General features: G+C 50.3%; 1 protein-coding gene across 1 annotated transcript; it reads left to right on the top strand.

Annotated features, from left to right (window-relative positions):
- Nucleotides 1–14,968: 14,968 nt before the first annotated feature.
- On the top strand, nt 14,969–50,301 carry SLC6A3 (solute carrier family 6 member 3). Its single transcript, XM_045186350.3, has 14 exons — nt 14,969–15,309; nt 16,705–16,836; nt 23,103–23,334; nt 32,133–32,271; nt 33,242–33,376; nt 35,074–35,177; nt 36,718–36,842; nt 39,044–39,156; nt 40,323–40,451; nt 41,157–41,256; nt 43,825–43,925; nt 45,280–45,447; nt 46,066–46,137; nt 49,966–50,301. Exons 1-14 carry the CDS (start codon nt 15,024–15,026, stop codon nt 49,987–49,989), a joined length of 1,860 nt encoding a protein of 619 aa, XP_045042285.1. The 5' UTR covers nt 14,969–15,023; the 3' UTR covers nt 49,990–50,301.
- The last annotated feature ends 14,971 nt before the right edge of the window (nt 50,302–65,272 follow it).

Genomic DNA, 65,272 nt, shown 5'->3' with positions numbered 1-65,272 from the left:
GCGTGGAGAGTAGCGGGAGCAGGTGACAGCCTCGTGCAGATGTCCCTCCTGTCACTGGGACAAGGGTGGCATCGGCTCTAACGGAGAAGACCTCAGGCCCCTTCCTGAGTCAGGTGGGGAGAGGTGCCTCCTGGCACAGGAAAGGGGCACGGCAGCGTTGCCTTTGCTCATCCTGAAGTCACCTGGGTTCATTTCCTTAGGACACAACTGGGGCCTGTCCTTAAAGCACAATCGTAACCACAGACTCCAATGTGTGCCCCGAAGCAAAGCCTCTGGGTTCCTTTGGGGAAGATCATTTTTTGTTTTAATTTCTAAAATGAATGTTATATTAGGGGCTTCAAAGTGACCACCAGGGCCAGAAGCACAGGGAAAATGTTTACTAACTTTCTGAGGCATGACATGCATTTCTACCGCTAGACGTCAGGACACCCCTTCATTCCGGTCAGCGGTCGCCTCCACCTTGCTCCAGCTGCTCACTGCCAGCCAGGATGCACACAGGGACGGGGTGAGCTGAGGCCCGTGCCAGGCGCTCGGCTTGTCAGACACAACAGAAACTCAGATGCAGCCTTGGTAGCTGACGGTGATTGATTTTATAATCATAAAATGCATAAAGATTCATTTTTAAAAGAGAAAAACCTACCCGTGACCAATGAAGGAGGTGAATAAACTAAGATATTCTGAGGGAAGGGGCCTGAGCTTGTGGCCTCCGTCCTTCATGTCTGTGGATGAAGGGTTTTTGGAATGAAATGCCATTGTGCATTTTCAGGAAAAAAATCTCTGAGAAGCAGACTTTGAATGGATGTTTGCTCCTCCTGATCCACTTTCTCTGTCGTAGTGACTGAGTGGCATTCAGAACTGTGAATGTACATAGTGTCGGAACTTAATCCCTTCAGTGTGAGACAAGGACAGAGCGGCAAGTGCAGCCCTGGCCCTGCTGCCTGCGGGGGGGCCCTGCTGGGTCGCAGGGGCCCTGCTGGAAAGGGTGCCATGTAAAGAACTTTGGATTTTCAGTGGAATGAATAAAACAAAGTCCTATGTACTTGAAGATGCTCTTTGTTACATGTGTGTGGTTTTTTTACTAGACAACACAAACATTCTTAGGCTGTGATGGGAGGACCAGTCAAGATGAGATTTTTAGCATGTCTGGGAAACAATTGAAATTCTGCAGAAGCAGCAAAGGGAAGATCTGGACTGTTTCAGTATCATATGGACAGGGGCTGACATTTCACGGAACCCAGGCTTGCGTGACTGCCTCCCTGGTGAATTGATTTTAGTAATTTCTCTGTATTAAGCACACACACCTTAAGTACACCTTCCAGTCCTCCTATTAAATCAGTAAAGGATGTAGACATAGATGTAAAACAAACAGAACTGTTGTATTACAATCCCGAACACTATGTGAAAGCATCGAGGTTGTGGAGCCCCTGGCTTCAGGGCTCAGGTCACCCTTAGGGACGTGGTTTGTTCACAGAATTGAGTCAGGAGCCACTGGCAGGCGTGACGGAGGAGGACACGCACCGCGGTGCCGTCATTCATGCAGCAGTCCTTTTGGTTTACTATGTACTTGTGGGCCCTTTTTAACATAATAAATATGTGTTGCCTGTTGGGTTAAATTTAATTTCTTGAAAGAAAGGGATAAAGCAGACAGGATCTGGACATTTCACATCCAAAGATGGACTCAGGTTTCTGGTCCAAGAAGTCACGGCAGCCATGGAGCAGGGAGAGGGCGGTGTGGCTGCAGGTGGTGATGGGAGTGTGTGCCTGCCATGGACCTGCCGCCTCCTGTGTGTGTTCAGCTCTCCTGCATTCTGACAGGAACAGGCTGCTGCTGGAGACTCCACCAGAATTGAGAAAAGAAGAAAGTCTCTCCCCTCTCCTCTGCCACCCTGCCAGTCTTGGCTGCCACCGTCCCTGTCCCTACCCCACGTCTGCTGACCCAACCAGGGCTGCAGACGAATGACCAGTACTGTCCATCCCACAGCTATGCAGCCTCCATTCTCACCCTTCTTCCCATGTGTGAGGTACACCCACTATGTGCAGTACACCCACTATGTGTTCCCCCATGACATGATACAATGATCATTCCTCCAAACAGATCCTTTGGCCTTCTCCCAAAAATATGACTCTTCAAGTCCTTCTCTGGGAGACGTTAATTCCAGCATTGTCACATGCCTTCCTGGGTATGCTCTAACAAGAAAACTTAAGAAAATTCATCATTCAACCCTAAAAAAAAAGGTTCGTTCAGCACCATTCATCTTCCCTCTATAAAATAGCAGACACTGAGAAGTGGGGAAGTGAGGAAGTAGCTAAACTAGTGTGCATGCTGTCTCACACGGGCTCCCATGTGCATACACGCCAGGCTGGGAAGACTGTGTGTGGTCACCCATTCTGTAGCAGTTAAGTTGCAGTGTGCAGCAGTCGTACTTAAATCTTCTACCCCACCCCACCCCCTAGTCCATGGTCCTGTTTGCTTGGGTCCAACCAGTACCTTTGAAGGTTAGGATTCTTTACCTGGTGAAGGGATTCAAATTTTTATCCCAAAGTATCTGTCTTGCATTTATCCGTCACACTAGGAGTCGTGAAAGTATGAACAGGAGCCCAGTGGTGCTCCTAACCACACCCCACTCCGTATCTGTCGTTCGTGTCGGGGCCACTCTGCCATCCTATTGGTTCAGTCACTGGAGTAGCCACACGTAGCTGCTGAGCATCTGAATTGCAAGTGTGATGGGTTCATTGTGTCCCCAAGTAGGAGCATCCACCCTTGGAAATAAATCTCTTTTAGGCAGAAGAGCCCAAACATGCAGAGAAGAGAAAGGTGAACAGGCTGGCCAGTCTGTGGCTTGTCCGCTGTGATAACAGGGGCTCGGGATTCAGGGTCAGCGGGTACATCACTCCTCTCTCCTTCTCTCAGGTCACTTGCAGCTCTGCACAGCATCTTCACTGTGTCCCAGTCTGGCAGCACCGCCCCTCTCCTGGGACTGTGCCAGGGGAACTGTAGTGACAAATCACACGGTAGGTGCTGCATCTTCCATCCCAAGGGAACCATGTGGCTGCACTATAACTCCATGAGTAGGATTGTGCTCCTGTAGAGGTGTGCACTGCAAGGCAGGGAAGGAGAATGTGAACGCAAAATGTAACACAAGTCACCTTCCATTCTGCCAGGCCAGCTGTTCGGGGTAAGGGGAACTTAGGAGGAGCTGGGAGTTCAAGTGCGTGCCTGCAGCCATGTTTCCTTTGCAATAAAATGAATTCCTTAGCAATTTAATACAATGTGGGCAATGGTGAGCCAGTCACTCACTTAGCCCACAGGTGGTGCGGAAGCAATTCCAAGGGCAAAAAAAGACAAATCCTTATCAGGATAAGAGCATTAAAACGAGGACACGCATGTTCTCTCGACAATGGGAGTGTTCGGTGAAATCAACAGGACCCCGAGGAAATAGTACCACCCAGGGGTGAGCCCTGGACCAGGTCCCCACAGGTGGGAATCCAGTGATGGCCACATCGGCTGAGGCTGTTCTTGCTGATCTGCGTTGTTGATCACACACCATCTCAGTCCCTCCAGTGCCCCTTATGGCGGGGTCTAGTGAATACACACTGGGAAAGTAGCCAGCTGTCTGTCACGTGTTCCTGGGCCAGGCCATGGAGAAAAAAAGTATCAGTGAGCCATGTCGGTCCCAATGAAGCACAGACCAAAAAAAACTGACTGAAAAAAGTAAAATAAGGTGTTTTATCACATGTGATTAGAGTCCCAGAAAAGGGTGATTAGGACAAAAATTACTTGACAAACAATGGCCGGAATTATAAACTCAAAACACCCGAGAAGCTCAATAAGCCACAAGCGGAATAAGTATAACAAAAATACAGGAAGGCACACTATAAAATCCTGAAAGTCTCTGATAAAAAAAAAAAAATCTTAAAAACAGCCAGAGAAGAAGAAACAACGTTGCAGAACCAAGGTAAGAGTGGCATGCACGTGGCGACTGGGCCTGCCAGGGGGTCAGTGTTGTTTGAAGGTGGACAGAGATAATTTAAAGCATATGTCTAAGTTCCCCAAAGAAAACACAGAGGTGCAGCTAATAAGCCAATAGTGCGCATAAAACGGGATATTTTCAAGTAATTATTTTTTCCAAACTAAGCAGGACAGTTAAGAAAAAAAGAACAAGGTACAGATAACACAAATAGAAAACAAATAGCAAATGGTAAATTTAAATTCAACCACACTAACAATGTCATTAAATGTAGACTAAAACCTCCAACATGACCGTTGCTAGACCAAATAAACAGACAAACACCTGTTTAAACACCTACTGAAAGTAGAAGACTTGGGAAATACATGTAACATGCAAACATAACGTAAGAGAGTGGATGTGGCAAGGAGAACATCCCACTAAGTGGCCTTCCGGGCCAGGAGAATCGCCTGAGTCGAAGAGAAATGCGGTGTGACAGTGAAGGGTCAGGTCAACTGGAAGACCTGGTGACCCTAAAGGTGTATGGACATAATGACAGAGCTTAGCAGAGATAAACAAATCAAACCTAGTTGGAGATTTTAACACAGTCCTCTCAGTAATCGATGGAACCACCAGGGAAACATAATTATGGAGAACATTTGAACAATGCCATTTGCCGAATGGACTCAATTGCCATTTCAAGTGCACACGAAGCAGTTGACAAAATAGACTACGTGTTTGGTCAAAGAGAAAATCTCAATGCTTTTCAAAATATTTAAATCATACAGAGTATGCTCCCTCATGAAGACGAAGCTGAATAATGGATTCTGCCCATGTTCCGGGGGCAGAACTGAGCTGCACAGCCCTCCTGCCAGACACCTGCTGAGGAGGACGGCAGACGCGTCGGTGCCGCCAGCAGGTCTGATCTCTGCCATACAACACTGTCAGGAGTGGCTAGGTTCTGACTAATTCTTTTAAAGGGAATGGAAAAAAAAAAAAAGTCCAAAATTTTGCTTCCAGTCAAAATGGAGGAAGAGAGACTGGGTCCACACTCCCTCCTGGTGAAAAGCGCAGCTGGGGTTTTTTCTCAGTAATAAGAAAATAGACAAAACACTGCTCTGGTCCAGTCGAACAAAGCTTAAAAGCGAGAGCTGAAAGAATGGCCAGACTGTTTACAAGTATGTTACCTGCAGCCCCAAACAAAGTTCCAGAATATTCCCAGGAATGCAGAATTATCCAGCACCCACAAAGTAGAAGTTACAATATCTGACATCTAATCAGAAATTGCCTCAATGCAAAAAAAGCAAGAAAAGATGATCTATAATTGACTTTAAAAAAACAGACCCAGAGCCCTGGCTGGTGTGGGTCAGTGGATTGAGTGCCACACTGCGAACCAAAGGGTCACTGGTTCAATTCCCAGTCAGGGCACATGCCTGGGTTGTGGGCTGAGTCCCTGGTGGGGGGCATGTGAGAGGCAACCACACATTGATATTTCTCTCCCTCTCTTTCTCCATTCCTCTCCACTCTAAAATTAAATAAATAAAATATTTTTTAAAAACAGACCCAAAAATGACTCAGGTAATGGAATTTAGTAGGTGAGGTTCATTTGTTTTACAATATAACTGTATTACTTTGTTCAGAAAGCCAGTGGCAGACAAGATTGAACATGTTCAGTAAAAACATGAGAGACCTTTTATGAGTTAAATATGAATTCTAGCGTGAAAACTACGGTGGTGGAAATGCAAAGTACATAGGCTAAGAGTAGGGGTAGTACAAACTATTCAGAACAACATAAAGAAGAAGACAAAAATTTGAACTGAGCATCAGTGAATCACGGAACTTTCCCCAAGGAAAGGGGCAAACAGAAAAAATATTTAGAGAAGTGCTTTTCCAAACTTGATATGAACTATGAGCCCCCAGATCCAAGGACCTTAGCAAACTCCAAACACAGGATTCATGTTGGAAACCACATCAGGCACATTGGAATCAAAGCTTAAGCAATGATAAAGTGAGCCAGGGGAGAAAAGACACACTTCATATGAGGAACAAAAATATGCAGGAAAGCAGGTTTCTCATTAGAAATAAGACCATTTGGAAGACAGTGAAGCAACGTCTGCAAAACAGGAAAAGGAAAAGACAATCGCCAAGCTAGAATTCTTTACTCAGCAAACATACCTTTCCAAACAGAGAAATAAAGCCATTTTGGACAAGTAAAAGCAGAGAGAATTAATTTGTCACCAGCAGACCCCGACTACAAGGAATGTTGAAATAAGTCCTTCAAGCAGAGGGAAAATGATAGCGCGTTGAAACCTAGATCTACACAGCAATGAGGAGGACCAGAAGTGGTAAGCACATGGGCAAATATAAGCACTGTTTCTGATTATTTATTTATTTATTTATTTATTTATTTATTTATTACATTTTTATTGTTATTCAATTACAGTTGTATGCCTTTTCTCCCCATCCCTCCACCCCATGTTTCTGATTATTTAAATCTCTTTAATAGAAGATTGGATATCTGAGTCAAGTTGCTAGTGGATTCTTGGGTTCATGGCACGTAGAACTAAAATGTTTAACAACAGTGTAAAAGCCAGGAGAGGCAAGCGGGAGTCCTGCGGTGAAGTCCCCGCAGTCTGTGTGCAGCAGTGTGACGTCACCTGAATGTGGACTGTGACAGAGGGCAGGTGCACACTACAGCACAAAGCAACCACTGAAATAACACAACGAAGAGATTGGCTAATACTCCCACCAAAGAGGAGGGAAATAGAATTTTTAAAACTCAACCCAAAAGGCAGCAGAAAAGGACACAAAGGGAACAAGGGACACTTTGGAAAAATAGAAAACAGAGGATGGCAGACTTAAATGCACCCACATCAATATCACAGTAAATGTAAATGGTCTAAATAGCCACCCACAAACCACAGAAACTGTCAACTTGGATGCAAAAGCAAGACCCAACTTTATGATGTATATGAGAAACACGATTTGCATATGAAGACATGTATCAGCCAACAGGAAAAAGAAAAGGATTCAAGTCCCCAGGAGGACATACAATCCTAAGTGTGTGTGCCCCTGGCAACAGAGCTTCAACAGGACAAAGCAGAGAGGGTAGAACCACAGGGAGAACCAGGCCACACACGTATACCGGGAGATACCAACACCTCTCTCCCAGTAACTAAGAACACGTATGAAAACTGTACTGACACAGGAGACAAAATTTGACTCATGCAATTGTTCACCCAACAATAGAAGAACACACATTCTTTTCAAATGCATGTGAAAAAGTCCTTTCTCAGGAGTGGGATCACCAGATGCAGCAACTCGCCTTCCGTGTGGACGTGTATCTCAACCAGGCACCGACCGATGGACCCCTCGACATCTCACCACATCGGCACGCCTTGGAGTTTTTATCTTTTCTTTTTTCAATCTGGAGCAAGCATGCGTCTTACCAGCGATATCTTTTATTTCTCGCTCGCCAGCTGGGTTCAGCGTGATGTCGAGGGAGTGGACCAACGTGATCTGCTGTGGAATGGCAGCATGTGAAGGGCTCTGTGACCGGAGATGGCAGCGGGTTAGTTGATGGCCAAGGTGTGCTGCTGTCCCTGTCACGTGAAAGGAAACTGTATCTTCTGGTCTTTCCAAACAACTGTGTGTGGGGGGAGGGGGACATAGACCAGGGTTTGTGCTGATTTACTTCAGGAGCTGAGGGCTGCCCAGCAAGCGCCTCAGGCAAAGCAGGTGGGTCTGGAGAGCTCACCAGAGGGCTGCTAGAAACTTCAGTCACAGGCACACCTGACAGGCAGCCTCAGGAGAGTAAGGGCTTCCCCTGCTCTTTCACCTTCCTAATTGCAAGTGACTGTCTGTCCTGGACAAACCCTAACAGAGAACCACACAGGGAAGGGGCTCTGGGAGACAGAACCCCTGGCCTCTCCCTCATGGTGCAGAGATCTGAGAAGCGAGCGGTGGTGCCGCCAAGACGCCAGAATATAACGCAGCCCATGGGAACCACAGAAACCACTGTGACAGAGGAAAGTGTTTGAGTGACTCCCAGAGGAGCAGTGATGGGAGACACAAGGACACCACCTGGGCAGCAAGATGGGGGGTGTAGGGGTGGGGGAGGCGGGGTGAGCGCTCAAAGTGCAGAGAGGAGGCAGAGGCTCAAATAACAAGAAAAGCTAGCAGAGTGCCACCTGGATTGCAGTGCATCTGGGGGAAGTGTGTACCTCTGTTGGAGAGTTTGATTCATGGAAAATTAACCAGTGGAAAAATAGGCAACATTAACTCAAAGGAAAACAAAAAATTTCCAAGCAAGGGAATGAAATCCTAGGACTCTGTAGCTCAGTTTGAATAATAGAGACATCACTGCTATGAACATTGGGTTGCATAAGTTCTTTGGAACTGGTGTTTCAGGGTTCTTAGGGTATAGACCCAGCAGTGGAATCGCTGGGTCAAAAGGCAGTTCCATTTTTAGTTTTTTGAGGAAATTCCATACTGTTTTCTAGAGTGGCTATACCGTGTTCATAGCAGCACTATATACAAGAGCCAAGTGCTGGAAACAGCCTAAGTGCCCATCGGTAAACGAGTGGATCATGAAACTGTGGTACATTTATACAATGGAATACTATGCAGCAGAAAGAAAGAACTCCTACCCTTTGAGACAGCATGGGTGGAACTGGAGAATATTATGCTAAGTGAATAAGCCAGTCAGAAAGACAAATACCATATGATCTCATCTATAAGAGGAATCTAACGCACAAAATAAACTGATGAACAAAATAGAACCAGAGGCATGGAAACATAGACTGACAGTGACCAGAGGGGAGGGGAAGGGGGGAATGGTGGAAAGATGGGGAGGGACTAGTCAAGGAACATGTACGAATGACCCATAGACATGGACAACAAGGTGGGGATTGACTGTGGGAGCGGTGGGAGGAATGGGTGGAGGAGGGCAAAGGGGGAAAAACTGGGACAACTGTAATAGCATAACAATAAAAAATGATTTAAAAAAGAAGAAGAAACATTACACTCTGGGACTGCTCTGTGCTGAGTGTTGGTGCTCCCCCAATTTCCCATGCTGAAGTCCTAACTCTGCAGCCGGTGGGGGGGCAGGGCATGTACTAGGAGGTGGGGTTTGGGGAGGTGACTCTGTTTAGATGAGGTCATGAGACTGGGGGACCACGATGCGATGGGATCAGTGCCCTTATGAGGAGAGATCAGAGGGTGGGCTGGTTTCCCTCCTCCCCCACTCCCCCCGTTTTTCTCCTCCCCCCACATGAGGACATAGCCTGAAGGTCCTCACCAGAACCCCACCATGCCAGCACCCTGATCTTGGACTTCCAACCTCCAGACTGAGAGAAATAAAGGTCTGTTGTTTGAGCTGCTCAGCCAGGGGCATTCTGTTACAGCAGCCCAAGCTGACCAAGGAACACGAGCCACTGTACAAATGATGAACAGGGGTCTCACTCAGAGAATCCAGTTAAACATTGCTGGATGGTTTGGAGGGGCAAAAGTGGGAGGGGTGGCAGTATCCAGAGTTGAGGAGCTGCAGGGAGTCTGCCCCTGCTACCTGGGCCTCCTCCCGCTCAGACTTGGCAGTTGTGGCCAGGCCTGGCAGACCCTGACCTGAGCCCCGGCAGCCAGGGCACTTGGGAAATGCAGTTCCTGGCCTCCAGCCACCATGCTGTAGGGAGTGCTGCATTGTAGAGCCCAGCATAAGGTGCACAGGGACGTGGCACTCGGCTCCAAAGAGCCTGTGGCTTGAAGAGCAATTGACCTCTCACTCACAGAGGCCACCGGCAGGTGTGCCTGGTTTGCTGGTGGCTGTCCTTCACAGAGGTCCTCCTGCTCAGGGTCCCGCTCTGCTCCACCTCCCGCCTCCCTCCTAATGAGGGGCTGCCAAGCAGCAGAGAATGGTCCTGGGCACTGCCATGCTCTGAGTTGCTCCCTCCGGAACAAGCCTGTTAACATCCCACTTTGGAATGGTGGAATTGTGCCCCACAAATTCATATGTTGAAATCCTAAGTCCAGGACCTCCAACGTGGCCTCATCTAGAGATCTTTACTGAGGTGATTTACAGAGGTTAAAATGAGGGCATGAGGGTAGGCCCTGACCCAATGGGACTAGGGGCACTTAGAGACACACACATACAGAGCACCGTGGAGCATGAAGGCAGAGATGGGTGATTCTTCCACAGGCCAAGGACTGACTGCCAAGGGCCTCCAGCGCATGCCGCAAGCTGGGAGAGGCCTGGAGCAGATTCTCCCTCATGGCCTCAGAAGTAACCAGCCCTACCCACACCTTGATCTCAGACTTCTGGCTACAAAACTGAGAGGGAACAGCCCTGTGTTTAGGTAGTCCATTCCTGGCACTTGGTCATGTGGGACAAGCAAACCAGCCATCTTAAAATCCCAAGGCCCCTCTCACAGTCCCTCCCCTGTGCTCTGCAGTGACAGCTGGCCCACTGAGGACAGCAAGAGACTGCCCTGAGGGCAGACAGGACAATGCTTGGGCTCCACCTGCATCCATCTATTGCTATGTGTGAACAGCAGCAGCCACGTGGATAATAAACTTAGAGCAAAGTTCCAAGCATTTGAAGGTCGCTGTTTAATCAGCTCTTAACCACCCCAGTTCTACCCTCTAACCGTGCAGGTCCGGAGGGCGATGACACACAGGATCTGCAGCTCCAACATTCTCTCCGTCACCCACGGGCCAGGCTGCAGCCCCGGTCCCAGGTTGTTCTGCTCTAACAGCACCTCCTCCCCAGGTGGTTTATCATTTATCTTAATTCCTGTGGCAGGGGCAGAGGGCTCCTGGTGCAGGGCTATGCTCTTTCTTGGTCTGGGTGCAGGTTAGATGAGTGAGGTCACTCATGGGCACTTCTTGGAGCTGCACGCTGGCGATGGTGCGCTCAATCTGTATCACATACCACCACACTCCTGGCATCCTAGTCACTGCTCCTTCTTTTCTTGTGCTCTGTTAGTTCGGCTCACAGGTGCACCCATGCCAGGCTTGCATTCCTGCCTGATGTTTTCTGCTTGGTGTGTGTGTGTTTTAATACATACCTGAACTCCTGGGTTTGGCCCTGTGTTCCCCCACTTAAAGGGCAGTCATTTCCTTGATGGCCATCTATTTCCTCAACACTGCTGATTAAAGCCCCTTCACCAATTTCTCCTGTTTCTGGAAACCTGTGCTGTTGAGCGTGTGTGAGGAGAGACGGCCTGGGTGATTCATGGTCACTGGTGTGTACAGTCCAGGTGGCACATCGCCATCTCCTGAAATGCCATGGACTATACTGTATCCCCTAAGTCCATATGTTGAACCCTAACACCCAGTGCAATGGTGCTAGGAGGTGGGCCTTTGGGAAGTGATTGGGTTATGAAGGCAGAACCCGCCATGATGAAACTGGTGTCCTTGTTAAAAGAGTCTCCAGAGAGTCTCCTAAAAGAGTCCCCCACCCCCAGCCTCCTCCATGGGAGGCCGGGAGAAGATGTCTGGGAGCCAGGAAGTGGGTCCTCACCAGAGAGAGAGCATGCCCCTGCCTTAATTTGGACTTCCAATCCCCAGAACGGTGACAAAGAAATGTCTGTTGATTCTGACACCCTGTCAGTGGCACTTTTGTTTTAGCAGCTGGAGCAGACTGACACACCAAGTCCTGGGTTCTTACTGCTTGATTCTAATCAGCCTGGCAGGGCAGTTTCTTGGCACTGCAGCTGGGTACCAGCCCTGTTGGTCAGGAAGCTGTGGGTAAGGTAGTGATGCTGGTCTCCAGGTGGAAGCAGGAGCGAGTAGGGGAAATGCTACCGAGAATGTGACAGGGTGTGACAAAAAGACACTGCTTCCATGACACTTCTGAGCAGCAACTTGCATGCAGTCCAGACAGGGTGGAGAGCCTGGAACTCGTGTGGACGTCCCCTACAGCAAGTGCACAGTTGGAAAATCAAAGGCCATACGCCAGGACAGTTAATGCCTGGGATTTGGGTCACCCAGCCAGTGCCATGCCAGAAGCCACAGCTCACCTCACAGCCATTCCACCCCTGGGGGACATGGACCTTGCTTGGTGGCCTGAGGTCTCCATTCCTCAGCATCCTGATGTGAAATCTTGCCAAGATTCTGATTCTGTTCCGTCCCCAGAGTCAGAGCGGATACTGACAGCCTGGCCATCTGGGGAAATCGGTTTGCTATGGGAGCTTAATTCGAGCTCCTTGGTGCCAGTGGAGGCGTTGCATTCAGGCCAACAGCCAAGACATCTGGCTGCTCGCTGGACGTCCAGGACAGTGCAGGCCACAGAAGCACCCGCATCTGCGCAGCCGGACCAAGGCTTCTATCCGGTACCTCCGGCTAGGAGGCCCGGGCTCCCGGCGCCCCCTCCCCTGTCAGGGCAAGACAGAGGTCGCCAACGGCCGGGCTGGGGACACAGACTGGACACCACGTGCACGGAATTCAGTGGAAGAGGTCCCCAGGGTGCCGGACCTCTAGAGGGATGGCCGCACGGGAGGAGTTCTTGGAGCTGGGCGGTTGGAGAGAAGGGTTGGTGTAGCATCAGGGCGAGGGACTTGCAGCGGCTGCGGGGATGGGGGCGGCGGAAGAGGGAGGACACAGTCTTGGCCCGGCTCAGCCTGGCGGGTTCCTTGCTCCCTCCCGCCTGCGGGCGCCACTCCTCCGTGGCGATGGGTGGGCCGCAGTCGGTGGGAGGCGGGGAGCCCGGCAAGCAGATGTCGGTGAGCAGGGCAGATCCAGGGGGATGTGAGCGAGGGTGGGAGGGAGACCTAGACTGGTCCCGCAGGAAACAGCTCATCCGGACTCTGCCACATCTCGGACCCACAGGTGTTCCCGCTCCCAAGCATCGGAGGCTCCTGGACGCTCAAGACCTGGAGCAGAGTGTTCTACCGTCCCTGGCCACGGGCTTCTGCCCTCCGTCTGGGTCTCGAGGGGCGGGTGCAGGGCGCGGCCGGCATCGTCCCCCGCCCACCCTGAGCGGCGCGGAAGCGGAGCCGGACGGGCTGGCGCCCCCGACGGCTCCGGGGCGGGGCGGGGCGGGCCAGGCTACGAGATAAGAGCCTGGAGGCCGAGACCGCCCACCGCAGCGGGACAGAGCCAGAGCTTTCACGGACGCTAGGTGTAGGACCCCAGAGCGGAGCTGAGGCCGGGGAAGGCAGGTAAGGCCGGGGCATTCCGTGGGCGACTTCCTGCACAGGCGTCCCCGCGCATCTTCGGGGCTTGCCGTTCGCTCCGTGGACCCCGAAGGCTGCAGCCGAGGGGCACAGAGCTGGGACGGGCACCGAGCTGGAACGGGCGCCGTCAGGAGGTATCACGTCCCTCAGACGACCAGGTCTCCAGAAGTCGTTCACAGCCCGGGGTGCACGGCGCGCCCCGACAGACAGTGTCATTGGAGACCTTAAGGTGATCGATGGCGGAGAGATGTGTGCACGATGCGGGGTTGATGCACGCCCCGCGTGGCCCCTGGCCTCGGTCCCGCAGGTGCAGCGCCTGTCCTACCGCGGTGCCCGGCTCCAGGGGTCGCGCGAAGGGGGCGCCAGCACTGGGGCGCACAGCTGTTTGTGACTGATTCCTGCGTGTTGAACCAGACGCGATGCAGGGTGAAGGGGACCTGGGCAGAGCCTCCCCCAGCCCCATCCGATCCGGGTGATTTCCTCAGCCAGTGCTCCATCGTGCAGGGTTTTATCTTTGGTTCTGAAGGTGAGAGTGGGCGCACGGGGCTGCGGGCTCTGCTTCCAGGACAAAAGGGACAGAGGAGCAAACCTCAGCTTATGAGCCAGCTGTGTTTTTCTAAGAGACCACATTTTGCTTTCTTTACCCAAACCTGGCCTTTGAGGCCTCTGCTGCAAGAGTGTGTCCGCTCACCCCAAATGCTGGGTGTAGGCTTCCTGGCAGGTGGCCAGCCGGGGCTGCAAGGACCCTTGTCAGAACAAAAAAGCTGGAATTTGCTGCCTCTACATCTCCACCCCGTCCAACTGCACCCCATGGCAGGCCTGTTCGCCTGCTCCCCAGAGTGCACAGCCCCTTGGCTGGTTTTTCATACATCTCAGGAGTGTGCCTTTGGGTCAGCAGAGGCTAAGGGGCCACCGAGAGCTGGTGCGTAAAAGTCGTGAGTTTTCATTCAAACTTGGACACAGTGGAAAATTTGCCCACTAAGCTGCCATCCTGTTATGCTTCTGCTTCAGCCTCTGTGAGTGTGTGTGTGTGAGCGTGTATGCACCAGTATATGTGCACGCACCCGTGTGTGAGCTGTTGAAACAATATTGGGCGGTCAAATGCCAGAAGTCAAAATTGAAACTGCTCTTGGACCCGAGGGCCTGGCTTGCTCATGGCTGTCACTGTGGAATTTCTTCTGTCCCCACCGATGACACTGCCCAGGGTTTATAGCCATGATCTGGAAATGAGCTCCCTGGCACAGGTGTGAAGAATAGGAGCGTGTGACCCCTCGGGTGAATCCTGACATGGTGCTCTCACCTGTGTCCCCTCTGCCAGGTGACTCTGGTGAGCTGCCGGGCCACAGGTGCATGCCGATCATGTACACATTCCTTGAAGAAACTGTTATCACTGTTATGTAAACTTTTCATTGCTGTGGCTGACTTTGATCGTAATGGAATGAATAGGTACACACTCTTGTAAAGACTTACTGGTGGGTGCTATTTGAAGATAGTAGATTGCTCCCTGCTGTGCGGGGTATGGCAGCGGTAACCGTTTGCATTATTTATTGGGAAAAGCAAGATCAGAGATTACACCAGCACTGCACTTTCATTGGACTAGAGAGGAGTGCCCAGGGAAGGGGCAAAGCAGAGGTCTGTCCTGAGGTTTCCACAGTCTCCCACAGCCTTAAGGAGAAATAACTCATATGCGGTCCTCAGTCCTGCCCATGTTATCTGAGCTGCTTGGAACGTATTTGTTCTGCCCCAAAGAAAGGAATATAAATGCCTTGGATCTCTGCTCTTGCCACCGGGTGCATCTGTAGTTCTGACTACTAACTCATGGCATTCCTGTGTATGTTTATTTTTCATGCTGGCCGAAGACCAAGAGGGAAGAAGTGCAGAATCCTAGATTCTATCCAGTCTGCCCATGAGTAGAAGCAAATGCCCAGTGGGACTGATGCCTTCCGTGGTGGCCCCAGCTAAGGAGTCCAATGCCATGTGCCCAAAGGCGGTGGAACTTGTTTTGGTCAAGGAGCAGAATGGGGTGCAGCTCACAAACTCCACCCTCGTCAACTCCCCACAGACCCCCGTGGAGACCCAGGAACGGGAGACGTGGAGCAAGAAGATAGACTTCCTCCTCTCGGTGATTGGCTTCGCCGTGGACCTGGCCAATGTCTGGCGATTTCCTTACCTGTGCTACAAAAACGGCGGGGGTGAGTCCCCGAATGCCCTCCCTGTGCACTTCTGCTGGGCTAGAGACAGGGCAATGGAGGCAGGCTTTTGAGAAACGGGCACTCTCTGGCCACGTGGCACGGCTTTGTAACTTAGCATTGGCCGGGCACAGAGTCCCCACGTGTGTGTCACAGAACTGCAGAGGTAGAGTCCAAACTGATCTCACCCTGCGCCGGGACTTCACAGCTGAGACAGTGAGGCCAGGAGAGCAGGAAGCAGAAGTTAGTGGTTGGAGGCACCATGGCTCTGTCTTCTGTTTCCAAAGGTGTTTTTCACTTTGGACAGAAAAGACCCACACAGAAGGGTGTCTTTGTCTGATCAGATACTGTAAATACTGTTTTTAGTCAGTATTTAGTCAAGGGGAGCCCTTGAGCGAAGATGCCCTGCAAATGTGCCCTTCCCCTACCCCCTGCTCCTACTACTCCCTACACTCAGCCAGTCCTAGAACAATGACTGTCCCAGGACTCAAGGCAGAGAACTAAGTGAGCTAAAGGGGAGAATCACCCCAGAAATTAGAGAACCCAGGTAAGTTGGAGCTCATGCCCACCCTCCTGGTGCCTCCATTTCCCTGACAGCATCCCTGAATCACTGGCCACACCACAACATACAGAAGGGGGGGCGAGGGAAGACAGTCCTGAGGAGGGCCTCCCAGCATGCCTGTGGGTAGGTTGGCATTACTCTGCCCAGATGGAGGAGAGAAGACTGAGGCCTCAGAAGTGCAGTAAGGACAGACAATCGTGGGGTCTCCCCGCTTCCCTCCCCATTCCAGGAAGAGAGCCATGGTGAAGCTCCCTCTCATTCGAGGCAAAGCTTTAGGAAGCAGAGTCCTGGGGCCCTGAACTTTGTGCTTGGGACAGGATGCAGCTCCAAGAGGAACGAGGCACCTCCCTGGAGGGACCACAGCCCCTGATGGAGGCAGGTTTCAAATGCTGGGATCTGGAATTGATGACAGAATCCACACAGGGTCAGAGGTGGTCCACAGATCCCACAAGAGTCACAACTCAAGAGGAGCAGACATTCCATAGAGGAGCAAGAGGAGGCAAAGGCAGGGAAGGAGCCACAGTGCAGACTGGGTTGCATCTGCTGTCTTCTCGGGGGTTGACCCCAAACCTGGGGCTGGGACACTGGCGGTTCAGTAGGGATGGGCTTGCTTTGAAAGCTTTAGAGGGGTTCGGAGCACTGATGACAGTGGGTCTAGGCTAATGGAGGGAGGAGACTTACCCTGCCCAGCTTGGGGCTTCCGTTTGGAAGGGGGCCAGGCAGGGAGCTTCAGGAGAAACAAGGACAGGGATTGGGGTCAGAGCCAAAATGTGTGTGGTTGAGGGAGATAGCTGAGCCTTTGAGGCCCTCGGTGACCATGTTGTCATGCCCCACAGGTGCCTTCCTGGTCCCCTACCTGCTCTTCATGGTCATTGCGGGAATGCCGCTTTTCTACATGGAGCTGGCCCTTGGGCAGTTCAACAGGGAGGGCGCTGCTGGCGTCTGGAAGATTTGTCCTATACTCAAAGGTAACAGTAGGGACACCTCCTCACACCTCGCATGGCACAGACCAAGGCTGTGGCTCTAGAGCTTTTGAAGCAAGCCCACCGAAGTTGTGTGCATTCCGTCCTGCTTTGCTAGGTATCTATGCACATGAACACACCGTTTGAATTTGGGTCCTACTCTAAAGATCTGTAATGACCAAGAATTTGAGAGTATATTTCCCTCCTTTCAGATGAAGCCACCTGTAATTAAATTCCTTAGTGGTGTTCTTTTGTCCAGTGTTAAAATGATAAGTAAGATAAAACCTCTCTCCGTTGGTCAGCTACCTATCATCTACTTGTCTAACATCTGCGTATCTGTCCATCCATCTAGCTAGCTATCATCTCCCTATCTATACATCATTTATGTACCATCCATCTATCAACTATCGTCTATCGACCACCCACCGTCTATCTACCTACCTACTTACTTATCATTTATGTATATCTACCATCTATTAAATGTCAACTGAACAGAAATAAAGTCAGGAGGCTTTGGCAGGAAATAAATGATAAAGATTTTTTCAAGGGTCTTAAGGTTTACATATTAGAAACACAACTAGGCAATACCCAGAGTGTTCCAAAGAAGGAGGAGAAGCTGAGGGTTGTTATAGAAAATTATACTCTTGAGGAGAATCAGTCCTGCATTCTTAGCTTCTAGATTGGTCCGAGATGGTAACCCTCTAGATGACCAGTGGTCTGGATACTGGATGTCGGGTGCTCTGGATGCCTTCCCCTAGTCCTTCAGGGTGCACTCAGGGTTACTAGGAGGCTTGATGTATATCTAGGCATTGATTCAAGATGGGAAAGTTCAAAGGTTTAAGTTCCCAGACTACTTAAAACAAGAACAGAATTGTTTCCTCATGCCTCAACCTACTTGACTTTACTAATTTAGCAGCTCAACAACCTACCTACCTATCTCTCTCTATCTCTCTATCTATCTATCTATCTATCTATCTATCTATCTATCTATCTATCTATCTGTCTATGTATCTATCTATCAGAACTACCTATTATCTATAACCTACCTAAGTGTCTAGTTACTCACAGCCTTCCAGGCTACTACTGAGATGCCATGAAGCAAACACACCTCGTGCTGAGCACAGGTGACCAATCTCCCCATGGTCGCCTCCCTCCATCCTCCTGAGAGCCCCGAGGGGGGCACACACTGTCTTGTCTCATCTTGGAGAAGGAGGCACTGAAATTAGAGAGCTTGAGTCACTGGCCCTTGTCAGCTTGTCAGGGGCAGGATGGGATTCAATCCCAGATCTGTCTGACCCCCCATTAGGCCAGCAGGAGGCGATGGCTCCGGAGGATTCGTGGTTATTTTCTCTACAAGACCGGAGAAGGTGCGTGGTTCAGACAGCTGGTTTCATTAAGAAAATGGCTCTTTAAAGCCCAGACTTTGGATTTTCTGAGAAATTCTTGACAAGTTGGTGTTTGAGAAGAGCAGAAACCTCAGGGTATCTCCAAGGCTGCCTTGTGGGGGGTCAGGGAGTGTGTGCTCAGACAGAAACTGATCTAGCCTCGGGAGTGAGGTCATTGCACAGCTGCTGGGGTCGGTCTCCATGGAAGTCACTCTCACAGCGGAAATGCTGAGACTGGCCGGCCATGACACCTCCTGCTTATTCCTGCTTAATGGTCTGCCGGGTGAATCTGGAGATGTTAGCAATTTTTTCTGAGGCAAGATAATTCATAGAGCCAGCCTAAAGTAGAAAACTACAGAGCAAGATTCAGACACCTCTGGGTTCAGGCACCAGGTACTGGGTGTTCCTTTCTGCAATTTGCACACAGAAGTCAAAGCTCAGAGGAGTTGCCTGAGACTCGCCTCTGGCACCATCATTAATTCCCCGACGGAGAAATATGCAGGCACCTGAAGACACCAGGCACCTACTAGTGACAGATGCAGGTATTGACCTGGACATTTCAGCATCTGTATACTGGCACAATGTTGGTGCCATTGAGGGCAGTAAACCCAAGCTAACAGACAAGACACAAATGAGTTAATCATGTTCTCCCAGGCTCTGCTAGGCAGTGCTAACATGTCACGTGGTCATGCATTGCAACAGGCTTTCGGTGTGGTCAGTATTTATAGAGCATTAAAGCACCGAGTCGGAAATTAAGCGTATCTATCCTCAAGGAACCATCTGGGGAAGTGTTGAGGAAGGATGCCTCCAGCTGTGATGCAGCCTGTGGTGATACAAGTTTGCATCTTTGGATTTCCAAGAGGCACATCTTTCCAGTCCAAAGTATGTCTGCCAGAAGTTTTTTACGTGACGCGACTCTGTGCCCCCACCTTCCACCAGGGAGTCTAACTCTGAATCAAAGTAAATCTGCCTCTTTCCTGAGCACCCCGTGGCTGGATGAGGGACTGCAGAAAAAGAAATGGATGGTGGCCCCATGGGGCTGGAGGCCAGCAGGTGATTTCCGGCTGTTTCCTGCCACACAGAGTTTTCTCCAGCAAAGCTGCCAAAATGAGTTGTTATGTTGCAGCTTATAAAATGTCAAATGCTTTCCAAGGATTTCAATGCTACTTAATCCTAATGAACTGGAGGCAGTACAGGAAATATGACTGTCAGTACCCCATTCCAGAGAAGTTCAGACCACAGATATTGCCATGTCTCAGCAATATCAGAACCTGCAGGAGAAGTGGCAGATGTCAAGCACCTCTGCAACTGACTCTGAGTCCCAGCCTCATAGTCACGTTCTGGCAGCTCACATCAGCTTTCGTCCAGTTTTGAAAACTCATCCGTGTGGAAGGCTGAGCTGGGGCTGACTGAGGCCACAGCAAGAAGCGCTGTGTGGCCCCACTCCTCAGTCAGAGCCTGGTCATTCACCTCATAACCCGGAATTTAGGGAATCGCAAACCATAGAAGGTCAGCGATTGAGCTGGGAATCTCCAGTTAACACAGGGCTGTGCTCGTCAAGGATATAAATGAATCAGTACAAGAACACTAGACTTTCCCATTTACAGAAGAGACGCCTGAATTGTTTAATGCCAACCTAGCCGCAACCCGCAACAGATGCTTTTCTTCTTGTTCAGGCTCTATCTCATCCATACGATTTCCATTTGATAGGAGATCGTCATTTCTCCTTAAATTAGGTGAGGCAAACGATGCTTTTCTGGATACCCTGACATGCATGCCTTCTTTTTCTTTCATCTTAAAAAGAAATCAATTAATAAAATCGCCTGTATTTTCATGTGTCATTACATACAGGTAGCACATGGTAAATAACATCAGTTAAAATGCCCCAAATAATCATCATAGAGCTAAAAGGTTATCCAGTCTTTCAGAGGACGATTGGCATGTCTGGGCCCTGTGAAAGCTTTCACCTGTGTTTGGAGCCGAGCTCTGGGACAGCCCACTTCCCCCTGCCTTCCCTCCCTTACCTGGGACCTGCTCCCTGCACCTGATTGGCACTGAGCTGCACCCAAGAAGGTCAGATGGTAAGTCCACAGTGAGGATGAGCTGCTTCAGCGGCTGTGCCTCATCCTCAGTTCCCTGTACCATCTGTCCAGAGTCCCACAGGGTGGGCGTGCCACTGGAGAGGCCACAGGTGACCTTCGGCACCCAAATGTGTCATCCAAGCATCCTGGAGGGAGGAGTCTCAGAACTATCCTACTCTCCCCACTTCCTCTCTGTCCCCCTCTCTGCCATATGAGCACACGTGCACACACACATACACACGCACACTTGCACACTCACCAAGTAGATAATGAAGACACCCAAATCGACAGAGGAGGAATTCTCTCCAGTTTACTTCAAAGAAACCTGCTGATGAGTCTCAGGGAGTGGAAAACTGCTCCACCAGGGAGCCTTTTCTCCAGCTGGTATTCTTGGAGTTAGTATTTGCTTATGACACTCTCATCTAAGCTAGCTTTTGTGGACACTTTGGAGCGAGCTGGCTTGGGGGGATGGTAGAGAAGGGTAACTGTCATGCTCTCTCGAGACCTGAGGAGGCTCCTTTGCAGGTTGTTTAGCTAATTGCTAAAGACACCCTCATTTTACATGTGCTCTAGAAACACTGCCAACCTATTGAATATAAAACAATTTATATTTTGTGGCCAGTAAGATTTTAGTGTGATGTATCAAACTCTTCTTCTTTCTGGAAAAAAATTTAAGGTGGCTTAAATAAAATGCACATAAGGTTAATATAAAAATACTAAGAAAAATAAGAATTTAAGAACATTGACATTAAGAACTGTGATTGAAATTCATGTTCAGCCCTGAGCTTCCTGGGAATCAGACAGCAGAGGAACACATTTTCATTGGAAGTACGAGAGGGGACTGAGCCTACCACCTCCTCAGCAGAGACAGCTTCTCGTGGCCAGAAATGATGAAAAAAGTATATCTAGTGTGGCTTCATTCAGATGATGTGATGATGTAATGAACAATGATAAACAAAATGTGGATTTCATGTGGCTGGGTCTTCAGTGACACTGAGGAGGAACTTGGTGAAAGCCGGGTTGGTGAGAGGCTACACTTCAGTGCCCTAGCCCTGTGGCTCTCTAAGGCTCTGCTATCCCGAAGGACAGAACTTGTGGTGACCAAGCAAACAGCTGACACCTGCAACCACCTTCCTAGGGAATCGTTTCCATCACTCAGGCATTTTTGGCACCTGGACAGCAGCCCAAGAGACATGGTGCTCTCAGGGAAGGCAGAGCTCCAGTGCTGGGGTGCTGTGTCACCAACGGGGCAAGCCCACGAGCTCCCGTGGTGACCTTTGCACTCTGTTGTGAAGGTCGAGAAACCCAGCCTGCCCAGATGAAGAGCTACCCACACAGCTCTGGGCGCAGGACCAAAGGCAAAGTCAGCTCTTCCTTCAAATACTGGAGCCGGATCTGCTGTACTGTTTGAACAAAGTTCCTTTGAGTTCCCAAAGTTTCAATCTGAGGATTTGGTACGCAAAATTTTAACCTTAAATTAATTTCAAGTCATATGTCCACAGCAGTCCACTGCCAGGGAAAACCTCCTGTGCTGTGCTTCATGACAACGTGGCTTCCTGAGCACATGGCTTCCTGAGCAACAGGAGGAGGCCTTCTAGCCAGCAGGCCCATCAGCCCACCAGTCAGGATGACACACTCCAAAAGCTGCTCGCCACTCTCTTGTGCCTCGTTACTGATCCCAAGTTCCAGGTTTTGTGATCCTGGAAAGGATGCTCTGAAAGGCCCTGGGTGGCCCTAGGAGACTCTGGATAGTCATGTACGTCCCTGGCAGACCCTAGATGGTCATACATGGTTCTGGGTGAGCTTGGGTAGCCCTAGGTAGCTACGAATGAACCTTGATGACTCTGTTTGCCCTGGGTAGTCTTGAGTAGCTATGGGTAACCATGAATGACTCTGGGTGTCTCTGGGTGGCCCTGAATTATCCATGGTGGGCCTGGATTGTCTTGGATGCCCTTGGTGGTCCTAGATGAGCCTGGGTAGCTGTGGATGGCTATGGAAGACCCTAGTTGTTCCTTAGTGACTGTTGGTCACTGTGGGTGGCTCTAGGTGTCCCTGAATGGCTCTGGGAATCACTGAGTATTTCTGGGTGACCCTGGATGGCCTTTGATGACCTTATTGTCATGGATGGCCCTGAATGTTTCTGGGTGACCTTGAATAGTTTGGAGTGGCATTTGTTGATGTTTGCTGATGTTTTGTATCTCTGAGTGTCTCTAGATGACCCAGGGTGGCCTTGGGTGGCCATGGATGACAGAGGGTGATTCTGATGGTTTTTCATGGCCTGGTGGTGCTGAATAACCCTTGGCATGATTGCCCAGGGTGACCCAGAGTGGATCTAGATGACCTTGGGTGAACCTGGATGATCCTGTTTGATCCTGAGTGGCTGTGGGTAGTCATGGATGGCCCTTGGTTGCCCTGTATATCTATAAGTGACCTGATTCTACCATGGTGGCCCTAGATAATCCTACATATCTCTGGATGACTCTATATATCCTTATCCAGGGTGATCCAGGATACCCCAATGACCCTAGATGGTCTTTTAGGTCTTGAATGCCCTTCAGAGATATTCTGAATGTCTCTGAGCGGACAGAGATGACCGTAGATGGTTTTGGAAGGGGGAAGCCCCTCTCTGTGATCACAGCATAAAATCTAGCAACTGCCCTTTCACTTCTCTTCCCCTGTGTATTTAAAGATGTTGCCTGGTATTGGGATGATGGCAAAGAGCTGGCAGAAGGTGGCAATGTCTCCTGTAAGGGAAGGTGGGAGGGGGCGTTCTGTTGACGGTGGTTCTGTGCTCTCACTGCCCTAGGTGTGGGTTTCACAGTCATCCTGATCTCGCTCTACGTTGGCTTCTTCTACAATGTCATCATCGCCTGGGCGCTGCATTACTTCTTTTCCTCCTTCACCATGGAACTGCCCTGGATCCACTGCAACAACACCTGGAACAGCCCCAACTGCACAGATGCCCACTCCAGCAATGCCAGTGATGCCTTGGGCCTCAACGACAGCTTCAGGACCACCCCCGCTGCTGAGTATTTTGAGTAAGTGTGGGGTGGTCCACTCCTCAGGGTTCAATGACTCTTCATTTGCTGTGTCTGCCTTAGGAAGGGAAGGACACAGAGCTGAGCACTCTATGCAGCCCAGGGGTCAACCACCCACCCTTGCTGCCTTAAAAGGGTATGAGAGGACCCTATTCTTGTCCTGTGCTCATGTTCCCTTCCCTTGGGTTCTTGTGGGACAACACCAGTGCAAGTCTTCAGCAGGGACGGAAGGCTGAGTAGGTCCAGGTCTACACTGCCCTGCTCCCTGTTTGAGGTGGGAGGGGGCCGGCCGGAAGCACCACACACACTATGGATGAACGGCGCTGGGGCCTGGGCCCTGGGGGCTACAGTGTTGCCTCCAGAGTCGCCTCCAGAGTGGGCTGGGCTCCAGGTTTTCATTTGCCTGCCCTTCCTCCACATGTAGGCCAGGTCCAGCTTTCCCCAGAAAAGACGCCTTCCTGGGCAAGCTAAACTGCAGCCTCACTAAACAGATCCGGTCTGCAGGTGCATCAACTATGTGCTTTTCACGATACACTCTTTTCCTCTTACAATGCTGGTGTTTTCATGGGTTCCTCCTCAGTCCCCATGTGCAGTGGCCCTCCATGTGTCCCACTCCTCGCCTCCTTTTGCCAAGCCTGGCCCGCTGCATTGCACACTAAGTGTCCCCCACCACCTGTAGGCCTGTTCTTCTTCCCAAATGTGTTCTCTGAATCCTTTCTGACACTGAGCCAGCTCTTGGCTTCCCCTCCTCCCTCATGGCACGAGGCAGGGTTTGGAAGGTCTGCATGGACTGCTAGAGTGGTCAGGTGTTTTCTTAGAGCATCATTAGGAAGATTGTGGCTTCAGCATGGGGGTTGTGTGATGGGCTGATTTTAGGAAGACCATCCTAAAAATTTTGGGTGGTTTGGGATTTGACAGTGAAAAGTGTCTGAGGAGGCACTTTTCCCACAGTGGGAAAGACAGGCGACTGCCAAGAAACCTCCCCCCACCCCCATCCAGGAGGAGGGCAACTCCAAGCCTGGGAGACTGAGGGCTTTCTTCTCATGGAGCTCACAAGAGGAGTGCACTGGTTTCAGAGAATCTGCCTGGAATCTGCCCCATTCGATTTGTCTGGAAGATGTGGGGGAAGGCATATCCTGGAGAAATGGAGACACAGGCAGGGTTGCCTGAGTATGTACATAGAACTCAGTGAGACAAGCAACCAAGAAATGATAGAATTGTCCAAATATAGGAAAGCCAAGCATTCAGTAAAGTGATTTTGTCTGTTCTTATTGGGGAGAAAAACAGTACTTGCCACTGTCCTGTTCATTATTCCGTTTCCCAAGTGTCATGGTATCTCATTAAGAGGCTGAGGCAGGGGTGCATGTGCTCTTGCCCATGCAGCCCCACTCTTGGGGCTGGTGTGTAATGCAGAGAAGGGGCAGGGGATCTCTGCACACAAAGTAGCCATGCAGCGGTGGCTGTGGTGAGAGCCTGGGAGTGTCCTAGTCAAGTCCTACCACACACAAGAGCGTTCAAAGGCAGCTCGTGCTGGAGATGGGTTTAATTTATCATTTTGCCAACAAGATGGGGGCTCAGTGGTCAAGCTAGCATGTCTTTTGCAGTTTCAAGATCGATTTCAGTGCAACTTGGAACATTTGGAAAGCTTGCTGCCGTGTCGAAAGGTGCCCAGTGACACCGTTTTAGAACTGCTTATCTTTTGTTGGGCAGGTGTGGAAAGAGTTCATTTATCTAAGTGATTTTCAGATAAGAAAACTAGAGGGGAAAAAACTGGTTACTCTAGTGATTTATGACTAAGAATGCTAGAGGGAAAGAATGTATGTGATACATGATTTTAAAAAATCAGACTAGTGAAATCTATTTGGAAATCTATAGCCTAAGGGGTAGGAGGACTGGGTAAAAAAGGTGAAAGAAAAAAAAAAGAACCTTATAGAGAACATTATGGTGATTATCAGAGAGAAAGGGGGATGGGGAGGTAGAAGAGAGTAAAGCGGGGACAAATAGTGATGGAGGGAGACTTGAGGTGGAGACTTGGGGTGGTGAACACACAATACTATGTACAGATGATGTATTATAGAATCATGCCCCTGAAACCTATTTAATTTTATTAACCAATGTCACCTCAGTGATTCCATTATAAACTAACAAACAAATAAATAAAGTGCAAGTGAAAATCTCCAGTCTGAGAGAGGGCTATTGAGACAGAAGGTGCCCAGGCCCCCACTTCATAAAAGTCAGGTTAGCATGAGCAGACGCTGCGCCATCACTGGAGGTGATGGTGGGACAAAAGTGAGGCATTTAAAGAAGGTTTACAACAAAGTCATGGATTAGTGATGATACGGAGGCCCCGGTGCTCTTCCCCAAGAGCTTTGCAGGCGATTTTACTAGGAGTGGTGACTGGATCTCCCTGAATTAGGTCCTTGTGACCATGTCAGGGCCTGCAGGTCAGGGTGTTTTCCAGCATTTAAGTCCACTTTGTAAAGCGGACCATTGTGAAAAGGATTGCATGTTCCTGCAGGCAAATGTAATTAGGAAGCTCTCCATGAAGTGCCATGAAGGCCAACACACTGCAATTGTAAATTAGTAAAGCTCTAAGTCTTACATTGTGGGCACATGTAGCTCTGTACTAGCCATCATGGGACTCCAGTCCCCTGTGCAGTACGCAAAGTTATGAACTATCGTGCAGTTGACAACTGGAATGTCAGCAGGGTAGATCTGAAAGGTCTTCACCATGCATTTTAACTCCAGGTCCTCAGAGAGTACAGTAACTGTCAGGCTTGGTGAGGTGGCCAATCAGTGGTCAATGGGAAGTGCTCATGCCTTCCATTGCTGAGCTGCACAGGCTCAGGGTGGCTTTTTCATGCTCCACAGACTGTGTGTGCAGAACTCTCCCCAGAAAGTGAGAGTCCTGCAGGACTTGATGTGTCCCCAGCTCCCAGGGGTTCCAGAAGCCCTTCTGCTGTAGCTTCCTCTACAGACAAATGAAAGGAAGCAGTCATAGTGGGGATGACTACACCCATGTGAAGGCTCAGCCTGGAGACTCAGCTGTGAATAATCGCTAGCCCATGAAGTTTGCTTTATTTTCATTCCTCTTACCTGAGAGAAAGAAACCCTTTATTAGTTACCCCCAATTTGCCCATTTTATGGGGTCCCCATTTCTCACCCAGAACCTCTTTCCTCATTAGTCCCTGTGCTTGCTAACCTCCCATCTGCAGTCCCTAGTGGGGTATGCATGAGAAAATGCTATAATGCTCTCCAGTTCCATCCATGCCATTGCAAAGGGTATAAGCTCCTTCTTTCTCTCTGCTGCGTAGAATTCCATTGTGTAAATGTACCATAATTTTTTGATCCACTCATTTGCTGATGGGCACTTAGGTTGCTTCCAGTACTTGGCTATTGTAAGTTGTGCTGCTATGAACATTGGGGTGCATAGGTTCTTTTGGATGGGTGTTTCAGGGTTCTTAGGGTATAATCCCAGCAGCAGAATTGCTGGGTCAAAGGGCAGTTCCATTTTTAGTTTTCTGAGGAAATTCCATACTGTTTTCTACAGTGGCCACACCAGTCTGCATTCCCACCAACAGTGCTCTAGGGTTCCCTTTTCTCCGCATCCTCTCCAACATTTGTTTGTTGATTTGTTTAATAAGCCAGGCAGTGAGGGACAAATACCATATGATCCCACCTTTAACTGGAACATAATCAACAAAAGAAAAAAGCAAACAAAACATAACCAGAGACATTGAAATTAAGAACATTGTAACAATAGCCACAGGGGAGTGGGGAGGGGATAGTGGGAAGAGGGGTCTATAGGAGCTACTATAAAGGACACAAGGACAAAATCAAGGGGGAGGGTAGAGGTGGGGGAGGGAGGTGGGACTGGCTGGGGTGGGGTGGATGGAAGGGGAAAAAATGCAGACAATTGTAACTGAATAAAAATAAATTAATTAATTTTAAAAAAAAAGAAAAGAAAATGCTATAGGCTCAGAGCAGAAACCAGAAGTTCGTGGCTGTGACTCCAGAATCATGACACAATGCAGTGAACACACTTGACAGAGATGAAATCTGGGCCAGGAAAGGGCTCTGGAAACCCCAAAATAGGCCCATGCAACTCCCACCAATTTAAAGTGTCCCTCAGTCCTGTAAACGCTCATCAATACCATCTTCACTTACTTTCTAATATAAATTAGAAAGCTACAAATCTAAAGCTATAAATTTGCCTCTAAGAGACTGCTTTAGCTGCCTCCTGTAAAGTCTCATATAGTGTATTTTCATTTTTATTCAGTTCAAAGTGTTCCTTGATCTGCCTTGTGATTTCTTCATTGACTCATGAGATATTTTTGGAGGTTTGTTGTTTAATTTTGAGACCTTTGGAGATTTTCTAGATATGTTTCTGTTATTGACTTCTAATTTAATTCTGATTTGGTGAGATAACATACTTATAAAACCTCATTATTTCAAAATATACAGTGAATTGCTTTATGGCCTAGTATATGGTTGATACTGGTAAGTGTTCCACAAGCACCTAAAAAGAATGTGTGTCCTGCCCTGATTGGTGTGGCTTAGTTGCTTGTGCATCATCCCACAAAGTGAAAGGTCGTCATTTGATTCCCAGTCAGGACACATGCCTGGGTTGCAGGTTCAGCCCCCTATCAGGGCATGTATGAGAGGAAACCTATCACTGTTTCTCTCTCATATTGATATTTCCCTCCTCTTTCTCCCTCCCTTCCCCTCTCTCTAAAAATAAATGAATAAAATCTTTTTAAAAAATGAAAAAGAATGTGGGTCCTGCTGTTGTTGGGTTGAGAGTTGTGTGTCAGCCAGGTCTTGTTAGCTGCTAGTGCTGTGCAGGTCTCCTTACTGATTCTCTGTCTGCTTGTTCTATTGTTAGTGAGAAAGAGTGTTGAATCTCAACTATAATTGTAGATATGCCTATTTCTCTTCACAGTTCTATTTGATTTCACTTCATTCGTGTATTTTGACTGTCATGAAATGCATGTATGTTTATGAATGTCAACTCTTTGGACTGACTGTGTCTTTATTATGAAATGTCCCTCTGGGTAATATGTCTGATTCCGAAGTTGGTTTTCTCTAATAGTATGTATGACCACCCAAGCTTTCCTGTGAGTGGTGTTTTCTACTTATGCATTCAACATTTTGGGTGCTCTCCTACCCTTATGTAGAGCCCAGGTTTCCATTTCACCTGAAGAATTTCATTGAGCATTTTTTATAGGGCAGACATGCAGGCAATGAATTCTCTCAGCTTTCTTTTCCACCTTTGTATTTTTAACCTATACGCATCAGATTTAAAGTGGTTTTCTTGTAGACAGCACAGAGATGGTTTTTGCTTTTTTATTCAGTATCACAATCTCTGTCTTTTCTTCAGTTTCCAATCAGTAATTATCAGTATGGTTGGGTTTAACGCTTTCATCTAGATATTTCTTCCTCTGCCATCGCTTCTTTGTTTCTTGTTTCCTGTGTTTATTCCTTCTTTTGAATTAATCAATTTCAGGCTTTCATTTTATCTACACTGTTGGCTAATAAGCTATAGCTCTTTGTTTTAATTTTAGTGGATAATACAGGGTTTACAATATACACATTTAGCATGACTACCTTCAAATAACATTTACCACTTCACATATAATGGGGGAGCCATTCACACTGTATCTCCATTTCCCCTCACATCCTTTAAGGAATTGTTGTCATAACTTTTGTTTCTACAATATGTTATAAACCCCATAATACATGTTACTATTTTTTATCTAAACAGTAAATTACATTTTTAAATAAACCTCAAACAGAAAAAGCTTTTCTATTTCCCTATTCATTCATCACTTTGGGTACTCTCCTACCTTAGTGTAGAGGCAGGTTTCCATCTCATCTGAAGAATTCCGTTGAGCACTTCTTACAGTGCAGACCTGCAACCAGTGAATTTTTTCAGCTTTTGTTTCTCTGAAAATAATTTTGCTTTTTGAGGGGGTAGGGATTTTTTCATATGGTGGTACATAACAGAAAATTTGCCATTTTTACCAATTGTAAGTTTACAATTCAGTGGCATTAAGTAATTTCACATTGTTGTACAGCCTTCACCACCATCATCTCCAGAACTTTCCATCCCCCCACACTGAACCTCTGTCCCCATTACCCACTAACTCCCCATTCCCTCCCCAACCCCTGGCCCCCACCATCTACTTTCTGTCTCTGCATTTGACACCTCTAGGGACCTCATATCAGAGTAATTGTACAGTATTGTCCTATGTGTCTGGTTTGTCTCACTTAGTATAATGTCTCCGAGGTTCATGCACATTGTAGTATGTCAGAGCTCCCTTCTTTTTTTAATGCTGAATATATTCCATTGTGGGGATGGACCATATTTTGTTTATCAGTGGACACTTGGGTTGCTTCTACCTTTTGGCTACTGGAAATAATGCTGCTATGAACAATGGTGTGAAGATATCCTTTTGAGTCCCTGCTTTCAATTTTTTGGGGTATATACCCAGAAGTAGAATTCCTGGATTATATCAAAATTCTGTTTAATATTTTAAGAAACTACCATACTGTTTTCTGCAATAGCTGCATCATTTTGCATTCTCACCGAAAATACACACAAGTTCCAATTTGTCTGCATTCTTGACAATGCTAGTTTTCTGTTTGAGTTTTTTCTTTCTTTCTTTCTTTCTTTTTTTGATAATAGCCATTCTAATGACTATGTAGTGGTATCTCATTGTGGTTTTGATTTGCATTCCTCTAATGATTAGTGATGTTGAGCATGAGTTAATGAGTTCATTTGTCATCTGTATACCTTCTTTGGAGAAATATCTACTCAAGTACTTTGCTCACTTTTGAATTGAGTTGTTTGGAGTTTTTATTTTTTATTTTTTTATTTTTTGGTTATTGTTCACTTTTAGGAGCTCTTTATATATTCTGGATATTAATTCCTTATCAGATATGTGATTTGTAAATATTTTCTCCCATTCCACGGATTGTCTTTTTATTTTGTTGATAGTGTGTCTTGATGCATAAAAGTTTTCCATTTTGATGAAGTCAGTTATCTATCTTTTTCTTTTATTATTTTTGCTTTGGGTGCCATATAAAAAAATCTATAGCCAAAAAGAAAAGAAACAGAACAAAATCAAACTAAGCTCATAGACATAGAGAACTGATTGGTGGTTGCCAGAGGTAAGGGGCTGGGGGATTAGAAAAACTGGGTGAACTGGTTTTTTGTTTGTTTAAATAAATTGAATATTTTAATTAAAAATCCATTGCTAAATCCAAGGTCTTGAAGATTTATGCCTATGTGTTCCTCCAATAGTTTCATAATTTCAGCTCTTACATTTTGTCTTTTACCCATTTGAGTGGATTTTTGTATTGGTGTGAGGGAGCTATGGATCGATTTTCTCCTGGCTGTAGGTCACATTTTCTCGCTTCTTGTTATGTCTATAAACTTTTATATCAGGTGCTGGACTTGGCGATTTTTACATTTGTGCTATTTAGATTTTGCGATCTTCTTTTAACGTGTGTTGGATTTTCTCTGATAGGAAGTTAATTTGCTTGTGGTACAGTTTTCTTCTTCTCCACCTTGTTGAAATGCTTCTGGGGCAGCCTTTGTTTCAGGAATGCTTATTCCCTCTACTGTAGTCGCTCTTCCAGAGTCCGCTGAGCTCTCCATGTGATCAGCAAGTCCCCTGCCCTGACTGGTGGGAGCTTAGTGGTCCTCAACCCTGCGTGAACTCTGAGACCTGCAGAGTCTCGCTCTGTGTCAGAGTCACTGGGCTCCGGTGGAGAGCCTTTCCAGCACCTGAGACTCCCTGAACTTTGTCACTGTTTCCTTCACACAGCAAGACCCCATGCTGTGCTCAGGACCCCCTGTCTGCCACTGGGAAGGTGCCTCCAGAGGGGAAGTGAGGCCTTGCAGGGCTCACCTCATCATTTCCCTTCTCCCAGGAGTCTCGGCCCTGTGACAGCCACATCTGCAAACACTCATTTGGTGTACTTTGCCCAGCTTTCTAATTGGTATGGTGTCAGTCTCTCATGGACAGAATGGAGGCTCTTCACCCCCTTTCCATGGCAGCCAGCTCCCCCCATCAGAGCACGGGTTCAGAGTCAGGCTGTCCAGGTTCTGGCTCTGCTGCTTGCTGACTTCAGGATGGAGAGCATTCTTACCCTCGGTTCCTGGGTTCCTTGCCTGTAAAAGGGCAGGACAGCTGCAGTGGGCAGCCAACGAGACAGTGCAGGTAAAGCCCAGTGCATGACCGGTACACCCCAGTGCTCCGTTATCCAGATCCAAGAACCATGACAACAAACACACCTGAAGAAGGAATGCCGCAGGAAGTGGAAGTGTTACAGCCCTGCTAAGGCTGCTAACATCCCAGGCCATCACTATTTGGTCCTCCAGGCCACTTACATTCCAGAAATTTCTGCGTTTCAGCCCCAAACCACCTTACCCAGACATCCTCTCATCATCCCACCATGTACCTGCTCTTAGGAAGAACCTACCCTTCCCTGTGCCCTGCAGCATCCTGGCATGACTAGTGTGGCTATCTTATACAATGCTGGTGCTTGCTGGCTCTTCTCCCCAGCCGATAGCATCCGCAGTGCCCTGTCCTCTGAAGTGTCTGTGGGGTTTCACACAACTTCAGGCAAGAGGAATTTTTAGTCTTGGGGAAGGGAATTGACCAGTGTAGATGAGGTGCTAATTCTCAGAGCAACTTGGAACATTTAAGGTGCACACCAGCATGTGCAGTGTCCTCGAAGCAGCTTTATGAGTAAGTCCCCAAGGAGAAACATGCACTCTCTCCTTCCAGGCGTGGTGTGCTGCACCTCCATGAGAGCAGTGGCATCAATGACCTGGGCCCTCCCCGCTGGCAGCTCACATCCTGCCTCGTGCTGGTCATCGTCCTGCTGTACTTCAGCTTGTGGAAGGGAGTGAAAACTTCTGGGAAGGTGAGGCTGCAGCCTCACCAATTGGGATGTATATACCTGGTCATGGTTGGGGAGTGGACAGGGGGGCCATGTTTGGGTTGTGGAATGGAGGAGTGGCTGTGGTGGGCTGGAGAGTGAACAGGTGGGCTGAGGTTGGGTTGGGAAGTGGATGGGGGTGACTGTGGTTGGATCAGAAAGTGAACAGTGACCATGGTTGGGTTGGGAAGTGGACAAGCAGCTGTGATTGGGCTGAGGAGTGGACAGTGACCGTGGTTGAGCTGTGGAGTAGAGGGGTGGCTGTGGTTGGCCTAGGAAGTGGACAGGGGACTGTGGTTGGGTTGGGGAGTGGACAGGTGGCCAGAGTTGGGTGGAAGATTCAGCAAATGACTATGGTTGAGGAATGACATCACAGGGAAAGCACCCACAGCAGAGTGTTTCCAGCATTAAGACAAGCACAACATAAATTGTTTTTTTCTGATGAAAATATTTTGGTTATTCTGGACACCCAAAGTGATCTTGACCAAAATGTGTTCATCACTTGTAATAACACATGTAGCAAAGCACCAACACATGGAATCTTTCGCTCATGACAGCGCTTTTCTTCCCCTCCCTGCAGCCTGGAACCCATTCTTAACATGGAATCCAGGTGCACATTTGCCCAATCAGTGAAATGTGCTCACATCTCACGCATCACAAATTCAGCCACTCCTGCTTACTCATACTGTGACAGACCAAATATGGAATAGGAATGTTCCTTCCTTGCCAAGTTGTTTGTCCTCTTTTAATCCCTGGGAAAGATGCACAGCATAGAAGGCATTTATAGTCTCATCCCAGTGAGCATTTGCTGAGCTGGCGTCCTGTGAATGTTTGGGATGTTGGGCTTCCCAATCAGAGGCCACCTCTCTCGTAACACAAACCATCAGAGTGACCTTGTGCCCACTCCCTGCCAGCAGGTGGCCTGTGTGGCCTGGTGACGCTGTCCTCTCCCCAGGTTGTGTGGATCACGGCCACCATGCCATACGTGGTCCTTTTCGCCTTGCTCCTGCGAGGAATCACTCTTCCCGGAGCCATGGATGGCATCAGAGCATACCTGAGTGTTGACTTCCATCGGCTCTGTGAGGCGTCCGTGAGTATGCCCACTGCTCAAGGCCCTGCAGTCTATGTGGACTGATGGGCATGGTGCCAGGGGAGGCCTGTTTTAGGAGGCAGGAGATCCCAAAACAGCAGCTCATCTGGAATTTCTCTCACTCTATAAATCCAGCAGGTGCTGGCTGCCCTACTGCATGCGAAGTTCTGCAGGACAATGTGCGTCCCTGACCCCACTGGTAGAGTTCATTGTCTGGTGTGGGCATAGAGGGGAGCTGAATGGAACACAGAAGGCAGTTAGGGGAGCAGATCACCTGCTGGGTCCTGCGGGGGTAGAATGAAGGCTGCTCTTCCTCTTAGCCAGCCTGTATCCTGGAGGAACACTCTTGGATTCCCTGGATAAGCACCAGTGGGGCTGCCCAGTCTGGGCCAGAGAGATTTTCCACTCACCTAGAATGCAGCCCTGAGCTCCAGCTCCCTGTTCATCAGCCCAGCAAGGCTGAGACCTGCCAGCATTGCAGGAACCAAGGCTCCCTCCTCAGGAAGCCAAACCTCATTGGTGAAACACTCCAGGTGCCCAGTGCACATGAGCATGATCTAGGTCACATCACATCAAAAACTAAGTCCAGAGCTGGGCTGTAGGTTTCCTCAGCAAAGGAAGAAATACTTGGAGACAGCTTTATGAGCAGAGGAGGCTTGGCCAGCCCATGGGAGAGGGGTCTCCCAAGAAAGAGAGAGAAGGGGTGGCATTGCAGGGAAACAGCCCAGAAATGGCAGTAACCACTGGTGGGTGGATGTTGGAGTGATGGTAGTGGTAGCTTTAGAAAGGGGCTTATTAAAAGTTGAGGTGGACTAGATTGAGGCAGAGGGTGGGACTCCAGCAGCCACCCAGGGAAGTTCAACTAGCTGTGGAGGGAGCATGTGGACAGAGGAGAAAGGCTGGAGGCAAGGTGCCCTTTGGAAGGTGGCTGCCTTGTGCTGCTTGGTTGCAATGAGAGGCAGGTAGGGGCTCATCAGGACTCAGGAAGAAGCAGCCTTGAGGCAGAAATGGAAAGGAGTGGGTGAGCAGGGAGGGCCATCTGACTCCAGGTCCCTAGGAAGCCCCAGGAGGGGAAGTTGCTGCAGGAGCCATAGGAGGAAGGCTCCTTGAACACAACACCTCCAGCCCATATGGTGAGGACAGCAGTGAGTGACAGCGGTGTGGCATTGACTAGGAGCCATGCAAAGACAGGAGGTGAGGCCATGAGAGCAGACACATGTTCCACAAGTGTGAAGGAAGAGGGAGCTGGACAACCAAAGAGAGATGAAATGCAGCAGAGCCCCGGACCACAGCTCCAGGCTGCAAGCAGGAGGAAGCAAAACAGATGCCAGCATTAATTCATAATAGATTAACTGTGGTCGAATGGGGAAATGATACTGATATTCCCAGGGAAATCGCAAGTAATGCACCAAGATGCAGCCTGCTTTTCTTCCTTCTCCTTCAGGCCAGTGGCACAAGAAGGTTTATTCCCTGAGATGCATTTGCCTCTGATCATGTTGTTGATGCCAGTTGCTTGTTGATAATGATGTTGAGTTTAAATTCCACTTTGTTCCACGGAGCTGGAGGTCTCTCAGCCAGAGACACAGGCAGGGAGGACAGAGAGCCGAGGCCTCCGTCTTCACACAATTGCCTGTGACAGCCGGTGCTCGCTTCCCGCAATTATCTCTAACAGCCGCTCGTCTTCCCTCTGGCTGCAGGTGTGGATCGATGCTGCCACCCAGATATGCTTCTCACTGGGCGTTGGGTTTGGGGTGCTCATTGCCTTCTCCAGTTACAATAAATTCACCAACAACTGCTACAGGTAGGTTACGAGCTCCCATCCCATCCCCTCCCATAAGAGGGTCTGCAAAATCAAGGGGGCATTGCTGATATAGGGGAATCATAATATGTCCCTGGTTGAAAGGAGGGGAAAGGGGAAAATAGGCTGTGCGTGCAAAACCTCTGAGCCAGATGGCTTTTTTTTTAAAGGTTTTATTTATTCATTTTTAGAGAGGGAAAGAGAAGGAGAAAGAGAGGGAGAGAAACATCAATGTGTGGTTGCCTCTCATGCATCCCCTACTGGGGACCTGGCCTGCAACCCAGGCATGTGCCCTGACTGGGACTCGAACTAGTGACCCTTTGGTTTGCACCAAATGGCTTTTTAAGTAGAAATTACAATGGGGTAGCTACAGGCAAAATGTTGATTCTTGTTTTAAGGGAAGTATTGAAACTCACGAAGGTGTGTATCACTTCCCTGTGAGGAAGACTCCTAGATTGCAGGAGCCACAGATTCCCCCTGAGGCCCCACCCCTGCCCCTCACCCACCCCTGCCTTGCTCTTCCTCACAAAGCCCAGGGTCAGGCTTCTCCCCAGACTTTCCCACAGTGAAGCACCTGCACATTGTCCCCTCGCCTGCACCTGGGAGCCTGGGTGCCGGAGGGTGTCCTGGACCCTATGCATAGGCGCCCAGGTGAACCAGCATCAGGACAGGCAGGAAAGAGGCAGCACTGTGTACCCACCTCGGTTGTGTCTCCAAGGCTAGAATGGCCTGACTTACCTGTAGCCACATGCTGGACCCCAAATCCTTCTAAAAACAGAAACAGAATTTATCTGGGACCTGCGTTCTTTGACCTTTACAGGCTCTTGTTTATATTCTTTTATATCCTGAGGATAAAATGTGGTAAAGATACACAGTGTGCAGAGCAAAATGACCAGACAGACCACTGACAGGGTCCCACAAAGGGTGAACTCTGGATGGCATTCCCTGAGACAGCCCTCCCTGAGCCCACCTGTGCCCCCCAGGCCAGGGCACTATGCGATGTCCTTCTCCTGGGGCTCCCAGAAGGGCTGACCCACTCCATCCTGCCCTGCTCTCCTCTGGCCCTCAGAGTAGGGTCTCCAGACCAATAGCACCAGCCCTGCAGGAGCAGCAGGAAAACACGTCATCCAGGGCTCCCCAGACTCACACGTCAGATCCTGCATCTGAACAAGGTGCCCCTGCCTGACAGCCCCCTCAGCATAGATGGGGACCCCTGTGGCTATCTGTTCTGTCCACCAGAGCCCCAGCATTGCTGGTGGGAACTCTCTTGCCTTCAGCACTGTGTCTTCTGTCCCCAGGAGCCTCTCGGTCCCAGGCAAACATGATGGTTGGTCACCCGAGGGACATGCCCAGAGCTCAGAGCCTGCAGCCAGGAGGTCCCAGATGGGAGGTCCCGTCCCCACCGGCAGGGTAGCCAGAGGACAGGCTCTGGGCTGCAAGAGGGACTGGCCGTGCACACTGAGAAACAGGCGTAGTAAACTGAGAATGATGACTGGAAATTGCGGCTGCTCCAGTGCTGGGATGGGGTATCTTGTTCTCACAGAGACGCCATCATCACCACCTCAGTCAACTCACTGACTAGCTTCTCCTCCGGCTTCGTGGTCTTCTCCTTCCTGGGGTACATGGCCCAGAAACACAACGTGCCCATCGGTGATGTGGCCAAGGATGGTGAGTCCCCCAAGGCAGGCTGGGGCCCCCACACCTCCGCCTGCTCTAGGTCAGTTCTCAAAATGTGTTTTCCTGCAAAATGAGGTAAAGATACACAGGCCTTGATACTGTTAGAGTTGCTGACCTAAATGATCACCAGGCAGGGAAAGGTGGGAGGCTGGGCACAGATGCGGGTGCCGAGGGGAGACTCTGATTGCTGCAGCCCCTTGGCCTCTCGGGGGTCTGCTTAGTTCTGTTCATGTTAGAAACCATGGCATAGGCAGCCTTGAATCGGGTCAGTACAAGCTCCAGGTCTTTTGAGATTGCTGCACCCCCTCCCCTGCCTTCAGAACCGTTCTGCAGGTGAGTGGTGAGGGGTCTCTCTGAGTTTGCCCCAAGTCTGAAGGATTCCCCCTTCTCCTGATGGCTGGGAAGTCCCCTCTTCTGCTGGGTCTGCTCCTTAGACTCAGAAAAGCCCCCTGAGTGTCACTGACTGAGCTTCCTGGGTCATTTTACTCTTGAGTCAGTGATCTTTCAGGGAGGAGGAAGCAGAGGACCCACTCCACCTGTGCCCTGAGCTCTCAGCCGGGCAGCCTCATCATCCCATCCAGTTCCTGGAGAGTTGAACATTAAGCCCCTACTTTGAAAGTAGGACACCAAGACTCCCAGATCCAAAAGGACCCCTCTGAAATTGCAGAGAAAGCAGGGGGCTGGGATGAAACCTCCCCATGTTTTCAAGTCCATATTCTATCCTCTAGGAAAAAAAATTAATAAAGGCGGGAGAATGGGAGCATAACGCAAATAAGTACAGAGCAGTGAAATTTACTCACTTGCATTTATGCACCTTCACCATTCTTTTTGCCCTTTATTATGATAAATAGCAATAACTTGCAAAAATCTCTATTAACCCCTGAAGGTAAAGCTGAATGTTTTCTATGCATTTGCATGACAAGCAAAGTAAATGTCATCTAGGGCTCTAATTCTCAAGAAAACAGTGTGAAATGTTAACTCAAGTACAGATATGCAAGGTGAGGGTGTTGACATTAGCTCATCCGAGCTGATGGATATGTTTCTGGGTTCCTGGATTTATGGCTTTTAGACTTTAGAGCATCTCAAAGAACCACCCCCTGGCCCTGCATAGGAAGAGGTACCCCTAACATGGCCTTTGGGAATCAGAGAGCCCAGCCCAACCACAGGGCCCATAGAGCCTCTGGGAGCTTGGCCCATCTCTGGCCTTTGACCCACCCTCTAGAAGAACCATAAGTGCCCCGTTCCTAGCTGGTGCCAACACAGGCCAACTGAGAATCAGAAAAGCTATAAGGTGCCTCTGTAAGCAGAGGCTCAGTGGAGAGCGCTCGTCAGCTAAGTGTGAGTGCATTCTAAAGTTGACCACGAAAATGGTCAGTTGCCAACTTCCTGTGGGAATATTTTTTACATTGGATCATCTGAGGCCAAGCTGCACTTCATCTTAGGTGGGTCCTGCTCTTCCCGTCCCCCTCTCTGTCCAAGCCCACATGTTCATCTACCCAGATCCCACCTGCTGGGGATGAGGAGCAGGTGTGGTTGCCCACAGCACCTGTCCTGACCCAGCAATGCCAGTCCCAGAAGGTTGTTAAAGGGGCTGATTCAAGGAGTGCTGGCATGTGCACAGGAGCACGCCCCTTCCTAGCAACACACCGCACAGCATTCATGAGTGTGGTCTCTGCATTCAGTCTGTGGTTTTAAAGAGCCCATTTAGAGTACTTCACAGCACAGAAAATATTTACTACATATTGCTCATGGACCACAGTGAGTGCAAGTGTGTGAGCGTGTCTGTGTGTGTGTGTGTCTGCAACCTACTCAGGAAGGACAAACCCAAGGGGTCGCTGCATGCTCAGGGACACAGGTAGGACCCCATATCTCCTCCATGTCCTCCCCCAGAGCCCCCACAGCCAGCAACAAGAGTGATTTGGAGAGCAGCAGGGCTGCTCCCACTTGGGATGGGACAAGTGAATCAGTCTCCCGTTGGTTTTGGGTTTCCATTCTCTAGAGTCCAGAGCCAGGTGTCTGCCAAGTTCACGGGAGGAAAAACAGGAGAGGCGGTGATGGGAAAGATTTTGTGCTACTAAATCTGAGGGCACTTGAAAAGGGCTGAGCTGGCCTCTCAGGGGCAGGGAAGGAGGTATAGACATGAAGTGACATGTGAGGTGACACTCGGTGGCAACCAGAGGTTCTGCTTTCAGGGCCAGGGCTGATTTTCATCATCTACCCCGAGGCGCTCGCCACGCTCCCGCTGTCCTCGGCCTGGGCTGTGGTTTTCTTCATCATGCTGCTCACCCTGGGGATCGACAGCGCTGTGAGTGACATCAGCATTTTCTGTGCCCAGGACTCCGCCCATGACAGCTAGGCTCATCTGCAGCCTCAGATGCTCCCTGGGGGTCCCCTAAAGTTTCTGTTCTCACACAGAGCCCCACATGGGTGGCAGGGTGGGGGCCCCATGATTATTTGAGCCCTTTCCTGGGATAGGGTGTTTGGACCAACTCACCCATTCTTTTTTCATTCGGGGGCACCAGCTGCACCCTCTGCCTGAGCCACCATGGACCCTAAACACACATGAAGCAAGAGGGCTGCACAGGAAAATAAGGTGACGTGACCACACACTCAAGGCAGGTTCCTCATGACTCATCACTTTCAGTGACCCCTTTGCCCCCAGGAGGGTTGGCTGCATTTGCAGGGTAGGGCAACAGCAGTCTCCAGCCGCAGCCCAGGCCTGCCCACTGAACGTCTTATATGTGGCTCTTCATATGTGTGTGCATGTGTGTGTGTGTGTGTGTGTGTGGTATATGCTAGGGGGCGACATTAGGCCCTGGTTCATCCCTGGGTCTCCTGGACTTCCTCAGTCTCCGTCCCCACTGCCTGCTCATGACCAACAGCTGAGACCTCAAGGTCCTCGTGCCTGGCCTTGTTCACCTGAGCTTCCTGCAAAGTGCAGAGTCCCTCCCCATGAGAACACTGGTCATGCTCCATAGCTCTCCACCTCCTCTCCCACCAGTCCAGTCACCTGCCCCTCAGGGTGGACCACACTCTTGGACAGCATGTCTGGTGAGGATGCAGCCATGACAGCATTATCTTGGGGAGGTGGTCTCGACAGAGTGGGACAAAGGGTCCCCGAGCAGTCAGGGCAATGTGAACAACACTAAATTGTGACACTCAGCGTCAGGAAGGCTTCACGCGTTAGCCACACAGCACCTCTCTCCCCACACCAGGACTCCCTAGTGGCTGGAAAGTCACCACCAGTGGAAGGAGTATCCACCCCCAGTCTTCTCTCTTCAATGGCCGTGCCATGAGAGAAGCCCACTCGAGTGCTGTCTTGTCATTAAGGCATTCTGCACCCTGGACACCATGCAGTTCCTGCTCCATGTCCATTTTCCAGGAGAACATCCACTGAATTACATGTAAATCGCACCAGGACGTGGTGCTGAGTGGTCCCCCAGCACATCCCCTTCTCTGTGTTGGCTGCAGATGGGCGGGATGGAGTCAGTGATCACCGGGCTCGTTGATGAGTTCCAGCTTCTGCACAGGCACCGGGAGCTCTTCACTCTCTTCATCGTCCTGGCCACCTTCCTCCTCTCCCTCTTCTGCGTCACCAATGTATGTACAGACTCAGCTTCACCTGATGATGTCTCATTAGCACTTGGCACTGGGTGGCAAGGCTGGTGCTGTCAGGCCAGACAGAGCCACAGCTTTTCTAAGAGCTGCATCTCCACAAAAACAATCCTCGACTTATACTCAGGTAGCTGTGGATGCACTCAGGGGAGCTGTGGTCACATGCATGGTAGTTGTGGTGACATGGAGTCACTATGGTCACACAGAATAGCTATGGTCACATGGAGTAGCTACGGGACAAGTGGAACTTGGTCTAGAGTTACTTCAGCACCTGGACAGCTCCCTGGGAGGTGCTCTTGATTTAGCCTCCTGTCATCTGGATTTGTGGGGCTGGAAGGATGTCAGTCCACAGGGTGCAGGGCTCCCGGGTCACCTCCTTTCCCCATCGAGGCTCTGCCAAGTTTGGCATTTGGTTGCTTTCATTCCTAATGGCATCTGAAGTCCTGAGAAAGGAGAAGAGGTCCTCTTTATTTTTTTGGTAATAGACGTGTTCCTAAGAAGTTGTGGGTGGATTGAATTTCAGTGACTCCAATCAGACTTTATAGGGAGTAAAACAGAATCTGTCTGTAAACTGAACCCACAGGTCAGGTTTATGTTTTGGGAAAAGCACTTGCGTGGGTGAGGCTTTCGCCAGCCAGGCATGCCACACTGGGACATGTAGAGTTCAGCAGGCGCTCCCCTCTCTTCCAGGGTGGCATCTATGTCTTCACACTGCTGGACCATTTCGCAGCTGGCACATCCATCCTCTTTGGGGTGCTCATTGAGGCCATAGGGGTGGCCTGGTTCTACGGTAAGGTCGAAGCCTTTCCTGGGGGCTGGTGTGCTTCTGCAGCGGGAGACCTAGCCTCTGTGCTGTCTCTGTGACTGGCGGGGCTGGCTGCCTCTTGCTTTGTTGCTATGCTGCTTCCTTTCTGGTAAAGCTGGTTTGAAAAGGGATGAGTGTTAGCTCTAGGAAGCTAAATTACGGTGACACGGAGATGAGATGCTTGGCAACCATCATTCCATTGGCTCAGTGAAGACAGCCTGGATGGTACCCCAAAATCCTTACTGTGGTCAGAGGCATTCAGTGTGGCCACTTAATTATGCTATGAAGATGCCCTAATTGGTTCTTTAAAAGAATGGTTTCCTGAGATGCTGGGACACTAACGCTGGTGGAGGCAAGGTCTGTGTCCAGCTCATCAGGAGGTCACTAGCCTCCAAGACACAAGAGAAACAGGCTGAGCCTGTTCCTCACCAGAGAACATGATTAACAAATGCTCTTCATCAGTCGTTGTGTTTCAAGGTGCCCCTGCTCATGCATCAGGCTCTTACAGTGCAGAACTCCTTACCCACCACAGGCACCACTGCTCACCTGACTCCAGGCCCTTCCAGGTCCAGGTGCTTCTCCATAAGTTAGAATTGTGAGTTCCACAAGGCTGGAGGCCTGCTGGTCAGCAGACAGCCCCCACCCGAGGCTTGGCCCCAGCCTGCAGCCATGGCCTTCCACCCATCCTGGCATGGAGACCAAGTGTCATTTAACAGCATCAGAAAAATCTCAAGGAGGCTTTGCCCTTCTCCCAAGTGCTGACCTGGGCAGGCCCACCTCTCTTCTCTCAGTTTTCTCTTCCATAAAATGGGCCATGGTGCCAACTCAGCTCACCTGACCAGGTGTCTCTGAGGGAAATAGGTGTATTGCTCCAAACACATATGTACTGAAGCTGAAGGCCTGATGTTGCACAAACCCCAACTTCATGTGACCCCTCGTGTCACAGAGGGGGTCATATTCTCTGCCTCGGAGCCATGGAAACTACAATTTATTGACATGCCCTGTTAATAAATTGAGAGGCTTAACTGACAGTTGCATCTCAAGAACATTTTTTTCAATAATATTTGTTCTATAGAAAAAGGAAATATTGAACTCTCATTCAATAGAGAAATATTGAAGGAAATATTGTATTTTCATTGGCACCTTGAATCAATGCCTTGTCATCTCTCCCCTACCCCCAAAATAACACCTCACAGAGTGAGAGAAGCCTCAAGCTTCACCCACAGCCATGAACCCAGTGCTGGCGGAGGCTGGAGGAAAGCTGGCCGGACAGTGGTTGCCTGCTCCCCAAATGTGTTCCCCAAACCCTCAGAAGACAGAGATCTGCATTATCTCTGTAAAAAGCAATTCACATCCCTCTAATCTAAATATAATAAAAACAGAGTCTGCATCAGAATACTCTGACCTTCCAGTGTGCCAAGGGGCCCTGTGAGTCTCAGCACCGACGGCCTGGCGCCAGGCAGTGTTGCCCTGGACCTGCTCCTGGGGCTGAGTCTGGGGGGGCTGTGGGGCCCCAAGCGGACATTCCCCTCTTTGCTGGCCTTTGGGTTTGCCCTTCTCCATTCTTCTTTGCCCGCGGGTCCATTTTCACATCCAGGGTTTTGATGATGGGACTGGAGTGTGAGAGGGAATTCTGAATGGAGGTCCTTTCTGGTATGTCCCCACATGTGACACCTACGAGACCCAACAACCTCAGCAAACCAACTGCAGCAGTATGACCAGAGCCCAGGCTAAATTATGGGCAGGAAACCCCTCCTTTAGGATCTCCTGGAGAAAATACTAGTCATCTAGTAATAGCTTTCCCTTAACAACGATGACTACATACATACAGTAATGGAATACTATTACTCATCCTTTAAAAAAAGAAAATCCTGATACACGCTACAACGTGGACGGACCTAGAGGACGTTATGCTGAGTGAGACAAACCAGCCCCCAAAGGGAAAATCCTGTATGCGTCCACTCAGGGAGGTTTCTGGAACTGTCGCATGCTTAGAGACAGGCACCAGAAGGGTGGCTCCCTGGGCTGGGCGAGGGGGAAGGGGGCTACTCTTTAATCAGTTCAGAGCCTCAGTTTGGGAAGATGGAAAAATTCTAGAGATTGATGGAGGCATTGGCTGCACAAAAATTGACTATACTTAAGGCCACAAAACTCTTCACCTAAAGATGATTAAGATGGTAAATATGTTTGCCACAGATGTCGAAGTGAAAACATGGTTGCAGCAGGCAGGCAGGGACAGCTGTGGGACGTGGGGAGGAGGACCTGAGGTGAGCAGAGGGCAGAGAGTGGTGAGGCAGAGTGGCTGCTTTCCCACAGGTCTCCCTGAGTGACCCTTAGGATTGAGGAGCAAATGTCACCCGATGTCACCATGGGGACATGTGTGGGGACCCCTGGCCAGCAAGACCACTGGGCACTCTGGAGTGGGGCTGGTGCCTACACGAGGCAGACTGAGCCTGAGGTCCCCTGGGGCAGGCCAGGGGTCAGTGGGGACTAAGGCGCCTGCCTGGGTCTTAGGGAAAGTGCTGTGCTGACCTTCCCGCTTGGCTCTCCCAGGCGTGCGGCAGTTTAGCGATGACATCAAGCAGATGACTGGGCAGCGGCCCAGCCTCTACTGGCGGCTGTGCTGGAAGTTCGTCAGCCCCTGCTTCCTCCTGGTAAGGAGCCAAAGGCCATGCACGTTCCTGCTCCGCCCCAGTTCTCAAGGGTCAGTGGTAGTGGCCGCAGGCAGGTTTTCACTTGGGCGAGTGAATGTGCTTGAGGCGGGGGGCGGGGTGGGGGGGAGTCTTGGGGGGGCGGTAGGGGGTGGTTCTATGCTGCCTAGAGACCAGAAGGGCAGGCTGGTCCCAGAAATTCTCTCTGGTCTCCTAAAGGTGTGCCCCACCCCCACTAGACCCACTGAGAAACCTCACATCCAGGGTGATCTTCCCCCGACTAAGGCTCTTGTGTGTCCTGCATTCGGCCACCCCTCTGTATTGGAGGGGAGGCCTTATTGACTTCCTGCCTTAAGGACCGAGATAGAATTTAGACCTCTGGGCAAGACAACTACTCAATCCAGAGGGCAGATTGACTCGGATTCTGTTACAGCTCTGCCCTTGGAGGCCCTCCCCAGGCACAGGCAACACCCACGTCCACTAGTTGCCTGGCTTTTACAGTCTGTGCCAAATCCGCACATGCCTGTTTTAGTAGAACACAGACACGGCATTCATTACCGGCTGCCCATGGCTCCTTCCACACTGCAGCACCAGGGCTGAATGGTTGTGACTGAGACCCGATGGCTCTCGACACCTAAACTCTCCTGGTGACTCCAATGGCCATTCAAGGTCAAGCCCAAGTCTGAGTAGAGAGCCCAGGACTGTGCAGAGAGACCAGCACCCCCTGGCCCCTGACTCTCCTCACCCCAGCCAGCCCAGCGGTCACCTGGGGGAGGCCTAGGATGGACAGGCAGCTCAGGCAGACCCCGTCACGGGCCAGCCCAAAGACCAGTGAGTGAAAAAGAGAGAGAGGCATCAGAAGTGCAGTGATATAAACGGTGCTTCTCACAGAGACACACCCCAACATTCATAAGCTGCTTGTCTCCCCCTCCTGGCAGCCTGAGGCCCGTCTCCAGTATGTCCATCTCCCCGCAGTCCAGAGGGTGAAGGCTCTACTCTGGATTGAGTAGTGGGTGTGTGAACTTGAGACAGGCGAGGTATTCTTGGGCTGCTCTACTTGCTTGGGTCCCCCAGATGGGACAAGGTGTGAGGTTGTCAAAGGCCAGCTGAGGGCATTCCCACTGGTCAATCTCAGAACTGAGAGGATGTGTGTCTCAGGAGTGCTGTCCTGAGACAGCAACTCGGGATTGACAGGGCAGCTGCAGAAGCAGGCCCACCTCCTGGGTCTGTGGGGCTGGGGTCGCTAGAGCTGCAGTGGCTGGGAGACCCTCTGCCCTGGTACGCTGGCTCCAGTCCACCTCTGTGCCCCCCGTCTGCCAGCCAAATGTTGCTGCATGACCTCTGCCCTTGCTTTCAGTTTGTGGTCGTGGTCAGCATCGTGACCTTCAGGCCCCCACACTATGGAGACTACGTTTTCCCCGAGTGGGCCAATGCACTGGGGTGGACCATCGCAGCGTCCTCCATGTCCATGGTGCCCATCTACGCGGCCTACAAGTTCTACAGCTTGCCCGGGACCCTGAGGGAGGTGCGTATGTGGACAGGGCCCCTTCCCCATCCCAGTCACCTGATCATGAGGCCACCAACTACATCAAGTGGCCTCTCACTTCCTGCTGGCCAAACTCTGCACATAAACCGCATAAAATCTCAGTACCCAAGGCAGCTGAGGCTGTGGGAGGGTCCCCTAGGGCTGCAACACTGAAGAGGAAACCTGGCCTCAGAGAGTCAGAGGTGGCAGCTGCTGAGAGATGGGCCCTGGAGGACCAGCAAGGAGTGCAGCTGCTCTCTGTCTAGGCCCTGGGGCATGGTCCATTTGGGCAGGAGGTGGAAGGAGGGCCAGCTTCCTGGAGTTGGATGGGACAGAAAGCAGGTGCCTCTCTTCCTGTGTGGCAAGTAGGATTCAGGTACCCTGGGGCCCAACTTGGGCCAGTGGGAGTGATTACTGTTTACCTACACTCGGAGCCCACATGAGCCAATGTGGAGACAGGAATTCTCCAGCATCTGCCTTTTCAGCTTATGCTGCACTCTGCTCCAGGGTCTAAGGGGACACAGATGTCAGCTCCTGCAGCTGACCGTGGGCCATCTGGGGACCCTAGTCGCCTCACTGAGCATGTGCCAGCACCCACGGTCTCTCCGTCTCTCCTAGAAAGTGGCCTATGCCATTACCCCTGAGAAGGAGCGCCAGCTGGTGGACAGAGGGCAGGTGCGCCAGTTCACGGTGAGTGAATGCCGCTCCCCCCACCATCCCTCAGCTGATGCAGACAGGTCCGGAGAGCAAGGCTTATCCCTGAACCCTCAGAAAGCCCTCAGAAAGCTGGGAGGCTCATTTGTTCATTCAGCAAATGCTTCCTGACACCACCTTCTGTGAACCCCTGACCTGAGAAGGGGCAGGCAGCAGATGAAGTATATCCGGTGCAGCTGGTCATGTGGAAAAAGAAAGTGAGAGAGGGCAGAGTGTGGCTTGGGGCCCACCAAGGAGGTGGCATCTGAGCAGATGTCTGTGTGAAGCCAGGGGCCTGCATTCCAGGCAGGGACACAGCAGGGAGAAAGGCCCCGAGGGGTGGGCAGGGCACCTGTAGGATCTGTAAAGGATGCATGCCCCACGGGGGCGGTGAGTCAGGGAGAAAAACCTGGACCAGCCCAGGCCACCTGCAGGAGGCGAGAGGCTCCAGAAGGTCTAGAGCCAGGATCTGATGGGACCCAGATCTGATGCCATTTGACAGGATCGCTCTGGCTGCTCTGTCGGGGTAGGGCTGCAGGGTGTCTGGGGGCTAGTAAGGAGAGGCTCCAGGTGGGAGATGGTAAGGGTCATACCAGGCCTGTAGCAGTAGTTATTCTTTCATGCCACCTTCCAGCTGGGAGGCATGTGCCCATGCGTGAGCTTCCACCTGCATTTATCACATGCCATGGAGCAACTGCAGGAAGGGTCCTAACATTGCTGAGAGGCAGAGTAAACATGTGACACATTTCAACTCCCACACCCTACAAGGGGGCCCCTGAAGCATGGAGAGTCTAAGGAACGCCACACTGTCACATAGCTTGTCAGAGGGAGGTGAGCTGGCAGGCACTCCCGCTTCCATCACCTCCGTGGGACAGCCCCAGACCAGGTGAGGGCAGAGTCAGGGCACGAATGTCAGCTGTGAATGCTGGACAGCCAATCCTTCCAGGTCTTGGATGCCGCATTGACTCAGAAACCATCTAAGGGGTGTGATTTCAGGCAGGGGTGGATGAGGGACGTGTATGGGGACAGATAACTTTCTCGTACACAGTTTGAAGGGCAGATGCCTGGGTGCAGGGTCCTATTCTTGCTTTGCTTACTCTCTCATTTATTTCCGCTCCTGTCTTTATTATTTATTCATTCTTCTTTCTTTGGGTATACTGTTATACTTTTGTCAACATCTTAATTTAGACCTTGGATCACTAATTTTCAACCTCTCAGTTTTCTGATATAAGCTTTCAAGGCTATGAAATTTCCCTCAAAATGCCCTGTATGCGGCATTCCACAACTTTTAACAGCATTTTTCTTATTATTCAGTTCTAAGCATAGTTTAATATTTATTGTGATTTCTTCAAGTCTGCTTTTAAATTTCCAAATATATGGGGATGTTCATGTATCTTTTTGTTATTAATTTCTAAATTAATTGCATTGTGCTCGGACACCTATGCTACCTATTCTTTGAAGTGTGTTGAGATTTCTCTGTGGGTGAGTATCTGATCCATTTATCGACATTACATTTAAATTTTTATTTATGTGTATCTCTAATTGTTGATACAACGTTCTCCTTCTGTTTCTTAGAATAGGCTTCTATATCCTGTTCTTCAAACCTTCTACAACTTTGCTAATTTAACTCTGCTTGACCATGGGTAATAAAGAGATGTTTATATAACATCCCGCCTTGATAGCATATTTGTCCAATTTCTCCTGCAGTGGCACCAGGTGTGTGTATACATTCCGTTCTCTGGGGCAGATACATGTTTAGAGTTGTCACGTCTTCCTGGAGCCTGTGCCATCTTCTCTCCCTTGTGATACTTCTGCTTTTAAAGTACTTTTTGTCTGAAACAAATACAGCTGCACTAGGTTTCTTTTGAGTTTGCCTGAAATATCTTCTGCAAACTTTTCATTTTCAACTTTGCAATGAGCTTAGAATATAGGCATTGTGTTTTCAAAACTTGCAGATACCTGGAATGTTGTGCTCTGACAATCAGGCAGATTGATCTATTTAAACTTGTTGTAAGTATTGATTTGTTTGGTCTTTTTCAGCCTATTTGTCCCATTTTCAATGTTTATTTTCCTCCTTTATTACCTTTTATGGATTGACTTTAGGGGAATTTTTTTCTTATTCTACTTTTTCCTCTCTATATGGTTTAGGACTTTATTCGATTCCTTTAATAGTAGGACTTGAAATTATACCATGCATATTTCAGCTCAAGTATAAAGTTAAACAATTTTCAACCCCCATTCTGAATACTGTAAGGATTTAAATCTTCCTTCTGCTGATTAATATGCTATTAGTGTCCAATAGCTCATTTCTGTCTCTTTAACTTACAAATTAGACATAATTATTGTTGTTGTCACTATTGCTATTTTGTACAGAAATACCCTCTTGTATTAACATGCATGTCTAGTGTTTATTTGTTCATTATACTTTTTGGCATATACATCTCTTTTTTTTGAGGATCATTTACTTGATTTTCAAAAACACGTTCTTTAGACATTCCCTTAAAAATAGGTCCCCTGATTAACTTCCACACTCTTGCAAGTCTGCACATGGCTCCCTTTTGCCCTCACTCAGGAAAGAGTTCTCGTGGGCACAGCCGGGAGCCACGACTGCGCCACCTGTCCTCCGCCTCGTAGCTGCCAGACTGTGTCCCACCTGACTGCAATTTCCCTTCACTTCATCCCTGGACACTGCATCGTGTCCGCCTATTTCTTGTGCGATGTGCATCATTGTAAGTTGCATATGTCACTTTTAAAACATGTCTTACACAGCTGCCCTGTAATCTGACAGTTGCACCCTCTCCGGGGTCCATGGGGTCTGAAGTCTCTGATTGTTCTCATCTCACTCAGGGTGGGCTGCAGCCATGTTCCTAGTCTCCTTATCCACCAACTCATGGCTTGATCCTAATCCATGGGAGCTCTGAGATGGCTCTCAGGACGTCTTCCTCCAGAGAAGGTTGCCTTCTGCTGCTCACCATGGCAAGGACAGAGGGTTCGGGCTTGGAGCCGGGGCCCCAGGCATGGTCTCCCTTGCCCACCAGCTCCCCTCACAGAGCACCTGGGCTCTGCCAGTGCTGGCATCACCTGTTGGTCGCTGCAGGCCCACTCCGATGTGGGTGAGAGAGGAGCCCTGCAGTGGGACCAGTGGCAGATTGGGTTAGGTCAGAAAGAAGCTCTGCATGCTCTTGTTTTGCAAATGTTTAGAAAGTGTGGTTCTTACCATTTAGTGATAGAATGCCTTGTGCTCAAAAATAGGCTGAACTCCCAGCTGCATAATAGGCGATGACATTTGCAAGAAGACTAAATAGCTGTCCTGTCGATTTCATCTGTCCTGAGCGGTCATGAGGCCTGCTCCTGCACCTGTTGGGGTCAAGTGAGGACATGGAACTGCAGGGTGCAGCCTTTTACTATGATGGACCAGAGACACCCAGATAGTAGCCAGGGGAGCCTGGGGAGGGGAGGGTCACAGGTGACATGCATGCTGGTAGGGGGTGACATCTGAGACCAGTCCCAGATTTGCTGGTGTGCAATGTTTGGCCAGCAACTGAGTGCACAGTGTCGAGGGCCACCATGGCCACTGGATCCATGTGCTGGCCTGTCGTTGAACCTGTGCTCCCCAACTTCCCTTGGTCAAGTGATGATGACTCATCTAGAGGAGGTTCAATAAGCATCAGGCCTAGGTTGCCTCAGGCGCTACACTGGCCCTCATGAGCCCCCATGAGCCTCCCAGGCAGCATCCACACCATGCTCTCTGCTGAGACCTCTCACAGCTACCAGCCAGCCACCGGCTTCTCAATTCACATCTACATAACCCCGTTTCCTTCACAGCTGCGCCACTGGCTCATGGTGTAGAGGGCAGTGGAGAAGGAAGACCCCGGGCAGCTGTCCCACTGCAGGAGAGACACAAACCAAGACGGAAAACCGGAGCTTGGATGGAAAGGAGGGCTGCTCTACTACTTAACTTCTGCTTCACTGGAAACACAGGAGCTTTATCTTCTGACTGTTTACACCCTCATGCCACGGGGAGAGGACCTGCTGTCCGTCCTGTGTCGCTGTGTAACTTAGTAGATCTGTGCCCGTTCCCGCAGGTAGAAAACATCGTGTTCTATTCGTGTCACACGGCTCCCCCAACCCGATGCCGCCGTCCAGAGCACAGGTCTCACTCCAGCCGTGCACCGGAGAGAAACACAGTAATTATAGGCGCACTCTGCAAGAGCCCCAGTGCTCACAACAGCTTCCCGAGTCATTTGTTTTGTTTGTACTTAAAAAGCCAAACATCATATTTTGCCTAATTGTGCAGAAAGTGAAATGGAAGAGTCCATGCAAAGGGTGATCACGTGGCAGGGGTAGGGAGGGCTTGTGTCTTCATGTGACACGTGGTCTGTTCAGAGCCACCAAGGGTGAGGGTCCCACGTGTGATGGGAATGCCGCTTATTTCCTTGTAGCAGAGAAAAACAAACTCAGTGAACTCTGTGTGGCTGCCACAGTTCTTGTCTGATGTGGGCCCGGGTCAGCTCATGGTCACCTCACTGTGGACCCTGGCCCTGGGAGAAAGCGTGCTCCCAGTGAGCAGGGGTGCATCCCCAGCTGGTGGGCCCTGACTGTGCAGAGACATAAAGGCAGGCAGCCTGAAGACCTCACCAGGCACAGCCTTGAGCTGTGACCTTGGGAACAAGATCCCACTAGAATTTTATTTCTCTCAGGCATACATCACATCAATAACAACACTTTTTAAGTTAGGGAATGGCTTTTTAAAATCACATTTACCTGTGAGTCAAACCAATTCTCAGAATGCAGGGTCGGTTTCTAAAAACCTGTTTCCTGGTGTTCCAGTTGTCTGTGAGAATATTAGCAAAAGCGAGAGACCGTTGGCCAAGGGTCGCCTGCCTGGACGGAAGGTGCTGGGGGCCTTCAGAACCCACTGGGCTGTTGACTGCATGCTCCGCACAGCTCTGTGCCCTGCAGAGAAGTCCCACTGTGTATGCTGGCTGTGCAGAGCCCTCTCAGCATCCCCTGCAGTGGACTGTGGTCCCAGGGGGTGTGGAACTTGCCCCATGGGGAGAGGGGAAACTCTAGCCCGTCACTGGAGGCTGTCATCCATGTAGCCAAGAGGAATCAGGTCTGCCATCACCTTTTGGGGAGTATCGAAAGCTCCGTGTAGAACACCAGTGTTGTCAGCGTCTGTCTGTGTCCATCCATACTCAGCATCACCAACAATAAAAAATGTATGCGGGAAAGACAACTGTGGCTATCTGGCCACATTTTTGCTCAACCTCCTTGTTTTTCTGGGCCAGCTGCCTTGGGCTCGCAGCTGTCACTCCTTCATGAGGTCTTCACCTGGAGCCTCCCAGCCCAGAGGGAACATAGCCTGGACCCCAAAGGTCTGCTGGGCTTACCCTGGACCCCACCCAAGGCCCATGCCTGCTGTTTCCCTGGTACCTGCTGGCTCAGGCCAACCTAACACTGTCCTCCTGCCTGCTCTCTTGAGCCCTCATCTGCCCCATCAGCTCCCCTGCATGCTCCTGTGTGGCCAGACTCCAGCTACCGCCCCTGCCTGGGCCAAGGGCCTCTTCCAGGGACATGCCACCAGAGTCTTAAGTGGCTCCCTATCCTCAGTCCCCGACAGTCTTTAATCTACTTTGTGGCCAAAGAGGTCCTTCCAGATACCAGTCTGCTCAGGCCACAGCCTAGAGGAGATCTCTGTGGTTTGTCACTATACTTAGAATAAATGCCAGTTCTGTGATCCACGTGGTCAGGCAGCAAGTCACTCCTGCCAGGCTGTGGCCTACATGCTAGGACACTGATCACTCTGCCAGACCTCCCAACCCTGCTCCCAGCCAGGGTATCCCGAAGACACACCCACACCAGGGCCTTCTTGCCCCTACCCCTGCATGAGCGTGCTTGCCCCAGGTCCCCAGAGAACATCCTCACTTCCTTTGGATCTCATTTTCCCCGGGACCATGCGACCCACACAGAGTCTGCCCATTTGGCTCCATCACCAATCCGGCCACATGCCGTGAGCTACGCCTCAACTGTCCAGTGCTTGCTGCTGCTCCTTCCCTGGGGTGCTGCCTCCACCTCTGTCAGCCGTCACAACAGACCCTGGGCTGGACACAGAGCCTGTCCCAAGGGGACAAAGTGAGCTGACCTCAGCACTACTATGATCCCTCTGCTCCCTGGTCTCGGGGTGCCTCAGAAACAGGCGTAGTCCACTTTGACTAACTGTTCATAGCCTCACAGGACCCTGGCCTGCTTTATTCCAGCTGTGCCCTCGTGCCAGGTGCAGAGTGAGCACCTGAGGTCCCTGGGAGAGATTCATGAAACAAAGGCCTGACTGTGGCCACAGCCCCCACATGGAGGCTTCCAGGTGTCACAGTCCAGGTGGGGAGAACTCCCGGAAGCCAAGTTGTCCTTTCTTGCATGTCCTCCCACACAGGGACATGTGCACATGCACACACAGCATACATGCTGCCCGTGTCACATGCACACACATGCCCGTATGCTGTGCGTGTCATATACATACCATACCTGCACATGTGAACACCTGCAGGTACATATGCCTACAAGCCCACACACTGTGCGTGCTTCATGTCACACATTAGCATGTATATGCACACATACACACTCTTACACAGGGTCCACTGCAATCAGCAGAGATCCTTGTGGTGGGCTGGACACAGCCTGGGAGCTCCATGGCTCTCTGGACAGTCCCAGGGAGCAGTTTCGTGGAGTCCAGCCACCCCGGACCTGCTGAGGGTTGTTGTCTCAGTAGCCGCTGTTACAATGGGAGTGTGCTTAGTGTCCTGATCCCAAGCTTCTGGGCTGCAGTTCCTCCTGGGCAGACAGACAGACAGCTATATGCTGTCCAGAGCTGTGCCACAAATAGAAGTGACAAAGGGCTTACACCCTGAATATGTTAGGAAATCCTACAAATCAATAAGAAAAAGAGGGACAACCCAGTCAGAAAATGGGCAGGAATCTGCAAAGGCACACAAGAGGAGACAGGTCCAAATGGCCAACGGCGCCATGAAAAGATGCTCAACCCCTCTAGTAATCTAGGGCACGCAGGGCAAGCTACAATGTGACTCCACCTCAGCCTGCCACACCAGGAAGACTCAAGAGGTCAAACACTCCCCACGTCGATGAGCAGGCTGGGCAATGGGAACTCAAACACATTTCAGGCACAGGAGTAAATTATATGCCACCTGAAAAGGGCTCAGTGTGTGTCTGTGACATTGAACCACAGTAGCAAATGCTGCAACCTCCCTGTCCGGCATATGGGGTTTCTTTTGCCATCGGGTGTCGCACCTGCTGCAGGTGCACACAGCTTACATGTGGAACCACCCCAGGGGCTGCCTGGGTGACTGGGCCCCTCACCCAGAGACTCCTGGGGCTCAGGCTTAGGCTTGCCCAGGGATGAGGGCAGCAGTTGCCCACCACTGACCATGTGCAAAAGCCCTGCCCCAGTCTGTGCCCAAGAGCACCCTGGGGGCAGGCTGGGCTTGACTACCCCTGAAATCATGTCCGTTCTTAGCCCCTCTCCCCCTCACCCCATTTCTTTCCCATTTTCTCCTGAGAGCCCCCTCCACTGAATCAGGGGAGCCCTCATTTCAGGCTTTGCTTCTCAGGACTTCCAGCCTAGGGAGAAGTACATCTACAAACACAATTCCACCTCCAACCATGTGCCCAACAGAACACTCACACATGTGTGTCTGCCACAACATACTTGTGAGAGTTCACAAATGGAACACAGAAACTGCAAGATCACTGGTGAACAGGGGATGGGTTTCATCTAGTAAGGGAGGACCTCTTAACAGATGGCATTGACTTCTGTGCCCCAGCAAGAGACAGTGAAGTCCTAACCCTGGGCACCTCATTGGAAATGTATCATTACTATTACGTTAGTGCAGTATCGAAGGGTATATGAGAGCATTAGGGTACAGCGTTACAGAAGACATGAGAGAATGAGAGGGCAGATAGGGTTAGAGTTCTCGCTGCTCCACAAATTCACTGACACAAGGAGTCGTCATCTTTCAAATGTTAGCTTTGTGGATGTGCAGTGGTAGTCTCACACAGGAAATATATTTAATGGAATGTAATTAGTTGAGATGAGGTCATACCGGACTGGAAAAGGCTTAATCCAATATGACTGGTGACCTTATAAGGAGAGGAGAGCCCTGGCCAGGAAGCTCAGCTGGTTAGAGCATTGACCTGAATCGCCAAGGTTGCAGATCAAATCCCTGGTCAGAGCACGTACAAGAAGCAACCAGTGAAAGTGTAAATAAGCGGAACAACAAATTCCCTCTCTGTCTCTCTCTCTCATCAATGTGAAAAAAAGAGGAGAGAGACACAGAGACTCAGTTGGGAGAAGGCCATGTGATGGCCAAGAGAGAGATGGGGGTGAGGCAACTACATGCCCATAATGCCCAGGATTACCAGTTACCTCCAGAAGTCCAGAGGGAGGCATGGAGCAGACTGACCCTGGGCCCTGCGGAAGGAACCAGCCCTTTCAACAGCTTGGTATCAGACTCAGACCCCAAACTGTGGAGTGAAAACAGTACATTTTTTAAAGGTAAATAAAATAAATTTCTGTCGTGTTAAGACCCTCACCTCATGCAGGTTGTGGTGCTTTGCTGCAGCAGCCTCAGGAAATTAACACAGGTGAGCCTGCTGGGGATATCAGAGAAAGCGGGTCCTCCCTGAGTGGAATTTAGGTCCCTAATCCACAGTCCAGGCTCCAGCCTAATCAGACACATCTCCAAATTCCTGAGCTTCCTACCTGTCCCTGTCTAGGACAGTCTCCTTTCCACTCTCATCCCCCACTTTCCATCCACTGACTCCTCGCACCATCCCAGCTTCTCTTGGACATCACCTCTGGATCAGCTGCTCCAACCCCCACTTCTGAGTGCTGGCCCCTGCTCAGTGCTCCTTGAGTGCCCAGTCTCCCCAGGTGTCACATAAAAGGGGTGACCTCCTCATCTATCCTGGGTGCTCCCCTGGGAGAGGGCCTGAGTTGGTCCCATTCACTTCTACCAGTATCTTGAATAGTCCCAGTACACAGTAGACAATGTCACGTATATTTGTAGATGGATGAGTTAATGGGTGGGTATTTAGATGAATGAGTGAGTGAATGAATAAGTGGATGTTTGGTGGGTAGGTGCGTGGGTGGGTGCGTGGATGGGTGGGTGAATGGATGAAAAAAAGGATGTAGGTGGAAGGATAGAAAGAGGAAGGAGAGAAAGGAGGGAGGAAGAAAGGGAAGGGTAGAAGAATGGATGTTGTGTGGATGATGGATTATGAATGGATAGATGATGGAGGGATGGGTGGAGGGGTGGATGGATATGTGGATGGATGATTGATGGGCAGGCACGTGGTTGGGTTAATGAATGGATGATAAATGGATGGACAGATGGATAAATGGTGGAAGGACAGATGATGGATGGGTGGGCGGAGGAGTAGATAGAGAGGGGTAGTTGGATGGACGAACAGGTAGGTGGATGGATGGAAGCACAGATGGTAGAGGGGTAGGTGGATGGGTGGGAGGTCCTGTATTACATCTAAAAGCCCGTCATTCTGGCCCAATATCAGATCTCCCTGTGGGGCTAGACGTAGGAATGCTGTATTTGCCATTTCCTCTCCAAGGAGATGTCAGGCTCTTTAGTACCGTCCATTTCAGAACACCGGAAGAAGTGTTTTCCTCTCATGCCAACATGTGCAGAAACCAAGGTCCCTGGGAGGGACAGCCTGCCTGTGCCCCCCAATTCTGTTGAGTTGGAGGTCTCAGCCTTCTGTCCACCCTGCACTTTACCATCACATTTATGCTATTTGCCAAGTGACCTTTAAACACGAAGTCTGTGAGTTAAACCCCAGAAAAGCTGTGCGATTTTCCCTTGAGAGAAGCATTTTAATAAAGTTTCAGCAACAGTGAAATCGGTGATTTAAAGGGTAAATAGATTCCTCTGTGTTTGGCTCTTTTGCTTTTTTACTCTCCAATCCTCCTTTAATCTTTAGAGATGCATCCGACCAGCCCAAAGTTCACAGAATACTGATCAATGGCAGCAGAGAAAAAGGTCACCTTTTTTGAGACAATTAATTAGCAAGCCCTATGTTCAGTTGTCCCCATCGACGATGCTGCCACACCCTGATTCACCTGCCTCCCTCCTCCTTCCAAGGAGCCTCAAGGTCATAAACACCACCTCCATGGCCACGATTCCAATGGAGGAGGCTGAGGCACTACGTCCTCTCCACAGATCAGGGTCCTTCAGACCAACCCCAGGGCACCTGGGCTACCCGGCTGCACGGAAGGCTCCCCTGGAGCTGGGAAGACAAACATGAACAGACAGCCACACACCGGCTTCCAGCCCCCAGCCCTGCCTGCCAGGTAATTTAGGGGGGTGTGGGGAGAGGCTCCCTAACTGCTTCCCCGGTGACCCATGCTCCCAGCGAAAGAGCCTCTGTCCTGGACCAGGCCCTACCGTTTTCGGTGTCATCACATAAAATGGAAAATGTCAGAGTACTTCAATTTGTGTGTCTAGATTAATACTTTACGAAAATTAACAAAATAGAAAATATCAAAGTTAGTGCACCTGAGAAGGGCAAGTTCTGTTTTGTGAAACATGTGTTTCAGGTGTGAGAGGGGAAGCAGGTAGAAAACAGGCCTTCGCTGGTCAGGGTCAAAGACTTGGGGTCCTGCCCTGGGTAGGGTGAGCGGCCACCCCAGTCTGCCTGCCAGTGGAGTCCACAACCCCTGCATCCCCCACTCTGTCCCTCTGTGAAGACCAGTGGATGGAGCCTTGAGTTCTGGAGGAGTGAGACCCAGGACAGGTAAGCCTAAGAAGGGGCCACTGGGTCCCCAGGAGGAAGGTGGCAGAGGGGTATTTGAGGGGAGCAGACCTCACTTGTCCCACTGTGCCCCCAGGGCAGCTACAGAAGGTGTGTCACAATAGAAGAGAATAGTGTCCAGTGAACTGGAGGTGTTAAGTGACCCCGATTTTCCTGTTTAGGACACATCGCAGCCCTTGGTGTGCTAACATGCATCACTGTCTGCAGTGGGAACCAAGGGCTCCAGCAGGGGTCAGGGCCCCAGGTCACCGACACCACTGTAGACCGGCCAGGTGTGGACAGGTAAGAGAAATGAGTGCAGACTCCAGGAAATTCTGCCCTGCGTGGCAGCCCCTTCCCTTTCTCAGTAAGGGTGGTGTGCACCTGGGAGGCTGCTGCCCCTTTGGGGACACCAGTCTCAGAGGTCCCCGAGCACACTCAGCAAATGGGTGGCATTGGAGAAAATACCACAAACCCTATTTGCCTGGAATACTTGCTCTTCCAAATTAATGCAAAAAGCTTCCCTTTATATAACTGAACTTTAAAAGTCAAGCCGCTCATGCGCTGAATATATTTATCTAGAGTTTAAATAATTTTACTTATTCCAGGAGCTAAGTTCCTCTTGCTTGAAAGTTATTTGTTGTGTAGATGAAGAGTTGTGTCAGACAGAACATTTACTGGGTTAAAATTTGAATGGTAAACGTATTCACGCTCTATCTCATTTTAAACTGTGCGCCCAGCCACAGCCGCTCGGCCCCACTGGCAATGCCCTGCGGGCCCTCACCGGGAGCCAGCGCTGGATCAAAGGTTAATATATGAGTAGCTTTCCCATACACATATTTGAAGGTAGTATTATGAACCATCAGCTGCTAAATGTTCTGATATATCCTTTAAGCCTTTTTCACACAGAGATAATAAATCTAAAATTTTAAACATTTTACTGTACCACAAAATTACCATTTTAAAAGCTTGGGAGAAAATGGGGGAAAAGTCACCTACAGATCCACTCCCCATGGCAGCAAAGTAAATGTTGGCACTTTGAACGTGTCCCTGTGCTGTTGGGACACAGCGTTTTGTCTCAGTGTGTCAGTGCCAGGACCCCATGTCTGCCCTACACTCTGCCCATTCTACAGGTGTTAGAGGGGAAGTGTGGAGGGAGGGACAGGTGAGGCCCCACTGCCCAGTTCATGGGCGAGGTTCCCAACTGTCTGTGCCTCAGTTTACTTGTCTGTAACAGGTGCTCACCAGGCCCAGCTGGAGGTTTTGAAACTATTAAATGAGTTAAGTATGGGATGTGCTCCGAGCGAGCTCCCAGAACTGGGAGCCTGGACGATGGGACGGATGGTTCACACAGCACCCCTCACCTTCGTGGGCTCTCCCCAGTGATTCGTTAATGAATCACGTTCTCTGTCGTACTTACTGAGTGTCGCTAGCACAGAGAAAAGTTGTTTTAAACCCAGGTAATAGTTTTTTTATGGCTTCTCTCTGATTTCTAAGTAGAAAGGCAAATTTATCTGAACCAACAAGTTGGCCCTTGTTTCAGTTTCTGGCCCCAGCCCCATCATGGCTTTGTGGGCAGGGTCCTGGGATGACTGTCACTCTGATGAACCCCCTGCTGGCTTGGCGGAGGTACCCATGTTCCTATAGGTATTACTGCCTGCTGAGAGGTGGTACACTACAGGCCCGGGCCTTGCCAGGAAGAGATGCTGCCTCGGTCACGAAACTGTCCACAGCAGTGACCACTTACCCTTCTGTGGGAATGGACATGCCTTCCACACCATCAGCATCCCCCTCGCCTGCTTGTGCAACAGGGTGGGACAAGAATGCTCCAGGAGGGGCTGGGCCTGCTGTAGCTGTGGTGTCTCAGCAGGGTGACTGGCTGCGCCCAGGGACACAAACATTAGTGCCAATGCCCCCCACCCAGAGAGTGATTTGTCCTGAGCCCCAGACATAACCCCCAATTCCAATGCAGACCAGTTTCCACTGGCTGGTTCCGACTGCAGTCAAAATGCTCCCCAGCCCTCCCTGGGTTAGGGGCCAACTGATCGGCCACTCCTCAGACTCCAGGCTGAGCCCAGGCCTTCCCCTCCCTTGTCCCCCCAGCCTTCCCAGAGGGTTGCAGTGCCTTGAGGGGTCTAGTGACTGTCGTAACAGCAGTGGACAGACTGGGAGCCCACGGCCAGCAGGCTGGGGCACAAGGGCGGGTGCCATGCTTCCAGCCCCCACAATTCAGCACAAGCCAGAGGGCTCCATGTCTTACAGAGGAATGGCCTCATGGCAGGAGTCCAAGCTTTCAAGGGGCCCTGCAGTGACCACTGCCCTTCCTATGTTTGGGTCCAAAAGCCAGCTGAGTCCCATGAGCCCTTGGCCAGGGGACCCAGTGTTGCTGTGTTGAGCTGGGGCTGAAGAAAGAGCACAGCCAGGAGGCCCAGAGGAGAGGAGGAGTGGGCAGCCCAAGCAGTGCCCTTGCGGTTCCCATGATCCCACCCCCTATGAGGGCTGCATTTGCCCCACAAATTCATATGTTGCCATCCTGACCCCTAGTACCTGTGACTGTAACCTTATTTGGAAACAGGGTCTTAAGCAGATGTAACTGGTTAAGAGGAGGCCATGTGGGAGTTGGTGGCCCTGATTTAAAAGGGCCAGTGTCCTTATAAAAATGATAGGTTTGGCACAGACACCCACACAAGGAGACATCACATGAACATGAAGGCAGAGATGGTAGGATGCTCTATAAGCCACAGAACACCAACAGCAGCCGATGGCAACACCACCAAGCTGGGAGAGGCCCGGAGCAGAGTCTCCTCACTGTCCCAGGAGGAACCACCCAGATCTGCAGCTGCAGCAGCTCAGGACACTCCTGCACCTCTCCTCCCTCACTTTCTACTCAGGGAACACGCACGGCATCCTGCTAGGGGCCATGCACCTGTGTGGTGCTGCAAGAGACAATGGACCCCAGACAGACCCAGCCATGTCCCGAGAACTTCATAGCCTACCCAGCAAGATCCTTGATGCAAGTCACTGCCCCAGCAAATGCACAGGTGTGGCTGGGCAAAGAGCCCCAGAGCCTTGTGGCTGAGCACAGCAGGTGGAGTGTAGAAGAGATGCTTCTCTGGGGTTGCAACGATGGGAAGAGTTCATGGGGAATGTGGGAGAAGAGAGGCAAAGGGCCAGCACAGGCTCAGGCCCTGCAACAGGGGCCTGAAATGGGCAGTGAGGCCGGCGTGCAGTAGACCTCACCAGTCCTCATTGTAGTCTCCGCCTAAAACACAGGGCAGTGTTCTCCACACGGCAGGTGACCCACAGCAGATTGAGAATCAGCACAGTGAGTAGTGATGGACTCTTTTTTTGTTACATAAGTTGGAAAACACCACCATGGGTTGCATGTTGCAAGGGTGAGATTTGTTTTCAGAGACTTTTTTGTTTCAGTGACACACTTGGTACTAGCTAGGCATGCTTACTCTGGCCAGAGAAGTAAACTGTGTTTCCCGTTGGTGCCTTCCAGTCAGATGTAGGTAATCAAGTGCCCCTACCAGGAACCAGATCTATATGATTGATCCACACCGCTGATGACCTGCTTCCTCATACCATTGCTGCTCCTGGACCACGATGGCCTCACAGCCTTTCACCAGCAGCCTTATCCAGGATTCAGGAGCCACTGCCCCTCATTCTCTTCCTGAGCAGTCACCTGCCAGAACTGTAGGCGGGGAGAGCCGAATCCCAAATCCCTACACTGAGGGAGTGCTTACGGGGCTGGTGGTCCCATCCAATCCTCACAGGACCCAGACCAGCCCTCCACCTCTGGGTTTCGGTCTGGAGAACGCAGGGCCTCCGAAAAGAGAATTATCCGCTACAGCCACTGGTGGCACGGCTGGGAGGCCCTGTTACGTGGCGCAGTGAGTGGTGCAGGTGTTCATGCGCGTGCACGTGTGCGTGGATGTGCGCCATGCGAGGGGCGTGCACATGCTCCAGGGTGAGGAGGGGCTGCTCTGCCATTGCTGCTGGGGGAGCCCGTGCCCACACCACTCCCACTGTCTTCCATCTTGGGTTTTTTTTTTTCCTGAGGGGGCGCAATTTGACAAAGATGCTAGGCCACTGCCTTCTGCGACATTAGTTTAGTTAAAGCCAGATGACCTGAGTGACAAGGTGAAATACGGTAAGGTATGAGAACCTTGGTGGCTAATTGGGCTCAAACAAAAGAAAACAAAACAAAAACAAAAACAGATTTAAAAAAACCTCCCAAGAGCCTAGCAGACATTTTTGCACAGGGGCCTCTCACACAAACTGCACTTCACAGAGAAGCCTCTGTGCTAAACTGCCCGCCTCTCCAAACTGCCTGCCCCTGCACTGAAGTGCCTGCCTCAGTGCTGAACTGTCTCCCCGCACTCTGCTTCTGCCTGCTGAAACAGCCCTTACAGAGGTTTCCTGGAATCCTCTTTCAACCAATGGGATTGAGGTTTTTCCCAGCCAGTCAGAGCTGCACAGCTCTGATCAAGCTGGATAGTGCTTTTTGGACCAATCAAACTGCAAAAATTTGGTGTTTTCATTTGCATGAGGACAAACCAATCAGGGATCAGGGGTGGGACTTCTTTCCATATAAGCGAGCTCCCCTCTTTCTCAACACACTTTTCGCCAAAAACTGGAGACTGGGTTTTCCTGGCTAGAGCTGAAACAGGGAGGATGTGTTTCACCAGAGCAGGGGGGCTGGGCCCCAGAGCCGTTCCACCACCACAGCTGTGCTGCAGCACTATTGAGCTGATCCCCAGCAGTGCTGTTTTCCCAGCCATGCTGTCTCACTGTTTGCACTGCATAAAGTTTCCTTCACTGCACCCCAAACTGGGGGTTTCGAATTGGTGCCAACAATCATCAGGTGACAGGTACAACACACGCCAAGCACAGCCACCTGCCAGCAGCCTGGCTCTTGCTCCTGTCTAGGCAGATCCCCACTGGGTACCAGCACTGCCACCTGCTAGCACCTGGGCTCCCAACCCCTGGCTCAAGCCCCTGGCACACACCTGCCCTTCTGGTCCTGCACTCACCCCCGCCCCGCACCTTGCCCCCCACCCCCCCACCCCGCACCTTGCCCCCCCCCACCTGCCAGGCTGGCCAACTGTCCACAGGCCCAGAGGCGTGTCAGCTCAGCCAGGATGAGACAGGGACCCCTGACCCCAGCCCGGCCCAGGTCTCTGTACAACAGTATTTTGACCGTACATGGTAAGGCAAATAGAACTGTACACAGATGCTGTGCCCCAGTTAGGAAATTTGTTTTGCACAGGCCTATGAGTTAGCAATCTGGGAATTATTTTGTTTTCTAGAATTGAACAAGCAAGCAAACATGTTTTGGATAATCAGACTGGATACATAATTTTGCATAATTTTCAGGCCTCGTACAGAATGAGAACGCGGGGACCTCGTTCAGAACACATTAACAAGTTCAGGACAGCGACGACAGAGTGTTAAGCCAAGCCCTTCTGTGTGGGAGGCCCTGTGGATATCACAGTTGGATAAGGTGGATGCTAGTGCCCTCAGCAAAATTCTGGTCACAAATGTAGAGGGATAAACACTATGTGATGTTACTTGCGTGTGTAATCTCTTCTTAAGAATCCTGAACTCATAGGTAAAGAGAGATTAGTATTTACCTGAGGGGGCTGTGGGGAAGGGGGAATCGGAAAACAGGGGTCAAAGGTACGGACTTCCAGCTGCAAGGTCAATAAGCCCTGGGAGGGGCACGTGCGGTACAGTGACTGCAGTTAACACTGCCGTGTGGAATATTGAGACAGTTGCGAAGGCGGCAGATCATAAGAGTTCTCATCATAGGGGGAAAACATTTTCCCCTTTTTCTATCTATAGGAGGTGGTAGATGTTAACTAAACTTACTGTGGTCATCATTTCTCCATTTCTGCAAGTCAAGTCATTATGCTATACATCTTAAACTTACATGTCAATTATACCTCAGTAAAGCTAGAAGAAAATAAAACCATGAAATTTAAAATACACAATAATAAAATCTGAAGTCCTGACATTACAAAGTGCTGACGGGAACGCGGAGACCTGGAACTCATATCCCGCTGGCGGGAGTGAAAAGGAATGCAGAAGGAATGACGGAAACAGGACAGCCATTCGGCAACACCACAGTGGTCACTGTCCCAGGCAAGAACCATCAAGGGGTGTTAATATCCACAGACAGAATCACGATGAGAAGTGGGGTGTTTACTTGTTCTCCCCACAGGATAACCTGTGCAGTGGAGAAGACTGGCAGACACCCGTCACCAAGCAACCCAGCATAACTTAGCTGATAGTAGACACACTGACAGTGCCCCCTCTGGGCGAGGGGCCCTGAGAAGGCCCGGCACCGGCACCGTCTGTGGGCTCCTGGCCCAAGGACGAGTCCTGCCAGCGGCCTGGAGGAAACAGCAGATGAGTGCATGCTGGGAGACTGTGCATCGTCATGGCCAGTGCTGTGTCAAGGCTGAGGGACTGACCCCGTGAAGGAGACGCGGGAGACACGACAACTAAAGGTAATGCGGGTCCTGGCCCAGGAGAGGATGTTGAAGTCAGGCTGCAGGCTGGTGGGTAGTGCTGCTGGCGTTAGTCCTCAATGACAGCTGCGTGCCACAGCCGAGGCCATGTGAGCTGGGAACTTTGGAGGAAGCTGCTGCGGGATAGGCTGGAATTCTCCATAGGGCTTGTGTAACCTGTTTTGTAAGTCTGAAGTCACCTGAAAATGAAAAACTAGAGCATAAAAACATTAAAATAAAAGGTTCTCTTTTGTCCTTTGAGTGCATCCCACTAAGGACATCCATCACGCATGCCGTGTTCCAAAGTCATTTGGAGCAATTGCTTCATCTGTGCAGGTACATTACTACCACTTTGACGTACAGTTGTACTGGGGTGAATTGTGCTCCCCAAATGCATGTCCACCCAGAACCTCAGAACGTGGCCTTATTTGGAAATAAGGCCTTTGTAGATGTGATTAGTTAAGATGATGTCCTACTGCAGTGGGGTGGGCTAGTGTAGGAAGAGGACAGAGAGGAGCAGCCACCTGAGGACAGACTGAGTGACGTGGCCACAGCCCAGAGATTCCAAGCACTGCTGGGAACCACCGAGCTGGATAGGCCTGGACAGTCCTCCGTCAAAGCCCCACAAGGTACAGCCCTGCCAGCACCTTAATTGAAATCACTGATTTCTATTGACTGATAGAAATCACCGTTGACCTCTGGCCTCCAGAATGCAAGAATCAGTTTCTATTGTTTGAGCTCCACAGTTTGCACATTTGCTATGCAGCCCTGGGGAACTGACCCAGCAGTTACATTTATTTGTTCCTAACTCAGTGGCCCCTGTTCTTTCTGGGATAATTAACTATTCTGAACATGGGGAAGACTCCAAGTGCTGAAGTGAGAAGACACAGCAGATTCACGGGGAAGGCCACTCCCTGCCCCCTCTCGCCTTCCTCAGAACCACCCGTTAACTTTCTATCCCCCCACTCCCCAGCCCACCTCCCAGCTATCTCCATGTCCTGCAATGGATCACAGCGATGCTTTGACCTCTTACTTGTTTCACTTAATCATGCATCAGGGAGACGGCTGCAGTTAGCATAGAGATAGCTTTTTAGTTGTTTAAAGTGCATTTGCAGCTGTCCTTCAGTTTACTTGATGAATGAATCCACCCTTCGGTGTCTGGGCTGTTCCCAATCTCACTCTACTGTGAGCACCAGCATCGCCATTGTCAGGTACATGTGGATACAGTTCTGTGGCCGCAGCCACTCTTCCCTCCCCAGGGCTGCAGCTTGTCACAGGACCACCTGCTTCCTCACGAGACATGTCAGGCACATTGTCAAACCTCCAGACCTCTGTCAGTGAGGCTGGTACCTTAGTCCGTGGGCCACAGGAGCCCTTCTCTCTCTGCGCACTTGAGTGTAGAAGCATGTTGCAATTTATTATAGTTTACAGGCAAACACTTCCCCCCAGTGTGCTACTCGTGTTTAGTTTTGTTTCTGGTTCTTTGGTTTGCACAAAGTTTATATTCTATTTTCTAATAAACTTTAACTTTTGGAGGAGTTGTAGTTTCACAGCAAAACTGAGCAAAAGGTACAGAGATTTCCCATATACGCTCTGCCCCTACACTGGCACAGCCTCCCCCATCGTCAACGCCCCCACCAGGTGGGACATCTGTTACAGCTGATGAGCATGCGCTGATGCGTCATCGCCACCCAGAGTCCACAGTTCACATTAGGGTCACTCTTGGTGTCGTGCGTTCTGTGGGTTTGGACAAGTGTATAATGACACATATCCATCATTGGAAGTGTCATACACAT

The sequence above is a fragment of the Desmodus rotundus genome, chromosome 1, assembly GCF_022682495.2.
Source record: "Desmodus rotundus isolate HL8 chromosome 1, HLdesRot8A.1, whole genome shotgun sequence".
Taxonomy (NCBI): Eukaryota; Metazoa; Chordata; class Mammalia; order Chiroptera; family Phyllostomidae; genus Desmodus; species Desmodus rotundus.
The sequence above is the reverse complement of the archived record's forward strand: the minus strand, read 5'-3'. Positions and strand labels throughout refer to the sequence as shown.

Excerpts from the sequence above, each read along its gene's own strand:
- SLC6A3 (XM_045186350.3), top strand. The coding sequence starts at position 15,024 with ATGAGTAGAAGCAAATGCCCAGTGGGACTGATGCCTTCCGTGGTGGCC. Across the intron at positions 32,272-33,241 it reads GAGTGAAAACTTCTGGGAAG|GTTGTGTGGATCACGGCCAC; the intron begins GTGAGGCTGCAG and ends TCCTCTCCCCAG. Across the intron at positions 41,257-43,824 it reads AGGGGTGGCCTGGTTCTACG|GCGTGCGGCAGTTTAGCGAT; the intron begins GTAAGGTCGAAG and ends TGGCTCTCCCAG.